We start from the raw sequence: 60,948 nt of genomic DNA, 5'->3' as shown, positions 1-60,948 counted from the left end.
ACTTGCCACCCTTTATAGTCTTTAATGTTACATTATAGGATGCAGTCTATTAATTTACAGAAACATATTTTGTAATGAAAACACCTTATGTAACTGTGAATGGCATAAATTTCATGTTAAGGTTTAAATACATTAAGGTTAAAATGTTTTGAGTCTTTCTAAAAATACCAATATACAGTATAGTTTTTAGGTGGTCATTTGCATAGCAAACTATTAAACTAGAAACTCAATGGTTCTAGGAAAACTTCACATTATGGACCGTTCCAGAAAGATGTATTCAAAATTAAAATTACTTCTCTTAGAAAACTGTAAGCTTTATTTGCTCATCCTCTAGTACACTAACCACTTTTACCCACCCCTACTTTACATAGTACACTGACCTGAACAGATTTTGTGCCATAATTTCATTCAAAGGGCTTCTCATTCATTTTGTGACTGCACTGGATAATCTAGATGAAAGCAATATTGGGGATTTTAAAGTATGGGTCCCTTGTATCAGAAAAGAATGATTAAAAAAAAAACAACAACCCTGCATTCAGTAATACTGTCTTTTGAAAAGATATCTTCAAATTGCAAACACATGTATTTTCACAAAACCATTTGGTCAGGAAATTTTATTTTAACATTCTAAAGCAGTAATGCTTTAGATGTTACTTAAGTGCCCCAGACAGGATTAACAAAATTAAATGTTTCTAAATTACAAATTTGGCTCCTTTTGGGAGTCTCAGAAGAAAAACAAAAGAAAATAATCCCCCCTCCCAAAAGAAGTATGACACACACATTTTGAAGAAACCCCAATGTTTCATGCAGTGGTAGGCAAGATGTAAAAAGCCACCCAAATTCACACATTTCTACATCAATCATCATCAGAAAAAAGTACTCCGTAGTCAATCTGTACATCCAAATGCATTTGGGAATCTACACCTACATTACATTATTTAATGTTATATACATTTAATACCCACCCCCCCCTTGTTTTTAATAATTTCTTATGTAAAACCTTCATTCAAACCCAAAAAAGATGTAAGACTAACTTGGGGGGAGGGGGCAGATAATCACTTTAGACATTCAATTAAAATGTAGTTTATCTAAATCTCAAAATGTTTAATAAAAACAAATATCTTCTCCATTTAACAATTTGCTTTCTAACTGTACAGTAAATTGCATCGTAGAGAGTACACCTCTATCTTCAAACTGTATCTTCTTTGGATGGAATTAAGATGTAACTGGATAGTTTTAAGATAAATAAATGGGAAATTGGTCCAACTAAGATGACAGCAGATATATTACATGCAGGATTTAATATTTTTAAATTTTCTCTTAAAAAAAAAAAGGATGCAGTTGAATTGGGGGGGGGGGGGGCGGTGTGGAAAGCAGGTCAAAAAAGAACCCAGGTTCAATATATAAAAATGTCCCACAATAGGTTGATGATGGCAGTAAAAATAAGAGAAAAAAGTGATCTTTCTGGAACATCATTTTTCAGTATTGTAGAAACACTAGTGCCAGGAAGATTTCTATTCATGTAATTTTAGCATCCAGGTTTCCCTCTATTTATTTTATTGGAACAAATGCTTTAAATAAACTATTTGTCCTCTTCACTGAAGAGAGCTGGTCTATTTCATCTTTAATGAGCTAGTTTTTGGGAAGTTTAGCCATGTACTGTAGTAATGCCTACTGCATAAAATCCAAGCATTTGCTGTGAACAGTTGGAGAAAGCAGTCAGTAAAAACCTAGGATCAATGGAAATAGATGTTACTTTAAGCCATCCACGAAAGAGACCCACAAAGTACCCAGTGTTAAAGCCCAAATCTTCTTGCGCTTTTTTTTTTTTTGCTGTCCAAGTTCCACCCCTGTGAAAGAGAAATTGATCCGAAGTTCCAGGCTTTCTTGGGTCTTTAGTCAATTTTCACATTAGTATAGATTTTTCGGACAAAGGCACTTGTTCCCATGTAACCAATTGCTCCTGTAAAGATAAAATAAGATGTTTGGAAACAAATACATACAGAGCAGTACCCATCATTTACAAACAAACACTAAATGCTCTCTGCTCTAGAAAGTTATTCTTTTTTCAAGATAACATCTAATGTTAGCATTCTCCCTACACTTACTAAAATAGTGTCACTTGTTTTGCAAATCACCTGTTGCTGTCATATACCAGTGTGGCCTGATGTAACATTTTTATAGTTAAATATCAATTATTACATGAATTATTAACTATATGAATTAAAATGATCTCTTAAAAAGAATAATTTCAGAATGACAAAAATTCATTAAATGAAAAAAATAAGTCTTTTAAAAATTTAAGTATAGATTATTCTAGGTTATTAAAACAATACTAACATGTTCTCCAAACAATATGATACACTTATGGATAATTTAGTAAGAAGTGGCTAGGGGTTCTCTCAGGGAAGGACTGAGACCCATGGACCAATAGCATCTGAAGCTCTAGAGAGGACACATTTCTGATGGCTTCTTTTTTACGTTTAAATTGTAGAAGCTGTGATTGGTAGAAAGGTAGGCATCTGAGGGCATGGATGAGAGAGACAGATAAGTAGATCAGGAACTTTGAAATGCTGTTTTTGAATAATTAGCCTCAAACAGGGCCCAAAATACCAGAAAGAAGGGGTGTTAAATTAATCTGTTTTGTTAAATTAAGTTTCTGCCTCTTGGCCCTTAAAAACTGCTCAGCACATGATAAGATACTCAATAAATATTTGTTGAATGAATAAATTAACTGTATAGTTCTTTACTGTAAATACTAAGAGATCTTTAGGACAAGATAGGTGGTCATTCGTATGATACAGAAGATTCTCCACTAGATTTAGGAATTTACCATCAAGTCTAAAAGTCAGTCTTCCATGAGTAAATGATACACACACATACACCTAACTTTGAACTAACCTTTGAACTAACTTTTATTCACCCAACTGGTGTATGGAAGGAAAAAGTAAGTCTTTCTGCCTTTTTTATACATATGAAAACTGTACCTCAAGGGAACCAAATGGCTGATGAAAGGAAGTTTCTCCTTAGAGAAGTGTCCCAGCTAATAAATATAAAAGGAACAATGGAATGAGAATATTGTAACCACTGATGACTTAGTGGAAGAACTAGGCAATAATTATCAACGGCTGCTAATCTCACAGAGACAAGCAGACATTTAAGTGCCTCCTTATCAAAGTTTACAAAACACCTGTTAAGTGTTCTTGGACAAGTATTCTTGAGTATGATCAGGTCTATAGATGTAACTACCACTTTACGGGAAATACGAGGGGAAGCACACAGAGAAACATTAAATAACACATTGGGGATACAATCAGCCTAACCCAGAGTGTGAAAAACTCAACAGGATTTCAAACAAACAAGCCAACCAAAACCTAAGTTTCTTAAGTAACTGCAAGGGAAAAGAGAGTAAACATCAATAGATTTAAAGCTGCTTAAGAGACAGTTTTACCAAGCAATGCATGGACTTTAACTGGATCTTGATGCAAACTGTATTAAAAAAGAAATGAGGACGTGTGGGATAAAAGTGAATACTAAGTGAATATTTGAGCACATTAGTTAATTTTATATATATATATATTAAAATATTATATAACTGCATTCTTATATATTATACCTATATAATATTTTATATAAACACTACACATTTGATGTATCTATATACCCACATGCATATACACACACACAAATATTTACAGCTAAAATGACATGAAGTTCGAGATTCACATCAGGAAAAAAGGAGTTAAGGTGGGAATAAAAATAAGACAAGACTGGCTACAAGTTGACAATTACTGATGTTAGGTGTGTTAGGTACGTGGGGACTCACTACATATATACTACTGTTTCTCTTTTCGTATACATTTGAAAATTCCCCATAATTAAATATTGAAAATATTTTAAAAACCCACCCAGACAATAAAGGAAACCTATTTTTGTAATAAATACTTATTTTTAATATGAAAATAGTGATAATTCATTTTAAAATAGCTATATACAAGTCCTTACAAGATAAGTGGAAATAACCATTTAATTTTAAAAACCTGAATTCTTTTTAATTTAAAGTATCTGTAAAATTTTAGGTAGAATCAAAAATTTAACTGGTACAAATACAGTACTAGTCCGATAAGCAAATTCAATTTTCGAGACTTTTAAAATATTGTTCCCTTTTGACCAGAGATATGCTTAAAAGCAAAATAGTGTCAATCTAGAGAATCATTTTTCTTAATCTTATGAGTATCAAGAATAATCTTATAAAATATTACTTTATAAAAGGAAGAGACTGAATATGCCCTCTAGAAAAGTAAATGTCTTGGGAATAATACCAAACTTAATCTTTTTTAAAACTAAAATGCTATGCTCAAAACATAAAATCTTCAGCAATCTAATTATTTCCCCCTTCACATAATTATTTTTTTCTACATTAAAATATTTTTTCTTTCAATTACTGACTGAAAAAGCATATTAGCAACATAACCCGATGAGCATGTATAATTTCTGTATTATGATGACATTTTAATCATTTCCAGTGTGAACTCATTCCCCCCCCGACAAAAACAGATTAGCACTAAAGGCATATAAACCCATTAAAGAATAAATGTTGGGACACTGCCAGAACGGCAGGGAACTGGAAATGTGCCAGGACTGTCAGGCAGCAGGATGAAATTTCAACAGGAAAAGCATTCAAAAAATTTAGCTATTAAGTAGGGGCACTAGGATTCACGATCAAGACTGGCCCCCCAAAGTCTTGCTCCTCCCCAAAACTCCCCACCACGTCTCATACATCTCACCACCTAATAACAGACCTGCATTATATACCTGTTGCTTTATACACATGACACTATTACAGATAATTACTCTGAAAGATATGCCCATTTCACAGATTAGAAAATGAGACTTAGGTTAATATGCCCTTCCACGGCCACAAAGAAGGTTAAGCAGCAGCACGGAGACTTAATCCAGGTCTCTTAGGCTCTCCAGTCCATGTCTTTTCCACTTTTCATGGTCCTACTAAAAAGTTTTCATTTTCTAGCTATTTCACACATACTATACACGCTATTTATGGTGATAACTATTACCTCTTCCATTTAATGGAAGACTGTGATAGATCCATGAAATAGTGATATTATCCTCTTTTTATAGACGCTTGGAGACCTTGGGGAATCGGATCAAGGTACAGAACCACAGACTGCACAGCCAGAATGTAAGCTCAGGCTGCAAGCACCCAAGTGTGTACCCATAACCAGTCAATTGTGCTGCCTCCTGGGGACTTTTACCTCAGTGAACAGGGGAACAGAAACTTCCAAACAAAAGTCATTTGGCCAAAACCTTAACTTGTTTACACAATAATCTTTTCCAAAAAAATCTAAGCTTATTAAAAAAAAAAAGGCAATTCTCAACATGAATGACAAACTAATTGTGGTATGGAAAATAGTGCTATACATAGTTATTAGAAACAGGAAATTAAAGAAATCAGAGAGGTAATAAATTAGATTTTGAGGAATAGTTAAAAGGACTAAAATCAGATGTTTGAGTTTCTTTTGGTGTTCCTGATCAAACAATAGAAGGTTATTTCTCAGTTTCCAATTACTGTATTTTTCTGACTCAGAAACACTCAGATTTACATATTCTAAGAATTTCAGAACTTACCACACATTATCCCCAAGGCTGTGCTAAATACCGCCATATATCCAAAGTAAAATGATGTTTGAAATAAGCCATACATCCTGAAATAAAACCAAAAACTTATATATAGTATATCCATTTTTACTTTCAACATAAGGCCTAAATCCTAGCATTTAAAATGATAAACTTAGTTACTAAAATACAAAATGAGAAAATGTCTCCACTTACTTTGTTTTGAAAAAATAGTAGTAAAAGGAATACATGTAAACATAAATTGCAGTGGACGCAGCAGAGAGAAAACTTGTCCATTGCCTGAAGAAAAAAAGTAACTCTTTTGAATGGATGGCACTGGAAGATTTTAAAGCAAAGCACTTTATAAAAACATCCTTTACAATTCTATATATTTAACAACAAATGCATGTATAATGGCATTTAAATATATCAACAAGGAGAAAGCCTAAGAACTAGAAGGAGAGATCCTAAATTTTGCCAGATTTCCAATTACAAATGACCCTAAATAAACCATTTCCTTTTTCAAATGTCTCCTCATGTTTAAAATAGTGACCCTCATTAATACTCCCAATGTTTTGGACTGATACTATTTTTTTCTCTAAAATCGTCAATATTTTTATAATTGAAAAAACTCCTACACTATCTTAAGAAAATTTGTATCTAGATTTCTACTCCACTTGATACATTTCAAATGTAAACTTATTTTAACTTACATGGTCCCCAGAAGTTCCTCCCAGAAGCCAGTACTCACCACCTGTAATCCTCTGCATTTAGTAGAAAGTATGTGCACACGATGGTCACACAGACAGTCACAATGCACAGGATGACCAGCACCAGCATCATGAAGCCGTAGACATAATAGATCTTATACGCCCAGAAGGAGGTGAAGATGAAATACCTAAACACACCCAACAAAGACCGTTTTCCAGTCTTTATTCATAAAACTCACCCTGTTCTTGCTAAATCTCATTTGCACCTTAGTTATCACTTTATTCTCAGTATTTTTCTTTCAAGCAACTTTCAACAGTTTCCCTTCCTCCTCTTTCATTAAATCATTTACAGTTCTCTCAAAAATATTTTCTTAGATAATCTTTCAAGAACAGATTCACTAGTAGGGTAGGGTATTCATCTCTAATTAAACTGAATAAATTAGAAGCTTTAGGAGTGTATTGTGGAAAAGAAAAATGAAAATAGCTAAAAATTCATATTTTCAAAATAAATTCTCATTTATTTTTTTCTGCATACAATATTATACAAGCAATGCAGTATATAAAACACCCAATTAAATTTTTAAAAAAGGTTTGATATGGTAATAATGTATAAAATTAGGAAAATAAAAATAATTAGGAAAAGAAAGCCTAAGAAAGCTCTATGCCATTTTCACAGGACTGCAAGAGAAAGGGCACTATGATTTTATACCAAAAAAGATCCTTTCCTCTAATTCCATTACGCAGTTCAGTTCAGTCTTTCAGTCTTGTCCGGCTCTGCAACCCCATGAATTGCAGCATGGCCAGGCCTCCCTGTCCATCACCAACTCCCGGAGTTCACCCAAACTCACGTCCATCGAGTCAGTGATGCCATCCAGCCATCTCATCCCTCTGTCGTCCCCTTCTCCTCCTGCCCCCCAATCCCTCCCAGCATCAGAGTATTTTCCAATGAGTCAACTCTTCACATGAGTTGGCCAAAGTATTAGAGTTTCAGCTTTAGCATCAGTCCTTCCAAAGAACACTCAGGACTGATCTCCTTTAGAATGGACTGGTTGGATCTCCTTGCAGTCCAAGGGACTCTCAAGAGTCTTCTCCAACACCACAGTTCAAAAGCATCAGTTCTTCGGTGCTCAGCTTTCTTCACAATCCAACTTTCACATCCATACATGACCACTGGAAAAACCATAGCCTTGACTAGACGGACCATAGTTGGCAAAGTAATGTCTCTGCTTTTCAATATGCTATCTAGGTTGGTCATAAATTTCCTTCCAAGGAGTTAAGCGTCTTTTAATTTCATGGCTGCAATCACCATCTGCAGTGATTTTGGAGCCCAAAAAAATAAAATCTGACACATTCCCCATCTATTTCCCATGAAGTGATGGGACCAGATGCCATGATCTTCGTTTTCTGAATGTTGAGCTTTAAGCCAACTTTTTCACTCTCCTCTTTCACTTTCAGCAAAAGGCTCTTTAGTTCTTCACTTTCTGCCATAAGGGTGATGTTATCTGCATATCTGAGGTTACTGATATTTCTCCCCGCAATCTTGATTCCAGCTTGCGCTTCTTCCAGCCCAGCATTTCTCATGATGTACTCTGCATAGAAGTTAAATAAGCCAGGTGACAATATACAGCCTGATGTACTCCTTTTCCTACTTGGAACTAGTCTGTTGTTCCATGTCCAGTTCTCACTGTTGCTTCCTGACCTGCACAGAGGTTTCTCAAGAGGCAGGTCAGGTGGTCTGGTATTCCCATCTCTTTCAGAATTTTCCACAGTTTATTGTGACCCACACGGTCAAAGGCTTTGGCATAGTCAATAAAGAAGAAATAGATGTTTTTCTGGAACTCTCTTGCTTTCGATGATCCAGCGGATGTTGGCAATTTGATTTCTGGTTCCTCTGCCTTTTCTAAAACCAGCTTGAACATCTGGAAGTTCATGGTTCACGTATTGCTGAAGCCTGGCTTGGAGAATTTTGAGCATCACTTTACTAGCGTGTGAGATGAGTGCAATTGTGCGGTAGTTTGAGCATTCTTTGGCATTGCTTTTCTTTGGGATTGGAATGAAAACCGACCTTTTCCAGTTCTGTGGCCACTGCTGAGTTTTCCAAATGTGCTGGCATACTGAGTGCAGCACTTTCACAGCATCATCTTTCAGGATTTGAAATAGCTCAATTGGAATTCCATCATCTCCACTAGCTTTGTTTGTAGTGATGCTTTCTAAGGCCCACTTGACTTCACATTCCAGGATGTCTGGCTCTAGGTGAGTGATCAGATCATCATGGTTATCTGAGTCATGAAGATCTTTTTGTACAGTTCTGTGTATTCTTGCCACTTCTTAATACCTTCTGCATCTGTTAGGTCCATACCATTTCTGTCCTTTATCGAGCCCATCTTTGCATGAAATGTTCCCCTGGTATCTCTAATTTTCTTGAAGAGATTGCTAGTCTTTCCCATTCTGTTCTTTTCCTCTATTTCTTTGCATTGATCTCTGAGGAAGGCTTTCTTATCTCTCCTTGCTATCCTTGGAACTCTGCATTCAGATGCTTATATCTTTCCTTTTCTCCTTTGCTTTTCACTTCTCTTCTTTTCACAGCTATTTGTAAGGCTTCCCCAGACAGCCATTTTGCTTTTTTGCATTTCTTTTCCATGGGGATGGTCTTGGTCCCTGTCTCCTGCACAATGTCACGAAGCCATCATTAAAACAAAAAGTGTTTTTTTAACCTCTTTTCTTTTTCTTGTTCCCTCTGCTTGTTAGTTACCTTATCTATTACTCATTCTTGCAACAGATATTTACAGAAGCCCTACACATATCAGAGAAGCAGTGAGAACAGAATTAGACAGTCTCTACCCTCAAGGAGATGAGTTCAGTGAGAAACGTCAGTAGAGGGACAATCATGACACACCATGACAGGTGCTTCATCAATGCACCTAAGAGGAGCATCTAAACTAAGCAGGGCTCTGGGCGAGGGAAGGGGGAGCCATCCTAATTCCTATCTCTCCTTATCTCCTTACGATGAAATCTCTCAAAACACAAATACATTGTCAAAACTTACATTTCAATAAAGATTGAGCCAAAAGGTAAAATTCCTCCTAGGCAAACAATAACTGCAGGCTCCATGAACCTGGAAAATATTAAAATTAACAGTAAACTTCTAGTATGATTTCCAGATTATATTAACTCATAACAGGAATCAGAATACTTGGTACTTAAAAATAATTTAAAGGACAGAAATAAGCCAGTAAAGAGAAAAACAAAAATCCAAAGAGGCACGATATTGAAATGGGATTTCAAATTAGCCATAGTTAAAATTTTATAGTTAAAATTCTTTTGGGCATTAAAGCCCAAGATAAGAATTTCAGGAACACAAATTCTTGCTACTGGCAGAACTCAAGAAAACCTCTGTCTCCTCCTGATCTATACTTTCCAGTAACTTCTAAAAATTTTAGTCCTTTACTTACAGAAGGCCATAGGAAAAGAAAATATAAGTTTTGAAACCACCTCCCCCATCTGAAATAATGTTTCCCAAATTGTGGCCTTGCCAGTCTCTTTGCTCTTGCTTTCCTTGGTTCAGAATTTCCTTTTCCTTTGAATTACACAATTCAAGTATTATGAGTTCTGAGTTATAAAAGGAGTCAAAGAATGACTCAAAAATAAAATTCAAACCTCATTCATTCACTCAACAAATGTTTACTGATTGCAGTCAGTAATTCTGCAACCCTGAATGCCTTCCCTTGTCTCATATTTCTTTTCCTGCAAGTAGTGGCTCAAGTATTCTCCTTATAAAGCCCTTCCCAAGTCTCCCAGGCAGAGGTGGGTTCTTCCACTGCCTCCTGAGCGTAACTCCAAGGCTGCACTTACCACACTATACTATCCTAATTACTTATATAATTACTCACTAGATTGTAAACCCTGGCAGGCAGAAGCTATTCACCTAGGTATTCCCAGTGCCTGGCATAGCAGACTGAACATAAAAGACAGCAAACCGCCATTTCTGACATGAACAAACTACAAAATTAAGAAGAAAATGAGTTTGAGAGCTGAAAAAAAATTTAAAGATCATTTAATCTTGTCTCCTTTCCTCCTTTTGTAAAAAGTCAAGATCCACAGAGGTTAAAAACGACTTGCCTGCCAGATCTAGGATATGGATTTTGGTTCCCATATAATGACATACAGCAAATGAAGAGACACACAAGCTTTTCCTACACCTAAATGTGACCTATGGCTAGCATGGGTACAGGTTACTCCCTCCTCTCTTTTCACCAGCCTAGTGACCCAGAGGAACTTTCGTGATTTCTGACTAGGCTTTTCCTTTAATCTTATTCTCCTCAGTATCAGGATATCAATGGGCCTTAACAGGCTAATCTAGAATTTGAAGAAGATAAAACTGACTTTAAAACACAGACTACAGACGTTCTCATGAGCAATAATCTAAAAAAAAGGAAAAAAGAAAAGAACATGTATAATTCCTAAGACTAGAAAAGATCACTCTCCTTTAAACTATGGGGCTATTTTATCCAGCTTCCACTTCTACAAATGTCTACATAAAAAGACTGTATAAGTACTTGAAAATAAGTAATATTTATAATATAGCAAAATACCTATGAACAGAAGCATTTCAATATATATCCCCTATTATGATTATGTGGAGTCTACCATACAGCTGTTTTAATGAGATGGGGAATAAAAATATATGCAGTAAGACTGTTCTATTTATGTCCGTAAGAATAAAATATAGAATAGCATAAATCAGCACTAAAACATTCAATATACTAATTTTAAAGGGCAAAACATATACACAGTGAGTTCAGATTTTATTCAAATTTGAATTACAAAAATTAGAAATATAAACATATTAGTGATATCTCACTTTATGTCCAAGGTTGAAAAAATATAAACCATCTCAGGTTAAAAATCTATCAAGAATCACTATCTCAAAGCCGACTAAATGAACTATAAACTATGTTTAAACTACTGCAGTAGAAGAATAGCTTTAGCTGTTAAACAGAAATACCTGTCATCTTTTGTCAGGATTAAATTTGAATTACGGGAGATCCTCAAAAACACATTTTGTGCATAAAATGACGAAACATATCTAAGAGATTTCTATACTCTCCCAGAAGTGAAGATAAAGAATGTAGGTCAGTAAATTATGTGCTCAGTCACATTCAACTCTGTGCGGCCCTGTGGATTGGCGGCTGCCAGGCTCCTCTGCCCATGGAATTTTCCAGGCAAGAATACTGAAGTGGGGTGCCATTTCCTACTCCAGGGGATCTTTCTGACCCAGGGACTGAACTGGCCTCTCTTGTACCTCTGGCGTTGGCAGGCAGGTTCTTTATCACTAGTGCCACCTGGGAAGCCCCAGTTCATCTCTCAACTGATTCAAAATATATACGACTAAATGTGGGTCAATTCTGAGTAAAAAATGTGGCGAGGACACTGAGATTGTAAGCCAGGAGTTGGCAAACGTTTCTGTAAAGGTTCAGATAGTATTACATGTTCTGCAGGTGAGATGGTCAGTGTCTGTCCTAACTTTAACTCTGATGCTATAGTGGAAAAGCAGTCATAGACAATATGGGAACAAACAGGTGTGGCTATATGCCAACAAAACTTTATTTATAAAAATAGATTTGGTTTATAGGCTGCAGTAATACAACAGCTGCTGCATTAGGTCCTATCCGCCTCTGTGAACTAGTGTATGACAAAAGCATTTGATTTCTCTGTGAATGGCACTAATATTCAAAGAGTAAAATAAAGATATCATTTATTACTACTCCTAACAATATAAGTTGAAGGAGAAAGAAAAAGACAAATATTAAGTTTAAACTTATAAATACATGCCAATTCTAAAAGTTATGTATACGCAATAGCCTTAGGAATTTATATATTGTGAGAAGCAATCAAAACAATTTAGCATTCTCTTTACCATTTTTTCTCCGGTATGGGACGAGGCACAGCATTGACGCGACAAGGAAAGTTGGGTTGACCTGACAGATTTCGGCCAAGTATTGTACCAACAAGATTTAGAGGAAGGATAACAAAAAAACAGATGCAACAAACAGCCACCTGTAAATTAAATTAAAATGTGTGTGATTACTCGGAGAACAATAATATTAACAAAAACAAATAAAAAGGATACAAAAATTTAAATGCAATTTGATTATAAAAGAAAATGTTTAAATTCAAAATGGGTTAAAATTGTGCAGAATACATACGAATAGCAATAGGAAAATAATGTGCTTTAAAATATTAGAATTAAACTGAATACAAGTTGAACCATATTTCCTATCAACTGCCGTTCCTGTTATTTCCTATTCTTTCACACTGCCCCTGCCACAGTCCTTTTTTCTCAGTTTCAGCTGTCATGATTTTAACATATCCTTTCTCTTTTATCATTATAACCAACTTATTTACTTGCCTGCACTTCACTGAGCTCCTAATAAGCTCAAGGACCTTTACAAGTGTTATTTTCCCACTTCCCAGGTGAAGAAAACGAGACAGAGAGGCTACGTGACTTCCCTTGATCACACGGTTTAGTAGGTAGCCAAACCAAGATTTCAGTTCAGATCTGCCTGTCTCATTCTGTCTGCTCGTTTCTATTCTACAGTGCCCTAGGATCTTACAAATAGGAGAACATCACTATTTATGCATATATATATATATATTACTAAGATAATATGAGTATTTCTCTGCCTATTAGTAATCCAAAATCTAACATTACAGGGGAGACCATACAGAGATTCTAGAACCAAAGTTAAGGAAGCATTTATTTTTGTGATTTTTTTTCTTTTTTATATAAACTTGCATTTTTATGAAGACACACTCAAGCTCCTTCCAGCCAGCATGTAAATTAAGATAGGTTCACTCAACTTCTAAAACTGAAACAGAACTGAATCACCTCTAGTATCTCTCCAATATATATTTTGGGGTTCTAATAAATAAAACGTAAAAGTAAGAGAAAAGCTGAATGAAAATTGCGAAGAAATTAACAGAGAAATGAAGAGGCGTGGGGTGGAAAATCCACAGTGATGACATGAGGAGGAAAGACTCTGTCTTGAAGCAACATTACTGAAAACTCTACATCTTCATTACACCCTGATGTGTGCTTGCACGCATTTAAACAAACCAAAGAGTATCATCATCTTCCTTTCAGCAGCGCGTAGTCACTCAGCCGTGTCCGATTCTTTGCGACCCCAGGGACCGCAGCCCACCAAACCCCCTGTCCATGGGGATTCTCCAGGCAAGAATACTGGAGCGGGTTATCATGTCCTCCTTCAGAGAATCTTCCCAACCCAGGGATCAACCCCAGGTCTCCTGCATGGCAGGCAGACTCTGCCATCTGAGCCACCAGGGAAGCCCAGTAAAGCTTGTATAGAAGTAGGAGAGTTAAGAGTTCTGAAATTCCATTTTAAAGCTCAGATTTAGAAACTTAAATCAGCGGTATTTCAGTTTAGACGTGTTAATAATATGAATTTTTGCTTACATGAATAATAAGAAAAGGTGAAACAAAAAAAGGCAGATGTTTTAAAGATATTTTAAATACTAGGATATATTGTGAATTATACATATCCCATATTTGGGGGTTGAATTCTGTCTCAATTTTTGTTTTTTAAATTATTATTTTGCTACCATTAAGTATATAAAATTCATAAATATTAAAACACTGTAATAGAGACCTACATATTTTCGCTTAATTTACCAGAACTCTAATTTCAAACAAGGACTGAAGAGAAGTTGTTGAGGAAACATTCATATGTGGAATGACATGGTCTAGCAAAGTAGTTTTCATCTGTTCCATCGAACCCTCAAGTCCTGCTGAAAAAAGTTTTAGTTAGGAATTCCACAAGCACTTGATTTGAATATCCTTTTGAAAATAGCTTTTTTAAAAAAATTATTTTTAACTGTAAAAAAAAAAAATAAGGCGGGAGGAGGGTCAATAGGGAGGGGACATATGTATACCTATGGCTGAGTAATAGTTGATGTATGGCAAAAACCAATACAGTATTGTAAAGCAACTATCCATCAATTAAAAATAAATTTTAAAAATAAAGAACAACAACAACAAAATAAATAGACTCAAATTAGTTTTATACCAAATATTAATACCTGGATACCACAATCAGGTTAACTCATTTCACACAAACTTCAGAATAAAGTTTCTTTTGCTATCGTTGTATGTATATATATTTGGACTCCTAGTAAATGTACCACTGATTAGGAAGGCCTACACTGGTCTTTTGTTCTTCCTTCCCATACCCCACTCCCACCCAATCCTGGCCTGCACATATTTGCTCATTAAAAGCTTTATAAGCAAACACACTACAGAGGCAATTAAGTGGCAGGTGGAGTGAAGGCATACCCTGCCTGTGTGCTCAGTCAAAGCATTAACAACAGTCAATGAAGGAACCTATGAACAGTCTCATCAAGACATTATCAACTATTTATATCTGTTTAATTCCCCCTCCCCCTTTTCCTGACTTTAATACATGGTAAAAATGCGAGCAGTATGTTGGAAACTATTAGTGACTAAACTGTAAAACCAATTTCCTGCTCCTTTATGTCCAAGTTCTGGATGAGTTTACTTGAAGAAATACCAGCGAGCTGTTTAAGAAAAAACAGTCACAGGAAACGAAATCATCTGTGAAGTCAGAATTTTTCTCTGTACTGATACTCAACCAAATAAACTGGTTACTAAAGAAGAATGTTATCTTACCCCTTGATATTAGCTCTGTATTCATCACAACTTTCTTCATTAAACTTAAAATGTTAAAGTACTGAATTAGCAAAATTTATTTATACTAATAGAATCATGCTTATTATCTGCTTTCTTTCTTGGGCTTCTGCATTAAGCTTTCATTTAACTTGAAATTTAGCAACTAAGAGTTTAAAAAATTGTTAGCCTAATATACTGGTGAAAACCCTGGAACTCAAACTAATAATATAGGGCCTTCCCTTAGAGCTTCTAGCCCTTGTTCACGGATCAATGTAAAGTGAAAACAGGGAGGAGGGAAGGAAGGACTCACTCCAGGTTGAGGGCGTCCCCTAGTGACAAGAAGAACAAGTTAGAAACAAAAACTGAGTTATCACTCCTAAATGTCCCAAAGATGTACCAACTGGTCAAGTATTCTCAACCTCAGTCACAAGACAAGATTGTGAATATTATTTTATCTTTGTCTCCAAACTGGCCTTTTAAGGAAATCTGTGGTGTGAGAGAAATGGAAAGGGAAAAGGCAGCCTAAAAATGTGCTATTTTGGAATGCTAAAGGATATAAATTTCACTGTCTGTCTGAGGATGACAGACAGTAATTGCTTACAGGTGGGGTGATTCTCAGGCTTCCCAGGTTAAGCCAGTGATTAAAAAACCCTCCTGCCAATGCAAGAGACATGAGAGACTCAGGTTCAATCCCCGGGTTGGGAAGATCCCTTGGAGGAGGGCACAGCAACCCATTCCAGTATTGCCTGGAAAATCCCACGGACAGAGGAGCCTAGTGGGCTACAGTTCATGGGGTCGCAGAGAGTTGGACGCAACTGAATCAACTTAGCACAAGGTGAGTCTCAGAAAATACATCATCTTCTCAGTCATTGTGTTTAGGTATTTCCTTGACATGTGCTCAGAGCAGACAATGTTTCTCACTCCTTTTCTACTTATACATTTTATAGCTTTATACCTATATAAAAATAAGCTTCAATTTAAGCATGCTGACAATAATCAACCTCGTAAACAGGACACTGCCAACTCAAACACAAATACTTATAAGAAGCCCATCTTATAGATATTTTCAACGCTTCTCATTCTGATTCTTGGCAACTTCAATACTATAAGAAAAGAAAACACTGGATTTGAAGTTAAGAACTTATTCTACAGGGCTGGCCAAAAAGTTTGAGCTTTTCTGTAAGCTGGTATGGAAAAAGCTGAATGAATTTTTTGGCCAATCCAATATAAAGCTAGTATTATCCTGATACCAAACCATTAAAAAAAGACATTATAAGAAAACTGCAGATTAATATTTCTCATAAACATTGATGCAAAACAACAAAAAGAACAAATTTCAGCAAATTAAATCAAGCTATATATAAAATGGATAACACATCATAACAAATTGAGGTTTATCAACGGAATTCCAGATTGGTTTAAGATTCAAAAATCAATCAATGCAATCTACCATATTATCAGACTAAAAAAAGAAAAATCATAGATCATCTCAAAAGGTGCAGAAAAAAACTGCTGCAAGAAACAACCTCCCTTCACAATAAAACAAGCTCAGCAAATTAGGAATAGAGGGAAACTTCATCAACCTGATGAAGGACATGTATGAAAAAACTACAGGTAACATTTCTTGATGGCCTAAGGCTGAATACCTTGCCCCTAAGACTGGGAATAAGATAAAGACTCTGCTCACCTCTTCTGTTCAACACTGTACTGGAGGTTCTAGCCAGCGCAATAAGTCAAGAAAAAGAAAAAAACTAGAGGTTCTAACTAGTGCAGTGAGGCAATAAAAGGTGTACAGATTAGAAAGGCAGAAGTAAAACTGTTTATTCTTAGACAACATAACAATATATGCAAAAAATCTCTGGGAATCTAACAAAAAAGAAATGAAAACTAATAAGTGACTTTAACCAAGTTGCAGGATGCAAAGCCAATATGCATAAATCAACTGTTTTCTATACACTAGCAACAAGCAACCAAAATTTTTAATTTAAGAAATATCTTTACTAATAAAAAATATGAAATACTTAGGAGTAATTTCAATAAAAGCTGTACAAAACCAGAGCATTAAAATCTACAAAACATTACAAAGAAAAAGTAAAGATGTCTAAATAAGTCAAGAGATATACCATATTCATTAGTCAAGACTCAATATTGTTAAGATGTGAATTCTTCCCGTTTATCCACAGATTTAATGGAATTCTAATCAGGTTTTTCTGTAGAATTTGACAAGCCAATTCTAAACTTCACACGGAAATGCAAAGAACCTAAAAACTCCAAAACAACTTTGAAAAAGAATTGATTTCAAGACTTATTGTAAAGCTACAATAATCAACACAGTGTGATACTGGAAAAACAAACAAACAAACCCAAATCAATCAATGCAACAGCAAAGTAGAAAAGAAAGTCCAGAAATAGATTCACACAGATACATACTCAACTGATTGCACTCTTCTCATAACCTTTGAGAGATCACAAAATAGCACTCATCCACTAATCTTTGTCTCCATTCTTTCCTCACTGTGTTTATTTCTGATTATGCCTCATGGATTTCATTTCTGAGACCCTTGAACTCTCATAACATTTTCCCCGTTATGGTAAAATATTTGGATCATGAGAGAGCATTTCCCTGAATATTTGTGAAATCTTTTTTCCTAAAACCTAGGGCACGTTTCTGGTATTTCCCCTCCCAAAGTAAAACAAACCTTAAAATGACAAGCATGGCTGATGACCTGTTACTTCTCCAGCGACTATTCTACCCACTGAGAGACAAAATCAAGTATGATAAGTCACCGATCTGTCAGTGCACTCTGAGGCGAATGATACTTAGATTGAAAGGTTATCCGTTTCTGTGCTACTCTGTCTCCATGAATTTAAAACTGCAATATGGTCCTTTGAAAACCTCCAATATCATTAAGAATCTAAGATTTACAACCCAGAAAAGACTTGATGCCTAAAACATTTTTTCAGAATACCCTGGCAAACCTTTCCTCATTCCCAAGAAACCCTCACAGGACCAAAAACTCTGGGTATGACATTTAAATCATTTTGAACAAATTCCAAAGGAAAAAGGTTTTACTTTACCAGATTCAATTTAATTTGAAGTACACTCTCTCCAACTCTGTAGTATCTCGGCCAGAATAAGCCAACTTTAGGAACAGGTATGGTCATCTCTGAACCATCTTTGACCCCAAATTTCATTCAAATGCTCTCTTATAGAGTTTTGTAATATTCTCTAGGAATCATGCCTTAAGACGAGACGCTAGACATTAGCTTAGATTACCGCTACCACCCTCTCTCTATTTATGTTTCTTTTACCTTTAATAAGCTGCTAAGATTGACAAGTACTCAACAAGTTTAATCTGGCATGGATTTAATGGCTTTTACGTACAGGTACATATGGCCAGAGAATCTGGGGTCCAGAGACAAACTTTTCCCACTTTCAAAGCTATCTTGGGCTAGTCCTGGGGACAACAGAAATATTCTGACAAAACTCCAGACTCCAAGTGGACAAAATCCCCATTGTTCTGGTGCCTCTACAGGGCAAAACAGAAGCTGAAGTCACTCTTACTAAGAATGAATTAAGCCGTCAATTGTGGACTTTCTGAGGAAACAGAGCTAGAGTGAAGATTACCCAGAGAAAGGGCTCAGCCACGAGATCAAAGGAACAGGGATAGAATAAGCCTGGGGAAGAGTATACAGGAGTATTTGAAGACTCTGATTTTAAACGAGGGTATTAAAGTAGGGGATCCAGTTTACCAGACATTTGGGACTTGGGAACTTTACAGCTAACAGATCCACCCTCAGATGCTGAGAACTAGAATCAGGTAAACACTAGAGATTGGGTTTAACATAGGACAGATAAACTGGCATAGGATGAAGCCCTGGGCATTGAAATTTTTTAAACTTCCAAGTGATTCTATGGGTACCGAAGGTTGGGGACCATGGAGTTTATGAGAATAATATAACCATTTCCTTCATATTATCAATAAGTCAGATAACTTAAAATACAAATTTAAGTAGTTAAAACACTTAAACACTAGGTCAAATATCTCAATTCTTACATTTCGTGTTCTAAACAAATTCTGATACTCTTGAAAGGAAGAAAAAATTTTAGACCGAACATCTGATTACAACCTGAAAGCAGTTTTCCCTCATTACAAAGACCAGGACAGTAAGACCTGGGCATTGCAGGAGGATGCTAAGCACCAACAGTCAGTCTTTTATACAGTGAAGATCAATTTTATAGACCATCTCTCGCTCAGCACAGAGTCTGATACTATATTTGCATAATCAGTAATTATTAAAGTATCTAGAGGTAAATTACATTGAACTTAATATTTAAAACCCCATTTACAGAGGGGCAAAATTTATAATGTTTGTGAAACAAAGCAACTTTGAAATAACATTTTTACCATAACAAATTAAAAGCTTTATGATAAAAATTATAATGGAACCTGAATTTCAATTTTTAAAGCACTATGACAGTAATTCATTTGGCAGATCACCTCCATGCTGGGAGCCAGCACGGGCCATCCCACCCATGACAAGGTCATGTGGAACAGAACTGTTAAGCAAGGCTGCAGGACTTGAGGGGCTCCCTAGACTGGCTCGAGCATCTATCCCAAAAACAGAATCTGTCTGTCCTACTATTTTGTGCCTTTCACCAACTCTTCTGACATTAACAGGGGCTATCCACCTTTCTCTGGAGAAAATCAACGTAGGGCTCTAGCTAATAAGTCTCCTGGACATGAGAGGAGTATTTCAAATCAAACCCCCCTCTGTTAGCATTCTAGCTTGCTTGGCAGGTCTATCCAGACTCTTGCAGCTACACATATGATTATTCACAGCCTCCCAACGGGAAGCCTAAAACATAGAGCCTTTCAAACAGTTAAAAGTTATTAGAGTAGTGCTGGTGTAGGATTTCATTATAGGGCCAAAGCTTGTTGCTAAGTTCCCATATCTCTTTTCCACTGTGCAACTGGGAGTGCATTAGTTAACATAGTTGGAATGTAAGAAAAACAAGTGTAGCCTTGAATTTACCCACATCAGATCTTTGAGCTAATTGGTTCTTTCTTGTAACTCACTGCACCTTTACTCTGTGAGAAATGTAACTCTGTTTGGCATTTTCTGAGGCTGACATAGATTAGAAATATAAAGAAAAAACATTTCAAGGGAAAACAAGTTTTCTGGTTGAGCAGCCTTTATCAAAAGAGGGTCATAAAATGTCCACAGGCCTCCAAGGCCAGAAGATAATGTACACAACATTGTCTATGGGAAAGGTTTGCAGAAAAAATCCTGGTTTCGATAAAGACAAAACAGATGTAATGTTTGGGGTGACTCTGTATGACTTTGCATCTTTCATTTTCCTCTGTACAAGTAAAGGTATAAAAGACCCTTTTGAAAATAAAAAAAAAAGGGGCCTCACTCGAAGAAGCTTGGTCACCCCATGTTTTTCTTTTTTTCTCTCTCTTACTTTCTTTTCCAGGCTGATCCCTTGGAGCAAGGAGGCTCCCTGAGTTCACTTATCTGCCTGGGTTTCTAAGACCTGAACAGGAAGACGTTCTACGTCTTCACTCCCTCGGGAGACCGGGAGGGCACCTGTGGCCTCCGTGAACAGGGCAAACTCCTTGTCTTGGAGTTTTATTGGCTTTCTATGTAAAACAAGGAATATCAGCCTCTTTCTCTCCTCTATTTTCTTATCTACAACATTCTTTCCTTATCTCCCTCTAAATCATTCTTTTCGAGGATGCCATCACACTTCGGATACCCTGGATCCAAGCCGGGGCAGGACCCCAGCACCTCTAAGTAACTTGACTCTCTCTATAATTTCTGATGGCCTAGAACTACTATAAAGCAAATTATTTTCCAGTTCTCAATGTTACTAATTCTTTTACCCTTTCCTAGCCATTATCAGTATCTGTGGCTTGCAAAAACAAAATACAAACCAAAAAAAGCTTCCAATTTTGAAGCAATCTGCAAAATATTCCTAAATAAAAATTAGTAAAGATTTAATAAAAACATATGTGCACGGTATCTCTGAAAAACTTGGACTGTAAAACAACCAATCATCTGGACTTTTCTGAGACCATTCAATAATTCCCACATGATAGAAAGAAACCCAAAACAAGGTTAAAATTCAGACAGAGATACAGGTTCCAGCTGCAGTTCTGCCACTGAATCTATATGACGTTAAACATTATCTTACCTCTCTGAAAAACAGTAACCACCTTGCAACATGTGTGTGTGTGCATGTATCTGTACATGTCTGCACAAGTGTACACTGAGACTGAAGTCTACTCTAGGCCTAAAATTCTGTTTCTAATAAAATGATAACAACTGGAAGAATCGAGAGACTGTGAGTTACCTCTATAAAGCACCAGTATTCCTGTGCTTTCATTTTAATATATTTTAAAAATTCACAACATTTCAAACTCTGTGATAACGTGTAAGATATAAAATAGGATTTTAATATTTATAGCATGTAAGTTATCAATATTAATATAAATGCTTTCGTGAGGTTCTAAAATAAGTAGTTACCAAAAAAAAAAAAAAAAAAAAGGTACAGTCTTCACTTCACCACTGCTCTCAACGATCACCTTAAAACACCCATGTTTCTTCTGTGTCATCATCCTTCCTCTGCAATATACTCACCAGTTTCCCTCATTTCTAATAAACAGTGTTCTCTTTTGTCTTACTTTAAAGTTGACCTTTCACTTCATTGGTTGACAAAATCAAGAAAAATTTTCTTTACCTAACTTTTCAGGACTGAGTAGGGACTGGCTGCAAATAGTAAAAGGCAGCTGTTATACTTAAGGTACCTCCTAGTTTAGAGGTACCCTGGACAGACAGTAGACCTCATATTACAATGCTTATCAGTCAGTCAGTCAGTTCAGTCGTGTCCGACTCTTTGTGACCCCATGGACTGCAGCACGCCAGGCCTCCCTGTCCATCATCAATATACTCTCAGTTTAAAAGTAAGATTCGAGCAGCTCACCATTGTTCCAAAAGGAATGGCTCTTGAAGCATGGTAATAAATGGCTATAAAGTTGATGAAGAAGGCAGTGCCACACACCATAGCGGGGATAAGGAATGCACCAATGAACATCTGCTTTATCCATCTCCTTCCTGAAAGAAAAGGGAAACTGTAACAATCAGAGAAGCTAGGTAGACAGACATGCATCAATGTTTGAAAGGTGGCTATTTCTCTTATGAAGTTCCACTTCTTTTCTAGCATTCTCTTTTCCTACACTTTCAATGTAGGAAATGGACATAATCAGATCTCCTCAGGACACTGTCAATCAGAAAAGAACCGTTAGGTTACTCTTGGTAAAATCTGATACTCCTAGGCTAAAGTCTGAACTCTGCCAACTTTCAAGAACAAGTGTAGTAAAGTTAAGTTTGGTTGGGTGTTCTTCACTTGCAATCAGACTAAAAGTGAATTTATGTTCAATTTCCTGTTTTGAGTAACCTGTTCCTGCTGTGGAGACTTTTCTAGAGACCATAAACTGTACAGCTCTTAGCCTAACTAGTTTTCAGATCAAATTCAAAGCAGGCATTACCTCAGGCATCCTTACTTCCTCAGGATGGTAGATTTGCGTGCTAAGACTCATTTCCCATATCCAGAGGGAGAACAGAGAAACTGAACAGCTAAAAAAAAGTCAGGAATCTGCAATGATACTCCAGGCAATCCAAAGCATTATCTCTGTTTACAGTTAGACCACATTAAGTTTGACAGGACCAATTTTTTTTAAAAGTCATAGTAAACCAGGATATCCTGGGGGAATTTTAAATAATCCTGTGCTCTGAGCTCCTCTAGCCTACTAAAAGAAGGGCAGGATCCTCTAATGCTGACACTGCTTAGGAAGGGCTGGGAAAATCACAGTAGGAAGTCTGCATCCTGAGGAATGTAATTCTAACATCTTCCAACAACCTTTCCTTCACAAACTGAAACATGCAAGTCTGCTACTTTGTATATCACTTTTCTGACCCCAGCCAATTATAGGGAAAACCAAGGAGCTTGAAGACCTTAAACGCCATCACAGAAAGAAACACCACAAGGCAGAAACCTCGCATCATACATGAACACCCATCCTTTTCAGGTCACAATAGTAGAGAAGCAAGGGGGTATTTCAGACGAAGATCCTTTAGCAAAAGATTGTGATAGAAAATCTTTCCACAGGATCCTTTGATAAGTATTTAAGGGTCAACAGAAATCAACAGCTTTCCTTCCTATTATCCTCCCACTGCCCAGACATATATCCATAAACCATGACACATGCCTTTATGCTCAGCTGTAAAGCTGCAGGGTCTATGAGGAAGCCTCCTGTGGAGCACTGCTAGGGAACCAGACACCTCAAAGCGAAATAATCACTTAAGTACACTCTCTCCCACAGCTTCCTTAGGCTAACTTCACAGTGGACAATGGAGATAACCTACTAATTGTTCATTTTATTTAGGAAATGTAAGGATTCCATAAAAAGCAGATGAGAACATGTAACAGGTTTAGTGGAGATTATGTGAAACTGGATAACAAACGACTTTATAACAGCTACACTGTGCATTTTAAACTCCATATACCTCACAGTGAAATATTAGCATCTGTAATTAAAAACACAAACAGTAACTCAGAAATTACCTCCTTGTCTAGCATACAGACTTCCTCCAAAATAACCATTCACTGGAGATGTAGCAGCGTAGACAAATATGGCTGTACTAAGCATCGACCCCCTCCTAAAAAGGCAAAACAGCATATATGATAAACTAAGACCAATGATTTAAAGACACTATCATACAGTCTATCATATTAACATCAGTTTAATATCAAAGACTAATATCACTGATATTACGCTAATATCAAATTTAGCAGTAACAGAAAAAATGTATTCCTGGACTGCAGTGGACCTCTAAAGGTTGCCCAGTGAATGAATTTCTAGTTAAAATTGCATGTAAACGGTAACAGACTGATCCTACTTTTTTTAAATTTGAAGTTAAATTTCATAATATTTCTAACAAACATTTCACATTTCTTTGGCAAACATACTAGAAGCTGGCACTGAAACTGTTTCACAACCTTGTGAACCAATCACATCACATGGCAAAGAATATTCATCTGTCAAGAAAATTAATTAGAATATTTCTCTTTATAGATTAACTGCTTAAGAGTCTTGCCTGCTGACAGAAATAAAATGGAAGTACTGTAACCCATATTACTACTATTACTTTAAATGGTATAGTACTGAGACTTCTATTTAGTTTCCCTTATACTGTTAAAATTGTTTTTAAAAATCCATAGGTATACAAATCAACATTAACTCAGATCAATAACTTCTAACCTCTTCTTCCAGTAATGCTATCTAGGCAATTCAGATCAACTCTCCTACTGAACAAAACTGGACAAAAATATGTTAAATGCCTAACTGCAGAGAGAAATATTAAAATGATAAAATGACAGCATCATCTGCCATAATATAGAAATGTACTTAACTAAATATAAAGACCATTTCTGAAACTCACCACAACTAGGAAGGTAAAAATCTGTAGACAGAACATATAGCCTTGTTAATTTGAGTTAAAGAATACTCTTTTAAACACAGCTTACAAGAATATCACACTAATGTGTGCTCTGGAAGGATATACAACTTTCAAAAATTAACCATCTTCTGGATAATAACTATTACATTCCATTGTCTGTCTACGTAGACTTACAAAGGCATCATACAGTCTTGAAACATGTACCACTTTTTTGCTCAAACAGGTAAGCTCAATTTCTTAAAGTAATGTGTATGTTAGAACACTTATAATACTCAATGACATAAATATATAGCTAAAAAGTAAACGTGGCAGCAATATGTTTGTTTCTCATGTTTAAAAGATTGTGGGTCTCTCAGAGTTAATCAGTTTGAAAAGCCAAATTTGGTTTTTCAAGAATACAATTAAACACTGCAAGTACTAACTTTTTTTTCCAGACTATCATTAAAAAACTGATCATTTTGCTTATTCCCGGGTGTGTGGATTCTGACACAGACACTGACAGAGCTCAGGCTGCTGTCATGTGACTAAGAGTCCAAAATGACTAGAGAGTTAAATTTGCAATCCCCAGAGAGATTTCCACTAAGCGGAAGTGTGAGAATAAGCTACAGTTTTAAAAATCAGATATACCCTTGCACCATTTGTTCGTAAATATCTTATGGGCATTTTTCACCCAAAATAGACCACTTTCATTTACAATGAAGAAATCTACTGAAGTAGAGAACCATCCTTGCTCATCTCTCTAAAACTGGGGGTGGGGGGAGACAGGGTGATATCTAAGTAGCTGCTTTACCTACACTTGCCATCCCACCACTGCAGAGCATTTTACCAGACTTACTCATACCTTCTCAAATACCATGCTTTCTCCAGGGTCAATATCACACTAATTGGCACATCCACCTTGATGCTGATCTTCTATCTATCTAAGTATTTTCTTCTTCCCTGATTGCCACAATCATCACTGAACAAAGTAATTTTCACAGGTTATACATTTATCTGCTTTTTATCCTCTAGAATCCTTGAGATATCTACTCCTGGAGTGAGTCTTACAAATTTTACATGCAAGTTTTTTTCATTTTCTCATCACTATGCATTTTAATTACCTCTATCTTCATATCTAGAACACTGAAAGTTAAGAGACAAGTTCTGGAGTCAGAGTGAAAGCAGTGAGTGTCAGTTGCTCAGTCGTGTCTGACTATTAGCAACCCCACGGACTGTAGTCCGCCAGGCTCCTCTGTCCACAGGATTTTCCAGACAGTAATACTGGAGTGGGTTGCCATTTCCTTCTTCAGGGGATCTTCCTGACCAAGGGATTGAACCTGGGTCTCCCACATTGCAGGCAGACTTTTATCATCTAAGCTATCAGGGAAGAGTGTCGAGGTTCAAATCTCATCTTACTAACACACCTTACTAATAGTTGAGTTATCTTACTCAAATTACTCAACCTCCCTGAGCTTCACCTTTCTCATCTGCAGGCTGAAGATATTACTAGTCCCTTCACAGGGCTGATGTGAGGATTAAATGAGCTAATGAGCATAAAGCTACTAACACGGAACCTCAGTAAGGTTAGTCACTTTGATCTCGTAATAATATTCATAGGTGTAGTACTTATCATGTAAGTGATCAAGTATGTTCACTTCAAATGGTAGAAAAACCACTGATAACAATGACAGGCTTAAATAACAACGCATGCTGCTGCTGCTAAGTCGCTTCAGTCGTGTCTGACTCTGTGCAACCCCATAGACCAGCAGCCTATCAGGCTCCCCCATCCCTGGGATTCTCCAGGCAAGAACACTGGAGTGGGTTGCCATTTCTTTCTCCAATGCATGAAAGTGAAAAGTGAAAATGAAGTTGCTCAGTCGTGTCCGATTCTCAGTAACCTCATGGACTGCAGCCTACTTGCCTGCTAATAAGCATCTATTAGGTGTGGTTTCTTATTCCTATAAGCTGAAGGTCCATAAGCAGAACAGCTTCAGCATTAAAAAATGAACTGCCAACATTGAAATATTAACATCTGAGAAAGAACAAAGCAAAAATTTTGATTCTAGGACAGGTTGCATGTGTGTGTGCTAAGTCGCTTCAGTCATGTCTGACTCTGCACGACCCTATGGACTGCAGCCTGCAGGCTCCTCTGTCCACGAGATTCTCTAGGCAAGGGTACTGGAGTGGGTTGTCACTTCCTCCTCCGGGAGATCTTCCCAACCCAGGGATCAAACCTGTGTCTCTATGTCTACCTACACTGGCAGGCAGGTTCTTTACCACTAGCACCATCTGGGAAACCCCTAGCAGAGGTTACCCACTACTAAATTCTAACACTGTGACTATACAGTCAGCGTCAATTCCATAGTGATGAATTTAATGGCACTAGTGATAAAGAATCTGCCTACCAGTGCAGCTTTTCTTGAATTTGAGATTTAGTTTACTTGAAATATATTATATCTTAAAATTAGAACTACCTACAAAACACTGAAGTTTAGGTTTTGGCCAGTTATTTTAAGGTTTATGTGGTAACTAAAGTACAAAGGTTATATTAAAGAAATATAACAAACTACAGAGAAATACCTTTGTCAATTAATACATCATTCATTTCAGTTCAATAAGCACTGACTGAGAAACCTGAATACACAAAGTTCTTTAGGTACTCAAAGAATGCAAAGATAAGACCCAATCTCTACTCTCAAAGAACTTACTGACCAGTGCAAGGAACAATAATTTATAGTTAAACATTTAATATGTAACTAACGAGCCATGCTTTCAGCAACAATTTGTCACTTGTCCACCAAATGCCAGGCATATATAAGCAAGCACCATCAGGAACTGAAATAGAGGTATGAAATGTAACAGGAGACAAGCGTCATTCTGACTGAGGACTTCATAGGGCGGCATCTACACCCCAGGCTCAGAGTGTTTTTGCTTTGTTGAGGTCATGGCTCTCTGAGCACAAGGTTATAGGACTACTCAATAAAGACTTAAGATCTCCATGAATGTACAGCTTTTTCTTAGGATCCAAAGGCCTCACATTAAAAATATCTTCCAACGGGTTTTGTCTTCAAAGGAACAGTGTACCAGAAACCATGTAAAGACAGAATAAAGCAAAAACCATGCAATTATTTTTCTAACCTCATGTGCCTTTCCGCCACTCTTTTTAGTGTTAGTGTTATTTATAATGCTTTCTTCTATTCTGTAGAGCTCCAAGTTTCGGAGGCAAATATGAAGTACTAACTCAGTAAATGGGTAATCCTTGAGTGCTTCTTAGGAAGACCTAATTGGACCTTCAGCTTTCATAGCACGCTTGATTTGTAATTCTGCTCATACCTCTAATGAAAAATAATCTTTATAACGAAACAAAGTGTTCAGTAAGGTTAGTAATTTTAGAAGATAACAGGAAAGTATACTTATTATAGCTGCAGAATACTGTTCATTATTTGTTTGCAATAATGGCACTTATGCTTTTAAAATTCTAAGATAATTAGAATCAGCAGATATTTAATATGATTGACTTAAAGATTCAATTATTAAAACTATTCAAGAACAATGAAAAAGTAATAAAGTTATAAACATATGAACTTACTCTGTATACAAATCTTCTATCATTGCAACAATAATAACAATGAGAGATACAGCAAATATCTGACATCCAGAACCAATGAGAGAGGAAAATATCAGTGGGTGACTTGATGGTCTAAATACATCTCCGTGTACCTGCTTCCATCCATATTCATCTCCAAGGTCTCTATCCTATATATATATATATAAATGTTGAGAGAAAAGAAAATAATCCAGAATGAAATTAAAATACATAAAATAGCTTAAAAAATTACAACTACAGTTGTAAGTTCCCTCCCTACAAATTTAGAGCTATTAAAAGTTTCAAAATATCAAAAAAGACATTTCAAATTTAAAATAATTTCTGCCTTAATAACTTATTATGTTATAAAGTGTGATATTACTGACATTCGGAAAGGTGGCTCCTGGTGGTACTCAGAAAATCTCAAAGAATGGAAAAAGAAAAGGTCTAGGAGCAAAAAGAAATGGTAACACAGGGAGAAAAGCCCAGCGGCTCTCTGAACATTACCTTCAGATGCTATTCTTGACATTACATCATGACTATGGCTCATGTATGACCAGGGCCCAGGTGGAGCGCAAAAGAGAAGATTAAAACCAGTACTAGACGCCCTAGCAATGCAGAAATGCCCCTTATAGCCTGGAGCCTAAGAAAATACACGGGGAATATATCGAATAGTTAAATAACTATCAGTCAGTTCAGTCGCTCAGTCATGTCCTACTCCTTGCGACCCCATGGATGGCAGCATGCCAGGCTTCCCTGTCCATCACCAACTCCCAGAGTTTGCTCAAACTCATCTCCATTGAGTCAGTGATGCCATTCAACCATCTCATCCTGTCGTCCCCTTCTCCTTCTGCCTTCAATCTTTCCCAGCATCAGGGTCTTTTCCAATGAGCCAGTTTTTCACATCAGGTGGCCAAATTACTGAAGTTTCAGCTTCAGCATCAGTCCTTCTAGTGAATATTCAGGACTGATTTCCTCTAGGATGGACTGGTTGGATCTGCTTGCAGTCCAAAGGACTCTCAAGAGTCTTCTCCAATACCACAGTTAAAAGCATCAATTCTTTGGCATTCAGCTTTCTTAATGGGCCAACTCTCATATCCATACATGACTACTGGAAAAACCAGGGCTTTGACTAGACGGACTTTTGTTGGCAGAGTAATGTCTCTGCTTTTTAATATGCTGTCTATAGTGCTTTTTTAAACAAAACATTCAATTATGCCTTTTCAACCTGAGTAAGCAAATATCTAAAACAGAGTTTCTTAAGAAACATCAATCAGACCCTCAAGATAATCTCTGGGTTTCTTTTGGTGGCAGCAGGGGAGGGGGAGTGGTCTGGGTCAGCTATATTTGAGAGGCAGCAAATATTTCACGTTTTCATACTGTTCATGGGGTTCTCAGGCAAGAATACTGCAGTGGTTTGCCATTCCCTTCTTCAGTGGACCGTGTTTTGTCAACAACTGAAAACTGAAATAGTTCATCTATCCTCTGATATTTCACAAGACACATATGCATATTAAAGTTTTTATTTAACTGTTTTCCAAGCTTATTTAATTATGGAGCATATCTACACAGAATATTCATTAACAACTGAATCACTCTGCTGTACATTTGATACTAACACAACACTGTAAATTAACTATACTTCAGTTTTAAAAAAGGGGAAAAAAAAAAAAAAAGATTAGCCATTAACATTCCCTGATGATCAGGACTCTGTGCTTTCACTGTCAAGGGCATGGGTTCAACCCCTTGTCGAGGAACTAAGATCCCACAAGTTGTGCAGTGTGGTCAAAAGAATTAACAAACAAACCAAAAAAACCATACTTTTGCTCATTTACAACACTGTTCTATAATTTAGTAAAAATAATTTCAAAAGCAAACCTCTGAACCATCTGAACTAAATGTAAATCAATCTTTCCACTCACTCTTAATTTTATGCAACATTTAGCAGCATTAGAATGATACCAATACAAGTCGACAACCTCCTAGCTGCAATTCTGAAATCAAAAGCTCTGAAAAGTGAGTCTGTTTCACAAGCTTGACATATCCTTCTCTGTTGGCAAATCTCAAGACTGATCTAACAAGAGATTACCTACACTGTTTATTTTATTCATCCCACTTAGGGTGAACATTCATACGTTTTACTGAAAACACATTAATGTATTTGATTATAGGACATTTAATCAGGGCACTTAAAAACATTAAAACATCTGATTGGAGTTTATATCTTTCTAAAGCCTGAAAATTCTGAATTCTAAAGATCAGCTGATCTCAGGATTATAAACCCAGTTCCAACATTCAGAAACACTTGAGTTAAATTGTTTTGTAAATACAATGTATTAATAAAATGTTTGCTTACCATGTCATCCATTTCTTCTTCTTTACTATACCGGGCATAATCTTTTCTTAAAGTTCTCATTAAAATCATTGAAACTAAGCCCACCAAGAAGATAACCATCATGAAGGAGTTGAAAATTGAAAACCAGTGAATCTAGAATAACAGAAAATAAAGTATTACTTTCATGAAATATCAGTTACAAAATTCATAGGTTTCATGATGACAATAGAATGCTTATGCAAAAGAAAAAAAAAAAAACAGAAAAATCTTCTAAAACTTTTACATGAAAAGCCAAAATTAAAATACACTAGAGAAGAGTAATCAAAGAGATTGGCTTTCTTTCCAGTAAGCTTCAGATGCATTAAAAGTATGATACTGTATATATAGATTATCACAATCAAAGTGTACAAATGAAGTACAATTTGGCCACACTGAGTATGCTATTCAGCATTACAGAGAAAGAACATGGGTTTTGGAATCAAAACACAGTTCAAACACAGGCCCTGACCCCAGTTTTCCTTCATCAAAAATGAAGGAAATGATACTATATCATAAGTGATTTGTACATTTTAATATATATGTAAGCCACATGTCACCATTGTCTGGCACAGGTCAGTGAATACTCAATAAATATTAGTTCCCTTCCCTCTAACTGAGCAACAACCTGAAAACCTTATCAAAATGATAAGACTAAACCATCACAGTTGGGTGCCGTGGACTTAAGTCACCTTCCTATCCACAGAACAGAGAACTCTTAGGTATTCCATAGTTTCTCAACGTCCCCAAGGCTCTTGACTTTGATTCCACCCATACATTTGTAAAAAAATTATGTTCAGATGCAGCACATATGACTTCAACTATGTCTGTGGCACTGTCCAAGAATTTCTCTACATTTTAATTCCCCAAAATTCTTCCTTATGGATAGTTTCAAAACTTCTCTTCTCTCTCACTTCATTTTTTCCCCCTTCCTCTCCATTCCCAAGCCATCACCTCTCACCTGACAGCTCTAGTGGCCTCCTAGGTGATGACCTTTATGTTTGGCCTTTCCCCTTCCTCTCAGTCTATCCTGTAACAGCTAATCCAGTATATCTTTCTGAAACATCATGTTCATATATCACTTCTCTAAAACTTACAGTGACAGTCCCTATTTTTTCACATATCAAAGAGAAAGTGTTAGCCACTCAGTTGTGTCCAACTCTGCTACTCCATGGATGGTAGCCCACTAGGCTCCTCCATCCATGGGATTTTCCATCCAAGAATACTGGAGTGGGTTACCATTTCCTTCTCCAGGGTATCTTCCTGACTTCAGCAATCGAACCCAAGTCTCCTGCATTGCAGGCAGACTCTTTACCTTCTGAGCCACCAAGGTAGCTTGCATAGCAAACCTAACCTATTCACATATAAAGTTTCTCACAAAAGTATCTCTTAAGATTTATAAATGCACTGTATAATAATAGGTTTTTACAAAGATTTGTTTCTGCTACTCTGGAAATTAATGACCCAGAAAAGGACAAGAGAGAAAAAAATTATACATACATATATATGTGTATATACACACACACACACACACACACACCTCATAGCTTTTTTCAATTTATCAAATTTTTGAAAAGAAGTTTTATATAGTTAGTATTTGGTAGTAAGAAAGATATGCCCCCAAATATTAAAATTTTAGCAAAGATCTCTATTTTCTAATCAAAGATGCAAACTTTAATACCTATTATAATGTACTACTAATAACCTGACATTTTATAATATTCCTTTATCCCCCAAATTATAAAATGTTGTATGATTCTGAAGTTATTAACCAAGGGATATATTTCTTTAAAACAATAAAAAAACGAGATGTCACACAGCAGTGACTGACCCTCTGAACTGCTGCCTCCAGCACCCTCTAGTGTTGCCAGCCCTAAAAGTAGCACTCCAGGTTTACCACAAACATTAGAACGGTGGAGATTAATATAACCACCAGTGCTGCTTCTGCTTGAGCACCTGCTATCGAAGGTTTTATACCAGAGGTTTTATAAACACAGTCAAATGGAGTTTCACAACAACTCTGCAGGGTAGTATAACCCTCGCTTCACTGTTGAAACAAAGCTAAAGAACTGAGTCCTCTCACCAAGGTTACAGTAAATGACAGAGACTGGGTTTACATGCAGTTGGAGCTCCTAAGTCTGTGCTTGTAACTCACTGTATAACAAACAATCCCAATGCTTCCCAGTAGATCCCATCCACTCCTGCCTACTCAAGGAAAAAGGTTCATTAATTCTCCCCCATCTTCTGCATCGTCAGTTTTGTATTCTTTATGGAACCCCATCAACATACAAACATGTTTTCCTTACATTTCAAAAAACAAAACAAAAAACACCCCAACTCCCTCCTGGTCCCATCTTTCCTGCTGACTACTGCACCATTTCTTCACTCCCATTAACAGCCAGACTTGTTGCCTCCAATTACTCTCCCCTCATTCTCTCTTACACCAGCTCTGTTGAGACTGTGCCCCACTACTATACCTAACTTGTTCTTTGTCAAGTTTACTGATGACTCCAGATGAATCCACAGTTACTGTCAGTACTCATCTTACTGGCCCACCAGCAACAATCCAGAACTAACCTTTCTATCAGAAAATGACAGACTTCCTTCTCCTGGCTTTCAGGATGCCACACAAGTCTTTTTCACACCATACAAGCATCTCTTCAGAGCGCTGAGCTGGTTTTCCACTTTTCTCTCTAAATTTACACTACTGCCCCCAGGGCTCAGTCCTTAGTGCTCTTCTATTCCTGTACACTCTTTCTTGGCAACTGCATTCGGTCTCACAGCTTTAAATACTACTTATATGCCAAAAACCACAAGACTTCTATCTCTAGCCCCGGCCTCTCTTCTGAACTCCATTTGACAGATCCAACTAGCTGCTCATTATCTCCCTCTGGATGTCCTGAAGACACTTCAAAACCACCATGTCCCAAACTGTACTCTGATCTTCCGCTGCAACTCTCCAAACACAGTTTTTTTGCCCCATAGACAGCAGCTCCACTTTAACAGGTGCTCAGGCCCCTCTGAGCTCACATCTGAACTCAGCATTATAGTTAAACCTTTGAGACTCACACCCCTCACACTGTGCCCTATAGATGGCAATTGCTTACTGTGTGACTGACTGAAGCACACACTGAATGTCCTCAAGTACACAATTTACCCACCCTGTGTTGAAAAAAGGATGGATCAAGATATTTGTCAAATCGATCTTCAAATTTTACATCTGATTTTTTCCATTTTACCTGGAAAAAAAAAAATTTGAATATCAAGGACAGTAAACAATACTCTGAGCAAAATTTGAAGATTTACACTCTAAGAATAAGAAATTTGAGAAATGGTAGAAAGTTACTACCAATCTGAGAAGTTGAAATACATGATTTAAAAAACTACCTAACTTCCCTTTCTGTGTATTAACAAAACTTATGACTTTACTTAGAGTGATCATTTCAGTTTTCAAGGATTATTAACTGTTAAATTCTCTGACCTCATAAATGTGGTAATAACTAAATAGACAAAATAAATTAAGAATCTGAACATCTTTGTCTTTAGATTGCATTAGTTTTATTACAAAGATTGTGTTTCTTCATAAATACAGCTATGTAAACATTATTTGTACTAGGTACATATGCACAAAGGTTGAAAAACTTTCAAAACTATCTAATAGCAATGGACTCATTCTAGTTACCAGGAAAAGAAACTCACAAAGAGAGGCTACCTACATCAGATTTCTCTTCTTTCCATTACTTTTAATCCTAATAGAACAGAATTAACTTGACAGCTACAAAGGGCTATTACTCTGCAAAAGCATCTTATTCCATCTGATAAAGCAAAATATGGTAAACTACTCATCCAGAAATTTTCAACATAGCATCATCTCTTAATCTGCAACAGTAAAAAGGAAAGATAAAGAGCACTGCTAAAAAGTAACCATGAGAATACATGGCTGGGTTAGCTAACTGCTCAGTTATAATGGTAAACTTTCCTGAAGCAACTGGTAGGTCCTGCCATTGCATAACAGGTATCTATTACTACAGACTTAAAGTAAATCTCCTTGTTTTCAGGCTTACTTACAGACACTGGGGAAATACAGTCTAATAAGATTTTTACTATATAAATTAAATACTGAGCAGTATTTCTGTTGCATCCCATTTCAAGCTACATGAAGTTGTAAAACTTAATTTTTGATGTTAAGTCACGAACACTTCTTCCTGTATACAAGTATTTTCATACTTACTGAATATGACATCTGGATTTTAGTATTGGGAACCAGTTTCACCTTTCCTTCACTAGTAAGATTAACATCAACAATTCGATTTCCATTAAAACCGATTTCAAGTTTTTTATAGGTCCAAAGATAATAATCTTCTCCATTTTCATCTGCTTCACCAACTATACCTACAAAAGAAATAACACTTCACACAAGGTATGTAACATCACTTACAATATTTAAAACACATTAGAAACTAAAGCTCAGTAAAAGGCATTTTTACAAAAAACAACAACATTACCATTATTCCTTACGGTTAGAACAAGGAGGAGCTGTGGGCTGGACTTCTCTTTGTTAACTACTTGGCAAACCCAAACCATTTTCACTTCATGGTAAAAAAGTGATGAACAGCTCAGCATAGTCTATCATTAATTTGATCTTCAAAGTTCATACTTTGATCCTCAAAGTACACCTTCACTGTAATAATTATGACCATATACTTTATATTCCCTGATACCTCAAAATTTCAAGGAAGCACTATATTACCACTTGGCAAGGTTCTCAGTTTAGTGGCCAAACTAAAATTAAAACCAAGGTTTCCAGAGTTCCAGTCTCGTATTTTCTCTAATAACCTATGATCAATCCATTCCTGATAGTTGTACATACGTATATAAGTATTAGTTGCTCAGTCATCTCCAGCTCTTTGTGACTCCATGGGCTGGAGCCCATGAGGCTCCTCTGTGCATGGAATTCTCCACGCAAGAACACTGGAGTAGGCTGTCATTTTCTTTCCAGAGGATCTTCCCAATCCAATGATCAAACCCGGGTCTCCTGCACTGCAGGCTGATTCTCTACCATCTGAACCATCAGGGAAGCCTAACTTAAAATGCCTCCTCTTTACATCTCAAGTCTTAGAATTATCCTTAGGATTTTGTCAACAAAATGACAGAAGTGTTGAAGATAAATGATAATGAGGCAATAGTTAAAATGACCATTTTGATCACAATTTGGGATACTGAAGGAGAAGACCCAAACAAGGAAGCAGGTAGTAGCTGAGGACCATCTCCTGCACCCTCATACTGTCAGTTAGTTATCCAATGTTCCCTACACCCAAGCCTATAAATTCATTAGACAATCTTAGGTCCTAGAAGTTACTCCTTGGGTCTTCCCTCTAAGGTCAATGCAACTCATGAAAGCTTTGCAGGGGGGGGGAATCATTTTTTTATTAAGAATCATTTGCTTATTAACCAAAGCTGTTCTAATTGGTACAAGTTCAAGGAATACAGATGCATTTTGTTTCAGGTTGTAGAGGGATAATAAAATCCTCCTAATAATTAATTTCATGGAAGTTTATTTACCCATCTACTCTGAAAACTCTGAGGGTGAAGACAATTACACTAAATAGGAAAGCATTCTCTGAGGGACTTTTAAAAGATCTAAAACCTTTATCCCAAGAAAAGTCAGGTAAAGATTTGTTTCTGACAAGGTTTTCCACGGTTCAGACATTCTAGGACATTCAAAAGTATCTGCCCTAAATATGGCAGAAACCCAGAGCTAAAAAAGATTTATGTTAAGACAGGAAAACACAGCTGCCATGTTGCTATGGAGGCCCAAGAAATGACTGGAAAAGCTTAAGGTTCCAGGCAGGAAACCCATAAGCAATGAAAAGAGCAGAAGAGGGACTTGCTTTCTCACCAAAAAGAGGAAACCCAGATTAAAGGATTCTCCTAAACTACAGGCTCAGAAATCTTCAGCGAGTATTCAGCAGATCTTCCTGCTACCCTCAGAGCTGATCAGAGAAATGTCTGTTATACTAATTATAGTCATTTACATGGAATGCTTCCTATTTATACCTAATTAACATGCAATACAGCAATGATGCTGCATGCAATTATATCTTGACAGTAACTTTCTTATAAATTCCATCTTAGTCATAGTGTTAGTCGCTCAGTCATGTCCAACTCTTTGCGACCCCATGGACTGTGGCCCGCCAGGCTCCTCTCTCCATGGGATTCTCCAGGCAAGAATACTGGAGTGGATTGCCATTCCCTTCTCTAGAGAATCTTCCCAACCCAAGGATAGGACCCGGGTCTCCTGCATTGCAGGCAGATTCTTTACCATCTGAGCTACAAGGAAGATCCTTAATTCCATCTTAGTACCATATTAAACTCTGCGTTGATAGTTCAGTCTTGCAATTTGCTTCTCATGAATACAGCAGGCTGCTAATAATTTTAAGAATTAGAATATTAACTATATGTACTAATTATATATAAGAACAAATGTCCAAAGATCAAAAAACAAACAATAACAAACGCCACTAAGAGAAAAATGTGATCAAACATGCTGGCTATGATAGATAGCTGTACTTTTGCATATTAAGTAATTTACTCAAGTCCAGCACAAACAATGTTCGGATTATGCACAAACTGGTATTACTATTCCATTGCTCCTCTCTATCAACAGAGATGAACCAGGACATACAATATAAAAAAATAAAACATAAAAAAATTTAAAAATTTTTTAAACATAATAGACTTTTGGAAAATAACATAAAACTAGCAAAACAGTCATTCAGGAGACTCTCGTACCTAAAAATCAGACCACCACAGTTCTGCATAAGATAAAACCAGAATATAATTTTAAAATCCTATTCAGTCCCCTTGATTGTATTTGATAAATCAAAGTAAGATATGAGAAAAATGGGGGCAAGAGGAATATTTCAGACTGTTCAAAGCACCTTTTAATTTCTTGAATGTGAAAAATTATACTGAATAAAAGTTATATTTTCAGGAATTTTCATGTAAAGTTTGACACAATGTCAAAAATCTTTCAAGTAACAGGAGACCATATAAAATCTGTATTAAAATAATTCTGTGGAAAAGAGTGAAAACACATTTATTGATTCGGTGTACAGTCGCCTGAATTACAAGAATCTTGCTTATTATGCAAGTACCCCCCAAACTTTGAATGTGACCACTGTACTTACCCCATATTGGTAAGTCGTCTATGTACATCTGGTACCAGTAGTGGTTTTTGATAGCATACACAAACGCATCTCTCTTTTCTTTATCTAAGTCAATTTCACAGTAAGTGCCTGGCATCACATCATCTACATAAAATAAAAACTGCAAATCAGCACTCTCGCTTGCAGAAGAGTTACAGGAAAATTAGCACACGCAAAAACAACATTTATAGAAGTTGAAATTTCTACTCGTAACAGTTGAACCTGGGTGATACATATATAGGAATTCAATATACAATTCTTTCCTCTTCTGTGTAAGATTTTCACAAAAGAATTTTAATCACCTTTATTTTCAAAGATATCTTATTAGTGAAGAATGTGTCTCTTATAGAAAGAAAATTATATAGAACATCTACAGAAAAATTTTCAAATGAATAAACTGATTTAAAACCGAAATGAAAAGCTTAGAACACATAGGAAAGCTTCATTTTATTTAAAAAAACTCAAAAATATAATCCTAAGTAAAGCCAACAATTTCTACCTACACAATCTCTGAGATTAGTATTCATCTGAACATTCTTGGAAGTGCAAGTCACTGGAGGCCACAGATTCTATGAGAAATGCCAGTGACTTTTCATAATTCGGAAGATTAAAAGGCAAACCTCTATCCAGCAGGTGTCACTGTATATAAATTACTGGAAAGTTCCCTCGAGATGAGTCATCTCCATTCTTGACTGCTTTTAAAAATACTCCTATCTGAAAATACTGTTCAGATGCTCTCTAACTTATAAACCTTTCAAAAATGTGCTTAGGATCATTAGTTTCTACACAAAACAAAACAAAATCTGAAAAACACTCTATACGACCAACCAAAGGACTGAACTGCTTTTTTTATGTTACTTAAACAATGAGGGGAAAAAAAAGAGAAATCAACCTTAACAACAACAAAAAAGAAAGCACAGATGTTTGCTTTTAAGTTCTCCTCTACTATAATACTGGTTATTTAGAACATGAAAAACAACTTCCTCCAAGAAACAATGTTAAATTTCTCAAAATTTTTAATGCTGATTAAAACAACTTAAACATAAAATGCAGCCAAACCATAATTAACAGCCATCCATAATGTTATTTAGACCAGAAGTAACAATCTGAGGTGTAACTCCAGATATCACCACCGTGTCTCCCCAGTCCTCAACAGAGAGAACAGCTTCCCCTCATTACTGCTCAGCCCAGAGTGGATCCCCCAAAACTATAAAACCAAGGAGAGCAAGAAACACTGAAGTCCCATGAAACAAGGACAGGGCAATACTCTCACTCTCGAAGTGGGAGAAGAAAATTGCTTCGTATCCAAAAACAGGCAAGTTTGGCTTGGAGAACAAAATGAAGCAGTGCAAAGGCTAACTCAATTCTGCCAAGAGAATGCACTGGTCATAGCAAATACCCTTTTTCAACAACACAAGAGACAACTTTACATATGGACATCAACAAATGTTAATACCAAAATCAAACTGATTACATTCTTTGTAGCCAAAGATAAAGAAGCTGCATACAGACAGCAAAAACAAGACTTGGAGCTGACTATGGCTCAGATCATCAGCTTCTCATAGCAAAATTCAAGCTTAAACTAAAGAAAGCAGGGAAAATCACCAGGCCAGCCAGGTACGACTTAAATTAAATTCCCTGTGAACAAGCAATAAAGGTAACAAATAGATTTAAGGGATTAGAACTTGTAAATAGTGTGCCTGAAGAACTATGGAAGAAGGTCCATAATATTGTACAGGAAGCAATGAACAAAACCATCCCAAAGAAAAAGAAAGCAAGAAGGCAAAGTGGTTATCGGAGGAGGCCTTACAAACAGCTAAAAAACAGAAGAGAAATGAAAAGCAAGAAGAAAGAGAAAAGTATAAAGAACTAAACACAGATTTCCAAAGAACTGCATGGAGCACAAAAAGGCCTTCTTCAATGAACAGTGCATAAAACTAGAAGAAAACAACAGAAGGGGAAAGACTAGAGATCTCTTCAGAAAACTGGAGATATCAAGGAAACATTTTGTCCAAAGAAGGGTTACAATAAACGGCAGGAACGGTAGAGACCTAGTAGACGCTGAAGAGATCAAGAAAGTAGGAAATAATGCACAGAACTGTACAAGGAGGATCCAAATGAACTGGATTACTACAGTTGTGTGGTCAGCCATCCAGAGCCAGAAATCCTGGAGAGCAAAGTCAAGTGGGCCTTAGGAATAAACCTTAGGTAAGAATAATAAATATTGATAATAATTAGGTAATAAAGCTAGTGGACGCGACAAATTTCAGTAGAACTATTCAAAACCCTAAAGGATGATGCCATCAAGGTGTTGCATTCAATATGCCAGCAAATCTGGAAGAGCCAGCAGTGGCCATGGGACTGGCAAGGGTCATTCCTCATCCCAATTCCCAAGAAGAGTAGTACTAAAGAATGTGCTAACCATCAGACAGTTGCACTCATCTCCCACGCCAGGAAAGGGAGTTGCTCAGTCGCGTCCAAGTCTCTGGGACCCCATGGACTCTGGCCCACCAGGCTCCTCTGTCAATGGAATTCTCCAGGTAAGAACACCGGAGTGGGTTGCCATTCCCTTTTCCAGGGGATCTTCCCAACCCAGAGACTGAACCTGGGTCTTCCACATCACAGGCAGATTATTTACTGTCTGAGCCACCAGGGAAGCCCCTCATGCTAGTAAGGTCATGCTTAAAATCTTGCATGCTAGGCTAAAGCATTATGCAAACCAAGAACTTCCAGATGTCCAAGCTGGGTTTAGAAAAGGAAGAAGAACCAGAGATCAAACTGCCAACATTTGCTGGATTATAGAGAAAGCTGGGTAATTCCAGAAAAGCATCTACCTCTGTTTTATCGACTATGCCAAAGCCTTTGACTGTGGATCACAATAAACTGTGGAAAGCTCTTAAAGAGATGGGAATACTAGATCTTCTTACCTGTTTCCTGAGAAACCTGTATGTGGGTCAAGAAGTAACAGTTAGACCCCAGTATGGAACAACTGACTGGTTCAGGACTGAGAAAGGAGTAGACAGGGCTGTCTGCTATCTCCCTGTTTGTTTAATCTATATGCTGAGCACATCATGAGAAATGCCAGGCTGGATGAGTTACAGGCTGGAATCAAGAGAGGTGGGAGAACAACCCTCAATAACTTCAGATATGCGGATGATACCACTCTAATGGCAGACAGCGAAGAGGAGCTAAAGAGCCTCTTGATGAGGCTGAAGGAGGAGAGTGAAAGAACTGGCTTAAGACTGAATACTGAAAAAACTAAGATCATGGCATCCAGCCCCATTACTTCATGGCAAATAGAAGGGGAAAAGGTGGAAGCAGTGAGATTTCCTCTTCTTTAGGCTCTAAAGTCACTGCGGATGGTGACAGCAGCCATGAAATCAGAGGATACTTGCTTCTTGGCAGGAAAGCTATGATAAACCTAGACAGTGTGTTAAAAAGCTAAGACATTACTCTGCCAGCAAAGGTCTGTATAGTCAAGGCTATGGTCTTCCCAGTGGTCATGTAGGGTTGTGAGAGCTGGACCATAAAGAAGGCGGAGTACCGAAGAATTGATGCTTCTGAACTGTGGTGCTGAAGAAGACTCCTGAGAGTCCCTTGGACAGCAAGGAGATCCAACCAGTCAATCTTAAGGGAAATCAACCCTGAATACTCATTGGAAGGACTGATGCTGAAACTGAAGCTCCAGTATTTTGGTTACCTGACATGAACAGCTGACTCACTGGAAAAGGCCCCGATGCTGGGAAAGATTGAGGGCAGAAGGAGAAGACGCCGTCAGAAGATGAGATGACTGGACGGCATCACTGAAGCAATAGACATGACCTTGGGCAAACTTTGGGGGATGGTGGGGGACAGGGAGGCCTGGTGTGCTCCAGTTCATGGGATCGTAAAGAGTCAGACATGACTGAGCGACTGAACAAGAACAACAATCCAACAACTATGGCCCCTATACATGTTTTCTTTCCACCCAGGCCCTTTCAAGGCAGCAAAAAGTTTAGTTTTCATAATGGTAGAAACTGAGACTGAACAGAGGAGAAGGAAGGGAGAATTAAGAGAGAGATTACTACAAAAGGAGCTAAGAGAACTACCAGCAAGAGCGCTCCAAATGGGATTTCCACAGATTGTGTTAATGCACCAAGGGCAGCAGGCAACTGGAGCTACAGAGGGGAGAGCAAGAACCACAGGAAGGTCCAGGTTGAGCAGCAACAAATGGCCCCAGTGGCCGTGGGGGAACTCACAGCTACCTCTGCAAGGCCATCAAATTCCGTGTGTTAAATCAGACATTCACTGATAACTGTCATTAACAATGCAGTAGTTTCTCCAATGAAGTTATGAGGTATACAATATGACATTTACCCATACAAAGCTTTGAAAAGATTCCTCACAGTCTGAACTTTAGCTTAACCCACTCTTTCCCAACCATCTACCCTCCTCTCTCCCTATACTCTAGCCAAAGTCAACCACCTGCAGTTCCCACACACTGCTCCCGGGGTCTCTGGACTTTGGTTTGTACAGTAAACCCCACCTCACGTGTCTATCCTAAAATCTTTCCCATTCCTTAACCCTGTCCCCCGCAGAGTAATCTGATTCCCCAACCCTTTCACTGCTCAAACCACATAGCCTGCCCCTTCGCTGAAGCCCCATGGCTTTCTTTCCATACCTCCTACAGCACCTAGGCCTGCACCACCTAGAATCTCACACCAGTACCTCAGCTCCTCAAAAAGACCATCAGGTCTTGAGAGCAATGTCTATAACTGATCGTAACCTTTTTCAGCTCCAGCTCTGCCTGTTTCAGTATCCTGCACAGAGCAAGCACTGAACAAATAAAACATTTAAACAAATTTTAAGAGCATGATTTTCCATTTATTTGACAAAGGAAATTACTAAGTATGCACACATACCTGCATCTGCCTGTGAATGGGGGCGGGGGAGGGGGTGTGAATGTGTGTGGGTGTAAGGAAAGAATACCAATACAAACGAAATTTTTCAGCTGAGTATATCTCAGAAGGATTGATAAAGAAGTCTTGAAGAGTATCTTTCAGTGATGTAAAGTCTAGAAAACAAATACTGAGAAAACAGAAAACATCATTATGGCAGGCTATAATAAGGACCTAGGTCCGTCATATTCAAATGAAATTCCTCTTGCAGGCATGTAAGCAAATACAAACATCACCAATAACTGAAGAGCTTGGTCGCTCAATGGAAACAAGCACTTCCCTCTGGAGGAAGCCACTTTGAAGACAAGGAACGTAACGCCTCTGAATATACCAGATCACCACTCAGCACTCTACATGACTGAACACAATCTGAGAAATCCATCACCACAAATCACAACTTTAAAATTACAATAGGATATACCTTTCTCACCTGCTCCAGTATGCTTGCCTGAGAAATTCCATGGACAGAGAGCCTGGTGGCCTACAGTCCATGGGGTCGCAGAAGAGTTGCACACAACTTAGCAACTGAACAACAACAACAACATACTCTTTTCACATGAGATACACACCTATGAGTCCTGAAGAGGATTCAGGATCTTACCAATGCAAAATTTTTTTTATGGGGGAAAAAGAAGAAAACCAAAGTTATAAAGTAGCAAATGTAACACTGATCTTCCAAACAGAAAGCAAGCGTAGATTCTGGAAACTACATGCCAGGAAATCTGTCATTCTCAATCACTTCTCAGCAAATCAATTCTCAACAACACTCCAGACTAATAACCGAATAGACAGTGGAAGCACTGGGGAAAGAGTGTGATAATCATTCATGAGCTCTCTAAGAACACGCCACGCCTTCCTTTGTTTACTTTTCCTTTTGACAGCATTACTGAATTGGAAAATCAAAAACATTCTATCTCAAATTCAGTAGCGCTCAGCAAAATTTCTCATGAAGTCACTCTAGACAAACGATAGAGAAATGGGCAGAAACCTGGATTTTAGTCTGGGTATCATTCCTTACTACCTTTGTGAATAAAAGCAATTCACTTAACCTCTGTGACCCTCAGGTCTCTCAACTGTAATAGAGATAACATCTATGCTCTCTCTGTCCCAGAGCTGTTTTAAGGACAAGTGCCCATATAGTCACAGATAGTGACTATAAGTACCTCTCTGAAAATCCAATGAAAGTGATATCCACCTTATCCCCGGAAAATGCATATTCACTCAAAATTAAGAGTACAATTCCAGAGGGTCTATGGACCCCTGAAGCCAGAGCTTGTCACTCAACTTTGTATACCCAGAGCCTACCATAGGGCTCTGGAATACAGTAAGCACTTTGAAACTGATGAATGAACCTTTTAAAAAAGGACTGAAAAACTGGCATTTTCACTGTTAATTAATAACCATATACATAAACAATATTAACTCACCCAACTGACTGGCAAGATAAACTGTATAATTTTCTTCTAGGTGGCTATCTGGCAACATGTAAAAACAACTGCCATGTATACCTTTGGAGTCAGTAATTCTACTTCTAAGAATTTAACCTAATGAAAGAGACAGAGACGAAATAAAGTACCTATGTGCTAGTATAGACAAATGTATCATTATTTCTAACAGGAAAAAAAAAAGTGGGGGAACGGAAGGAAAGAAAATAATGAGAAAACCGCCACTGGGAAATGGGGGGAAATTATAACATCCACTTACAGAAAACAAGATAAACACATTTTAAACAGTAATTAACAGTCTGAGGACAAGCTCAGAAGATGTTAAGAAAAGAAGATTAAAAACTAATTAACACATAACATTAAATGACCACATGCTCAGAACAGTATCTGGCACATAATAAACATTATTTAAGTGCTCATTAAATACATTTTTAAAATCATACTATAACATGAGCCCAATATTCAAAATCTTAAATAATGCAAATGATTGTAAAGATGCTGAGAAAAAAAGAAACTATTACTAGTATTCATATCCAGGTGATTTTTATACTCTTGACACTTCTCTGTAGTTGCTAAATTTTGTACATTGATCCTATATCACTGTTAAAATTTAAATATATATATATATATACACACATTGTTTTGAAAACAAAAAGGACAGATTTCAATCTGAAGAAAACAATGTTAGTAATGGTTTGAATAAGAACTCATAGAAAGACCACGCTTATCAAATTTTCCGTTAGTGTAAAGTTTAAAAAATTGCTAATACCATGAATTCAAAATATCTAGTCAACATTCAATATAAGATTCAAATTGCCTGGTTGAGCTAAAACACTTCAGTTGAAACCAATAGGACAAAATATTGCATCGAGTTCCCAGACTTCCAATTAAACAAGGCAGACTAACCACAAGTGTCTTTTACCTTCCGAAACTCCATTAAAATGTCAATAAAGGAATAAAAAGAATGTAGGTGCACAAGGACAGAAAGGAAGACAATGAGAAAAGATTTCAATAAATGCTGAGGAAATGGAAAACAAATGGAAGATGGCAATGACTAATAAGGCCGAGGAAACTGTAACAGAAGGGACGGTAGGACTGCTGCCATAGGACACAGGAGGCACTCTCAGGACTTGGAGGCACCACCGACGTGGGAAGGCACAGGACAGACAGACAGGGCTGAACAGAGCTCAACTCTAACGCTGGGCTGCTTAGTTCTCATTCTCACTTTCCCACTCTTCACCTGTGAATCCTTAAACAAGTTTACTTCATCTCTGGGACCCAACTTCCTCGTCTGAAAAATAGGTATAATACACCTCTATAAGCTTATTTCAAGGATGAAAACAGACAAGATTGAGAATCACTGAATTAGAAATACACAAGAGTCTTAAAGAGTCCCTGGTATATCTCCATATCTGCAGTACTCACCATTTCACTCTAGAGAAGTAGAAGAAATACCAGTAAGATAAGTTAACCCCTCTGTTAACTTGGAATAGTAAAGAAGAGAAAATTCAAGGGAAGATCAATAAAATAAACAGGAGGAAGGAACCATCAACTTTTCAACAATTAGATTTATATTAATTGTTCATTATACCACAAGAATTCTTGTAAGAGAGGGAATGGAGTGGTTGGTTACCTCCCCTGCTTAAGAATTATTATTCTAGTTAAGCACTGCTAGTTATTAGAGAAATGCAAATCAAAACTACAATGAGATATCAGCTCACACCACTCAGAATGGCTATCACCAAAAAATCCACAAACAACAAATGCTGGAGAGGATGTGGAGAGAAGGGAATTCTCCTGCACTGTTGGTGGGGATGTAAGTTAGTAGAGCTACTATGGAGAGTAGTATGAAGGTTCCTTAAAAATCTAAAAATAGAGCTACCACATGACCCTGCAATTCCACTCCTGGGCATATAACCATAGAAAAACATGGTCTGAAAGGATACATGCACCCCAGTGTTCACGGAAGCGACCTGAATGTCCACTGATCGGGGAATGGACCAAGAAGACGTGGGACATATCTACAATGGGATATCACTCAGCCTTTAAGAAGAATGAAATAATGCCATTTGCAGCAACGTGGATGGACCTAGAGAGTCCATCTTGTATCTTACTGAGTGAAGTAAGCCAGACAGACAAAGAAATATCAAATGACATCCCTTGTATGTGGAATCTAAACAGAAATGCCACAAATGAACTTACCTCTGTGAGACAGAGACTCACAGGCTCAAAAAACAAACTTACAGTTGCCAGCGGGGAGAGACAGTTAAGGACTTTGGGAAGGTCATGTACACATGGCTATATTTAAAATGGATGACTAATAAAGACCCATTATATAGCACATGGAACTCTTGCTCAATGTTACGTGCCAGCCTCGATGGGAGGGGTGTTTGGGAGAGAAGAGATACATGTATATGTATGGCTGAGTCCCTTTGCTGTTCACCTGAAACTACCACAACATTGTTAATTGGTTATACCCCAATAGAAAATAAAAACTTTAAAGTTAAACAAACAAACAAAAAAAAACTATTCCATATCTAACGATCATAATGAACCAGTTATCATAAAGAACAAGTAGGCACAAACCAGGTGCCAGATAATTTATTAGAGCTCACTCGCTCAGTCGTGTCCGACTCTGCGAACCCATGGACAGTAGCCTGCACCAGGCTCCTCCGTCCATAGCATTTTCTAGGCAAGAGTCCTGGAGTGGGTTGCCATTTCCTTCTCCAATAACTTAACAGCTAAGGATGCAACAGTGAACAAGAATTCAATTGTCCTTGCCCGGGGGAAGTAACTAAACCACCCTGCAGCTTGAGGATAAGTCAAATCCTATGCTATAGTCAATAAATTCAATTATTGTTTTATAATTGAATGTTATAATTTAGTCAATTAACATTTTGTAATTGCTAATACAAAATCAAGTTTGAAGTACAGACACACACTATGTGCTATTAGTATTCAAAACAATGACCTTTTCCTGAATGTAAACTTTCAGGAACTTTGATAAATGACGTATATGCATTATCTCATTTAAATCTGATGATTCTATCAAGTGACTATTTCCCTCATTTCAAAGATGAGGAAAGTAAGATTAAAGAGGCTGAATAATTTGTCCAGAACCATACAGATAGGCAGAGGCAGAGCTGAGATGCATGAAGGCTCTCTGACTCTAAAGCACATGTTCTTTCCACTCCATAAAAGCAAGACTCTAAGAGAGAGGTACCCTTGAAAATTATAGGGTGATGATTTCAAGTCTCACTCAAAGATACCCAATTTGAGTATGCCCTTTTCTTTCTAACTTTCTCTAAATGTTCTCAATGCAGCATTTTGTTAAGTGGTAGTATAAAAACTATTAAGGAAAGAAAAAACTAAGTTTTACATAAAATCTTGAAAGAGGGGTATCCTACATTAGACTCAAAACTACCATCTTCTCCTCTAAGAATGCTTAGTCATGTCTGACTCTTGGCAACCCCATGGACTCCAGGCTCCTCCAACCCTTCCAGGCTCCTCCGTCCAGGCAAGAAGACGGGAGAGAGTTGCCATTTCTTACTCCAGGGCATCTTCCGACCCAGGGATCAAACCCGAGTCTCTTCTGTCTCCCTACACTAGCAGGCGGGTTCTTTACCACTGCACCACCATCAGTTTCCTAAAATCATCTATTTAGTGACCTTCATTTTACGAAACACCACCAATCCATTTAGCCTGACAGAATCTACTAGGTTAAAAAAAACAACTTACATTTGTGTGAATGCACACCTAAGTGTGTATCTGTATCTGTGTCTAGATAGTTTTTCCTAGTGTCACTGTATTTCCAAAATTGTGTTGTCTTACTTGAGTATGCCTTCAGAAGAACCTTTAAAAATCAAATACTTAAGGGATGAAAGATTAACAATATAAATACTTCTACAGTTCACACAGGGACAGAGGGCTCAAGTTTCAACAAGCATTAGCATGCTGCCTTAGGTAAATCGTTTCATCTCTGGGCCTCCCTAAGAGGAAATCAGATGTCACAATCTGTAAGGTCCATTCCACCTTTAAAATTCTACGATACAAGAACAACCAAGAAACCCCACAAAACACTTTTCAAAGCATGATCAACTTTACCTCTGAACAGGCAGAACAAGGATCTACAACTGAAAGAGAAGTCTAATTAGCATTTTCTATTGCGTCTGGACCATGTAACGTGGCAGCTCCTTTAGTGGCATATCCATGCTGCAGTGCAGGGTTGACAGAACTCCAAGAAACTGCCGACTCTTAGGGAGTAACATCAGCCAGTTCTGATTCTTTTCATCGAAAAGTGTTTCGTCTGAAAGGAAAATAAATTCCGCTTCTACAGCCCATGAAAACCGTCCCCTTCTATCCAAGTAATCTTTCCATCTCAGCCTCAAGAAACTAGTAAAATAAGATTAAGACAGCTGAAAGAGTAACTCTTCTTTAGTAAGTAAAAGTGAAGATTTCAAAAAGAGATGAAATCTGTTCATAGTAGCAACAAAGGACTCAGGGTTTTTGCCTATTCTTTCTCTGGTTCCTTCTTAATAAATTAGACATGAGTATCAAATATGGGAGAGGAGAGAGTATGTGAATAAATGCAGTATTGAGGCTCTCAAAGACCACATATTCTAAGTTTCCTCCTTATTTCTGATTAAATAAATTACCTCATTAAATTAAAACAAGCCTCAGGGCATGTTTATAATAATTCATAAAGTTAGAGGCCATACCATTGTGGTTTAAATTTATAACTTAATTTTATAATTAAACCCCAAGGAATACTATAGAAAAAAATGTAAATATGTATACCTATTTTCAACAATAAGGAAAAACATCCTAAAAACAACAGAATTTAACAAATCAAAATTAAACATTACATTCAAAATATTATCTTTAAAATATCTCACTTCACACTCTCTTCCCAAAAGGCTAAAAATATCAGAGGGCCATTACTATTCATTTCATACATGTAGACAATAAAGTTAAAACTGGAGTAAACAACTTTACTAAAATCAATACAGTAAAAGAAACAGGATTAAAATTCAAAGCTTCTGATTACAAGATCCATGCTCTATTCAGACATCAAGACACCTAATCAAAGATAAAAATGTCCCAGGTAAAAATGTCCACCAGGTAAAAATGTCCATGCAGGAAATACCTGTTGGGACAAACTTCATAGAGAAAAATAAGAAGTATAAACACACTCTTGGGCACTGATCAAACAAATAATAAATAGCTACAGGGGATTTTTTCCCCCTAATTTTAACAAGTCCTTGACTTAAAATTTTAAACCACACTAAACAGGTATTGAGAGGATAAAGCAATACGACACTGATAAATACATTGAGCCAATAGTACAAATTTGAATTTGAGACTTTACACATAATTTTTAAGTATCCATACAGCCCATTACATCTCTGTACCTCTGGAAATGACTCCATTAGGAATCTATGAAGGCTTTCTCCAAACACATTATGTCCAATCACTAAAGAATTTACTGGAAAACACCTTTCAGAAATAAATATGCCAAGGAAATGTAATTTTATTAACAAGATCCATGAATATTTTATAAATATTCAGAACAAATCTTTGTTAGTTACTAATATACTTTTCTAAATATAATACACATAACTTAAAGATAAAAACATCTTTTAGAGTCTGGAGCAGTGGATCTCAAACAAGGGTGATTACCGAAGTTTAAAAATGTTTTTGATTGTCACAACTGGGAAGTGCTACTGGCATCTAGTGGGTAGAGGCCAGGAACTCTGCTCAGCGTCCCACCATGTACAGGACAACCCACCCCCACACCCCCACAACGAATCATCTGGACCCAACGCCAATAGTGCCAAAGGTGAGAAACCCTCGTCTACAATCTAACTTTTATCACAAGGACTATTAAGGTTTACGTACCTTTGAATTTAATATCCAGACCACTAAATTCCAATTCAACTCCTTGAAGTGCTTCTCCCAGAGTTTCATGGTAATGACTAATACTTTTTTTTGACCCCACACAGAATGGAAGTGAAAAGTACTTATATGTCTCTTGGCGATTATGGTAGGGCCCAACAGTATTCATCCATAAGACAACTTCCTCTTTATCCTGATACTGAAACAAACAAACCAAAAAAGCAAGTTAAGAATATGTTTAAAAAAAAATCGAATTCAAATTAAGGGAATATTTTGCTATTTATTCTAAACAAAAATGTACTATCTCAGTTTTGGAAGCTTTAAAATAAAATGCTGGAAGCTTGTTTCAAAATGATGATCAGTTTCTACACATTAAAAATGAAATTTGGTGAATTTTAAAATGATATATTCTGATTATGGTCTCAGGCAGATTCATGTTTTCCAGACTTTGTTTTATAGAAGATACTGTTTAAATAAATGCCAATAACCTATAAGAATATGTTTATACTTAATATTTACACTATCAAATAATGATAAACCTAGAACCGACATGATTCACCATGCTAATGTGGACAAAGGAGGAGGAAACAAAATCAGTAGTTTATCCAGGACCTATGTTAATCACTGGAAACTCCAAAAATCTAATGTTGTCAGCAAGCACAAATAAAATTTCACCTTTTTTTCCCCCCGCAATCACTGGTCAAAGGGAGGAAATGACCAAAAAGGAAGAGAAAGCCATACTATGAAACCTCCACAACTCACCCAAGTCATCATTCTATCTTTCCCTTTATCAGCCTGAAACACAGCTACTGTGTGCAAATGTTTCTGAATAAACAATTATGGCTTTACCCATCAGTGAATACTTTATGTAGCTAAACTTGGGCTGTGGTCCAGTGACTTTGGGTAAGTGACTTCACGTTTCCAGGGTCTGACTGGGGAAACTGCTAAAGATTTCTAAGATCTTCTCAAGTTTAAAATTCCAATGATTCTATGAAGAGTAGTTACCCGAGTGATTTTAAAACTAATAATCCTAATTAGCAATATAAATGAAAGACAACATAAGATGCAGCTTGTTAACTAACAGTGCAGAACTTATATCACCAATTATTTACTGAGTACCTACTATGTGCCAATAATTGTGTTCATAACTGAGACAGCTTTGAACAAGACACATTTCCTGCCCTACTAGAGCTTAGAGCCTAAACAAAAAGATCAACACTGAATGAGCAATTATAATCAGGCAGGGTGCTATGGAGCATATAAAAGAGAAACCTGTCCAACCAGGCCAAATAGCAAACATTACTCCCAGTCCTCCATCTGATGGCTTCCCTCATAGCTCAGTTGGTAAAGAATCCGCCTGCAATGCAGGAGACCCCGGTTCGATTCCCGGGTCGGGAAGATCCCCTGGAGAAGGGATAGGCTACCTGCTCCAATATTCTTGGGCTTCCCTGGTGGCTCAGCTAATAAAGAATCTGCCCGCAACACAGAAAACCTGGGTTCGATCCCTGGGTTGGGAAGATTCCCTGGAGAAGGGAAAGGCTACCCACTCCAATATTCTGGCCTGGAGAATTCCATGGACCTTACAGTCCATGGGGTCACAGAGTTGGACACAACTGAGCAACTTTCACTTCACTTTTCCTCCATCAAAAATGAATAAACATTTCCCACAAAATCCAACATCTCCCAAACAAATTCATGCCACCCAAACGCAACCCCTCAAAACTTTTTCTAATGGCATTATCCTCTCAGACATGGAGACGCAATCCCCAAGTCCCTCTGCATTCCCAAAACCATTGACTTGTCTATTCTTATATGAAGCATCTGCCTCTTTTGATTCATACCACCATCAAAGTAGGACTTAGATCTAATCACCTTCAAACATAATGTCTCATTGTCCTAAGACATCATTGGGGCACCTCATCAAGGAAATAAAAAGCTACCTGACTTTCTGAATGCATGATACATGCGCCAAGCATAGTACTAGGTGTTAAGGCTATAAAGGTAAATCTTGTCCTATGATTGGTTCACAGTCCAAAGTGGAGCCAGAAAAGTAAATGACTAACAGTGAAGAAAAAAGTGCTACAATTAAGGTAAAAACAGTTATTGTAACAACAGTAAAAGAATGATTATTTTTGCTTTGGCACCGAAGGATTGGGATGAATAACTATGGAAAATCACAAGTTGTTTCAAGTGAATCCAGAAAAACTATACATAATCTTTACGTATGAAGAAACCAATCAAAGGTCTTAATGTACCCATAGATCCCCATTCATAACTACTCTTGTTACTTTAGGGGCTTGAAAAATATCCATATGATATCACCCTTCTGTCCAATGTTCAAGGTCTCACTGCACTAGTTAATCAAGGTATTCCTTTCTGCACAGATATAGATACAGCACAACAAGTCTCAGAACAGTTCTCTAAACCAATCACTATCCACTGAACAGAGCTGGTATTATGATAGAATTGAAACCTGTTCACAGAGTAGAAACCTTTTGGCACAGTATCAGGTACACAAAAAATATTTAATAAATATGAAAAAACACCGAAGAAAGGCTGAAATGAAAGGTCATTAGCAACTGAGAAGTTTCAAGTATGTGCACTAAATGCAACAGTATCCTTTGAAAGAAGTAAGGAGAGGTAATCACATGTGTCCATTCAGGATCATAACCCTGAAAGAGAGGCACTATTCTTGTCATTAATCCTGCTGAGAGTCTGCAGAAATTTTATAAACCTTAACAACTTGTAAAAATAAACAGAACACCTTCTCCATAAATCCTAATACTCATATTCCTCTAAAAATAGACAAAAACTTGAACACTAACACTTGTTAAAATAGAGCATTCATTTATTTCATACACATTGAAATATAAGACTAAAATAATTTAAAGGTCATAGTGTCATAGTGTGTGTTAACTACACATTCTGAAGTCACTCATTTTAAATATTCATGAAACCTTAATGAGGTAGTAGAGTACTGATGACATGATGCAAATTGTACTATAACAAAATGTGTACAATTCTGCAGTCTAGCATTCCTTCTGGGAAGAGGACTGAAGCAGTGATTAGAGGGAAAAATACATATATATATATATACATATATGATATATAGACATAAACACGCATACACACATACACAGATTAGGATGCATATTAAGGTTAAAAATCTTTTACATTGCTCCTTATACAGACCACAGATTTCAAGAACTTAAAATGTTTACTTTTCATTATAGTTTTTGATTATCCCTGAGAATAAGTATTTCCAAGACAAGGTCAAGGGGAGAGTTCTTTTTCAAGAGTGAAAAATGTGTCTTAAAAGGTCTTGAATGAAATAAGAAAATACCAAAAGGAAGAAACGTTTTAAGGAGAAAAACCTTTCCTTCTGCTAAGCTGCTGGAAAAGTCCCTGGGCTCCCCAACTCGGTGGGTAGACAGGATTGGTAAGGCTCTCCCCTCCACCTGTGGAGGTCACAAGTGTGAGTCGCTCAGTCATGTCCAACTCTTTGAGACCCCATGGATGGTAGCCCGCCAGGCTCCTCTGTCCATTAAATTCTCCAGGCCAAGAATACTGGAGTGAGTTGCCATTCCCTCCTGCAGGGGATATTCCCAACCCACAGATCAAAGCTGGGTCTCCGGCATCGCAGGCAGATTCTTTACCGTCTGAGACACCAGTGGTGTAGCCAAAAGGCTAGTATAATTTGCTTTCAAAACATCCCATGCCTTAGCAAGCTCTTTATAAATACTTTCCTCGGAAAAACTGAGTTGCCAAAGAGCAAGATGGAATTTAATAACTTACCTGCAGGGTCTAATCAGAAGAAGGGGAGAGAAAAAGTAAAGCATAGCAGCGGATCAGAGGATCCCTGGACATGGGGGTGGTTCCTTCCATGAGGCTTCTTATTAAGGACAAAGCATGCGCTGGGCACAGTTCTAAGGTCTTTATATATATAAACATTTAATCTCTCAAAGCTTTATAAGACAGCTCCTATGCTTTCCCCATTTTACAGATTCGAAAAAACTAAAAAGAGATGTTACCTAATTTGTCCAAGATCATTCTAATTTGCATCACATTTATAAATTTAGGACTACACTTTTGCTAATCCCTAATCAGCTTCATTAACTGAAGAGCAAAAACTAAATAAAGGAATTTGGGAAAAGTACAGTTGTACAAAGCACCTAAGGAAATGCTAAACACTGAACAACTTTTCCATTTGAGCCTTTATTTTGCCCAACAGGAAAAAAAAAAAACCTTCCTAAGAAGTTTCTTGTGCTCTAATTGCAAAAGTAATGACCTTTGTTCTCAAGAAGTCACCAATGTTGGGTCTCTCATTTAAATACGGTTTATGTGCTGGGAAAGTGCAGGTACAGAAGACATGGTGAATTACCTTTTCTCAGGAAGAACACTTCAGGATATAATGTTACTGACGATCACATGTAAAATCCGAATAAATCAGAATTTATGTAGACAGGCGAAGAACTGAAGACTCAGACTAAGTTCCCAAATGCCATTACTTTTATGAGATGAGGGAAAAGATATATGCTTACTTTAAAACACATATCTGAGAAAGCAAAATCCAGTTCTGAAATGTTTCAAAAATCAGTTTCAATGCCTTTTAGTTATTTAAAACACATACATCAGAATGCGAATACAAACAAATTATTAGTGTATTTTTGAATAACCTCTTGAGATAACTGCTCTCTCTCAAAATAACTCTATTCCTAAATAAACTTTTAGTCTACCATAGAGTACAGCTGAAAATAGGACAATGAATTCTGGCACTTCCTAAAACTAGATCTATATTAAAACACTCACAAATTCACTTGTAGTAAACAGTTTATCCTCTTTATAAATCTTCACATATGTTTTAAGAGTTCCATACTCCCAACAGAGATAAAGACTAAAGGCTGCCATTTGTCTAAGCAAACAAAACATCTTTTTTTTAACCCAGTAGTGTAATAGTGCTTATGGCAGATGTTGAGAATAGGCTATCCTAAGCACAGAGCAGGTCCTTCCAACATTACCTATACGAGGTAAAATTGGCCACAAAGAAATGGAATTGTAACCTAGTAGGACCCCTAAAACACAACAGGCATTCCCAAGACCACACATCTTAAATGAACAATGGTCTGCGTTAAGCAACAGGGTTATCAAACTGCAACCTTAAATATTGTTACCCCTGGCGGCTCCCCAATTACTCAAGTCACTCAACAAGCACTGATTAAATACCACTTGTTGTGCCAAGCACAGAGCCTGGTATATAACAGACCCAGAAAAAAAATTTTTTGATTTTGTGACCTTGAGGAAACACAGCCCAAAATAAGTCAAGACTTCAGTGTAAATGATAAAATGCTTTTAAGATTCCTGTGCCATCGATTGTTGATTTTTTGATGCTAATATTTTTACATAGTATTACTATGGAAATGGCTGGATGGCATCACTGACTCAATGGACGTGAGTCTGAGTGAACTCCGGGAGTTGGTCCATGGACAGGGAGGCCTGGTGTGCTGCGATTCATGGGGTCGCAAAGAGTCGGACACAACTGAGCGACTGAACTGACTAAGGAAATTATATGTACAAGACAGGTGGAAAAAACAAGGACTAGAAATCATGTAGCTCATACTCTTCCTGTGGCCCTGGGCCAGCCACTGGGCCTCTTCAGGTCATTAGGAAAATGAGTCTTGAACTCAACGGTCCTAACTCTTTCCAGTTCTAAAATTCTATTCTCAATTTGCAATCTTTCTAATGAGTCCTCTGGAATCTTAGGAGACATGATAATCTAACTCTAGTTGTTTCCAAGTGCTCCAACTTTCAGAAATCCAAATAAGCATAAACCATACCCTATACAGCTTTCACTCTTAAGTGTTCTTTTTATGACTCTTCAATCATGTATTAAGAACCTGTCTTTCATGAAAGTGTTCTTTAATTTTTACTTAAGAGTATGTTCTGTAATTTAAAAACTGAAAGGAACTCATTTTATATACTCTGCATGTGTATATGTTCTAGAAGCCAGCAGTATGTTTCCTTCCTATTATTCTTCTGAGAATATTAAGAGCATTGGACAAATAAGCACATAAAAAAATACCGCACAACTCAAATGGTCAGCTGAATCCTAATCCAGTAGGTAAAGTAAGAGAAATCAAGAGCTTTGAGGAACTGCATTAAGTAGTTAGTTGCTCCTTCTTAGCATCAGTTACATAATTTGTGGCGCCAAGCACAAAATAAATATGCAAGGCTCCTTTCTAAACAAGCATTAAGAATTTAGAATGGTGACAGCGCAGCATTCAGCTAAGCAGTCTTTATGTCTTGCACACACCAAGTGGCTGCATGGGTCACACGCTCATTTCTGTCCCTCTTTAACAATAAACCAACCTCACTAAAACAACCTCAGTAACAATTCCCTATGAAACCAGGCTTACCCAAACATTTCTTTTAAGCACTTCAAAGTATTATCAATACAGAAAATTACTCAATTAGATATCAAGTATTTTACTGTCCTGTTTTTTAAGGATAAAAGGCTATAGAGCATATCCTAGGAGTGTGCAGCAGACTATTAACTCAGTTTGCCTAAGTTCAAATCCTACCTCTACCTGTACTAGCTGTGCAGCCTCAAGCAAGTAACTACTTTGCTGTCCCATTTTCTCATCTATGCAGAGGACATAATCCCATTTATTTCACAAGGTTATCAATCCGTGTTTAAAATACAAGTTAATACATATTAAGTACTTAGGACAGTACCTACCACATATTACTACAAAAGCTTAGCTATTATTTCTACCTGGAAACTGTCTTCACAGAAAGCTAATCTAAAGGGCAAACTTTAACTTTTAGGTGCTTTTTTGGTTAACAATCCAATTTCACAAGTATTAAACACTTACTCAGTAACCTTCCCTTGACAATTTTTCTCTCCCTTCAGTATCATTCTGTCTTCATTAGCTACTTCTGCCCTCTTGGTAGGAAAAAAAATCACTTGACCACAGCCTTTTCAGTATTATTATCGGTTTGAGGTGAATGCCTAGTTTTCAAAAATATTTTCAAGAAATTTTTAGGAAGTAAAATATCTTGGCTAATAGCCAAAAAATATATAATGACACTTAAATTTTTTTTACATATATCTTCATGCTATTTTTCCTATAATTTTTAAATACCTAAATTTTTAAAATAGGTATTAACAAGTGAGAGCAGTTCAATGTAAACATGACTGAAATAAAAGTCAAAATTTTTTTGTCCGATAATTTTCTCAAACATGACATATTCTCTCAAAAACCTTTTATCAAGTATTTTATATTCAATTTCTGGCTTCAAAATATTAAACGTTCCTGCCATAAAATTTCAGCTAAATTGGCATTTACATTTTAAATCTGTAAATTAATCTAATATTTTTATTCGCATCCAACTTGTAACATTTTAATTAATATGTTCTTTTCCCGATTACGGCAGTTTATATAAAACACAATATAAAAAGGAGTTTCCTTGATGGCTCAGTTGGTAAAGAATCTGCCTGCAATGCAGGAGACCCCAGCTCCATTTCTGGGTTGGGAGGATCCCCTGGAGAAGGGATAGGCTACTCACTCCAGTATTCTTGGGCTTCCTTTATGGCTCAGCTGGTAAAGAATCCACCTGCAATGCAGGAGACCTGGGTTCGATCCCTGGGTTGGGAAGATCCCCTGAAGAAGGGAAAGGCTACGCACTCCAGTATTCTGTCCTGGAGAATTCCATGGACCTTATAATTTCCACGGGGTCGCAGAGAGTCGGACAAGATTGAGCGACTTTCACTTTCACTATAAAAAAGTAAACTACTCTTAAGCTTATATGCCTGTATGGTGGAACTAAAGAGACAATTCTGAGTTTTACATGGTAACTTTTCCAAAGTGCTCAAAAAAAAAAAAACTGGGAAAATATTAGTACTTATTGACCAAAAAAATGCCCATTGGAAATGAACACTTCTTACTCTCTGAGACAAGTTTTTAAACTATTTAACCTGCGAATAAAACTATCTTAAGGCGAAAAGTCACAAATACAGTACAAAAACGTCACCGGCTCAGGACTTAAAAAATACATAGATAAGAAGTTGCTGTGACTGAAGTTGCTGCACCTCAAAGTTTAGAACTTGTGTTAACTAAACGAAGAGCACAGATAACCTACAGACTTCTCTGGCCGCTTCATTTCCTCACTTGTCAGAAATGATAGAAGACTTTCAGATTTAGTACTACACAACCTCTCATGCAAAGTCGTATCATTAATGGGTTAAGGTCTAAAAACACAGACTACCCACACTCACCCTCTAATTTACATGACTTTACAGCTCTGCTCACACCTACCATTCAGAAAGTCACTGAATTACATTCCTAAGTGAAAGTCACAAGAGGAGTCGTTAACATTCAAGCTTTGATGTGGAAAATACCAATTAAACAAAGTAGATCAATTTTAGGCTAAATGCAAAACGGACTGTTCCCAGCAAGACAAGAGGCTGGGCAACTTAAGACCCCGCACAATCAGAAGCTGCCCTAGAGACCACTGGGACGCGAGCCTCATCTCGGGGCCAGAAGAGGTGAAGAGAAAGTTACAAGGCCTCTAAGGCGGATGCGGGTGGCTGAGGGCCTGTACACGTGTAAAGTGCTCTTCACCTCAAGTTTATCGAGGTTGTCCCCACGGCAGGGTTAGATTCCGGTTTGGGCAGGAGAGGGAAATAAAGGCCGGTGAGCACCATTAAGTGGTGGATATTTCCTGGTTAGTGTATGACGAGTAATAGGTGGTGCATCCATCTTCCGCCGTGTCGTAGCCCCCCAGCAGCACGGCCGCAGCTCCCTTCCCTGGGGGACAGCAGCCCTGAGACTGGCTGCCTGCGGCCCCCAATGCCGCGGGCAAGTGAGCCCCGACCCTCAGACTCCGCTTCTTTCTCGGCTCCCGGGGCCCCTGGACCCAGAGGTTCGGCGCCATTTAGGTCCGGGTTGGGGAAAGGAGGCCCAGGCACTCGAGAGTGGAGTCCTGTCCCGGGAACACACGGAAATGCCTCCTCCCCGCTCCCGGGGTTCCTGCTCCGCCAGGCCCAACCGGAAGGCGGCCGCGGGGCTCGGCCCTGCAGCCGGGCCGTCCAGGCCGCGCCGGGCCTGCCGAGGCGGCGGGCCGCGGGGAACGGGCGGAGGCGGCCGCGCCGGCAGGGAGCGCTTCTTCTCACCGTGTGCTCGTGCTCGTCCGCCCGGGCCCGGGGCAGCAGCAGCAGCAACAGCGCGGCGGCCGCCGCCACGCCGGGAGCGCCCGGCAGCGGCCTCATCCTCCGCGCTCCCACCGGACCGGCGCCGGCCCACCTACTCCTCCTCCGCCGCCGCCGCCGCCGCGGCCGATTCGCATCCACGGGGCGCGGACAGACGCACGGGGCCCGGGCCCAGCCGCTGGCTCCTCCGCGCCGCCGCCGTCACCGCCCGCTCCGGAGCCTCCCCCGCCCCCCGCGCCTCCCTGCCTCTTCCTCTGACTCAGCCACGTCATCCGGCCACCCCGGCACACGCCGGAAGTGCCTCGCGACGCGGGGCCGCAACCGCCGCCGGCCGCCCCGCCCGGGAGGCGCGAGGCCGTGGCCGCTGAGGGCCGCCCGCGGGTCCGGCCGGGCCGCCCGCCGGCTCCCAAGGTCGGCGGCACGCGTACTGGCCCCGGCCTCGCGCCCCTCGCGGCTGCCTGGCCCTCAGCGCAGGGCCGAAGCCGCCTCTGTTCGAGCTGTGCGACCTGGGTCAAAACGCTTAACTGTACCTGGCCTCATTTTCCTCGGCTGTGAAGCGGGGTAATAGTATGAGCTGCCCCATCTCGGTTGCGAGGATCAGACCAAATAACCCTCACTGGAGTTCGGCTCCCGCCGAGAATGAATCACCAGCTCCATAATCGTCATTAAGGGAGGTTGCTATACTGGTGCCGGGTTGGATGAGTGTCATAAAATCCCTGAATATTTATTGAACCTCTACTATTAAATCTTTTTAAAATTCTTGTTGGTTTATTTGTTGAATCTCCTGTCCACAGATAGAAACACCTGTTAGAATCTAAGCTTCTTTCCTAAGCAGAGATCCTGTTCACTGACATGTACTAGAACAGTGTCAGGCCCATTGTGGAAACTCAAAAGTTATTTGTCAAATATATAAACATCTGGACCCTGGAGTCGAGTTGTCTCAGCCATCAGCAGTCAACAAGTACTACCATTTGTTATCTTAGAAGTATCTAAAGAATTTATTTTTCTCTCCCCTCCTAGTAACAGCCAGTCGTCTACACCTCACTCACCATGTATTGCAACAACCTCCTAACAGAATTCTTATTAGCGGTTTCCTTACCTATTTATCCTCCCCAACAGGTACCAGAGTGATTCTTCTATGAAGAAAGCTGACTATATCACTGCCTTGCTTAAAATACTCCTGGTATATTGTCTACATAAATCAAGAAATCACAGCTAATGTTTTCATCTGCCAGGCACTATTCAGAGCATTCCACATGTATTGACTCAATCCTCAGGCGACAGGCACTGTATGTTCATTCTACAGAAATGGTAACAGAAGCACAGAAAGGTTAAGTGGTTACTGAAGGACTTGATCCAAGCATCTGGCTTCAGAATCAGTCTTTTGTTTTTAATATTTATCTTTATTTATTTATTATTTGCCTGTATTCGGTCTTCATTGCGGCACTTGGGTTTTTTATTTGCAGCATATGAACACTTAGTTGTGGCACGTGGGATTTAGTTCCCCCACCAGGGATCGAACCTGGGCCCCCTTCATTGGGAGTGTGGAGTCTTAGCCACTGAACCACCAAGAAAGCCCCAGAATCAGTATTTCTTACTACTAATGGACTGCCATCCATACAATCATTTTAAGAAATGAAGTAGACTTGTATATGCTGGCATGGAATGATAGCCAAGAGACAATTTTAAGTGAAAAAATTTATAAGTATAGACTGTAATTCCATTTTGAATGATATTAGTCTA

At 37.9% G+C, this 60,948-nt stretch overlaps 1 protein-coding gene across 1 annotated transcript; it reads right to left on the bottom strand.

Moving 5' to 3' along the window:
* On the bottom strand, positions 565-59,460 carry TM9SF3 (transmembrane 9 superfamily member 3). The gene is made up of 15 exons (XM_018041395.1): positions 59,170-59,460; positions 50,001-50,196; positions 37,703-37,825; positions 34,744-34,904; positions 33,674-33,751; positions 30,498-30,629; positions 28,145-28,311; positions 23,681-23,775; positions 22,040-22,170; positions 12,262-12,401; positions 9,391-9,459; positions 6,386-6,532; positions 5,851-5,934; positions 5,647-5,723; positions 565-1,963 (listed from the first exon to the last, which is right to left on the bottom strand). Exons 1-15 carry the CDS (start codon positions 59,263-59,265, stop codon positions 1,896-1,898), a joined length of 1,764 nt encoding a protein of 587 aa, XP_017896884.1. The 5' UTR covers positions 59,266-59,460; the 3' UTR covers positions 565-1,895.

This window comes from Capra hircus, chromosome 26 (genome assembly GCF_001704415.2).
Source record: "Capra hircus breed San Clemente chromosome 26, ASM170441v1, whole genome shotgun sequence".
Lineage (NCBI taxonomy): Eukaryota > Metazoa > Chordata > Mammalia > Artiodactyla > Bovidae > Capra > Capra hircus.
This window is presented reverse-complemented; position numbering and strand designations above follow the sequence as displayed.

Coding starts and splice junctions, on each gene's coding strand:
- TM9SF3 (XM_018041395.1), bottom strand. CDS start 59,265: ATGAGGCCGCTGCCGGGCGCTCCCGGCGTGGCGGCGGCCGCCGCGCTG. Junction 23,776..28,144: donor ATAGAAGATTTGTATACAGA/GTAAGTTCATAT, acceptor TTGCCTTTTTAG/GAGGGGGTCGATGCTTAGTA. Junction 6,533..9,390: donor GGCTCAATCTTTATTGAAAT/GTAAGTTTTGAC, acceptor GGGTGTGTTTAG/GTATTTCATCTTCACCTCCT.